Genomic DNA, 72,089 nt, shown 5'->3' on the forward strand with positions numbered 1-72,089 from the left:
CACTTTCGATGTTGTCGGCCCACCTAGTTCTAGGTCTACCTCGTGCTCTGCTGATATAGGGCACAGTGTTGAAGATTTTATATTGTGCCCTGTTTTCACTCATCCTTACCACGTGGCCAGCCCATCGAAGCCTCTGAGCCTTTGAAAAACGTACAATATCCTCCCCTCTTAAATAATCGTTTATCTCAGCATTAGATCTAATAGCATATTCACCATTTTCAAGCCTTTTAGCACCAAGAATTTTGCGCATAACTTTTCTTTCAAAGACTCTTAAAGAATTTTCTTCCGCTGCCGTTAAGGTCCAAGCTTCACAACCATATTGCACCAAAGTACTTTATATTCATACAATCAAATAACTTGACTCAGTAACCTTAAAAATTTTTTTCATATCAATAGGCGATAATCTGGCTCAGCTGGCTGGCTGAGTGAGCTGCAATTTTACGTACACAAGAGGCCCAAACAAATTCACATTACAAATTGCCTACACTTGCTTTCCTGGAAATAATTTTCGGCCTAATAAAATTGATTACGGTAGTTTGATATTTAATCTAGCATTTTATATTTCTGTAATGTGAATAATTTTAACCAAAAGCAAAAATATAAGCGTTTTATAAAATTCTTCCTTTTCGCACAATTTCCCACACTTATGGGTAATTGTGCGCGAAATTACCCATACCTATGGGTAATTATGCGCAAAATTAAAAATTTAGAATGTTTTTAATTACAATAGGAAATTTTTATTAATTCACGTTCAGAAGTATATAAGATAATATAATATAACACAAAATTGCATTCAATTTACTTGTTTCAAAAATATTCAATAAAATTTTAAAATAATCAATTTTTACTTCAAACATAGTGGGCGGGGCCGTATCGGGAAAGAAAATTTTCACGGGAAATTTTTCACTACTTTATTAATTCCTATTTTCACTACTATATTATGAAATATTGCGGTACAATTACTAATAATGTGAATTTGTTATAGATTTTGTCTTATGTTGGATGAAGGGTTTTCCCCATAATCCGTCATTATGTTGGGTAGACAGTGTTGTCACTGACTCTTCGATAAAAGAGTACCAAACTCAATATCCTATAAACGAGTGGATCTCCTTCATAAATTAGAGACCCAAACTCAGTATCCAATAAATGGGTATCCTCTATACATTTCTACACATTAAAATGTCCACTTAAAAAGAAATAAATTATTCCTTTTTAATTTTAAATTTTATCATTAATATATTATGAAAATTGATAATAATACTTAACTACTTATATATTAAATGCGGATATAAGAAAATTTTTTAAAACAAAAGAAACATCAAAAGAATTACAAAAAATCTTTTATAATATTAAGGATAAAAATGAAATCCTTGAATGTATGACTCATAAAAAAAATAATACATAAATTGATTTTTCTCTTTTGTTGTTCTCCCCACCACTACTCTTTATATAAATGCATTCATCTACATAATAATGAAGTGAGAATACAAAAAAAAATTAATAGAATAAGTGTGCAGCCGTGAATAAAAGCAAATATACTTTTTTTTTTCTTTGTGCTATTTGCATATAGTAGTGTTGGTAGAATTGAAAACTTTTAATAACACCTTTCTAATGAAAAAGAAATAATATTTTCACCTTAAAACAAAATCAATAAAAAGTATGGCGACATTCTTATTTTCTTTACTTTCCTATATTGGAATTTCTTGTTGTTTTTTTTTTGTCTTTTTTACCTATTAAATAAATTTCAAAGGAAAAACTTATTATTCATTTTTGATATAGAAAATTTTCTCTGTCATCTATATAATTTAAGAAATTATTACTATATGCGCAATATAATGAAATTCACGTTCTAAATCAATTTTGGAAAGAGCCCAAAATGTTATTTATTTTTTTGGCAGATTTTTGTTTTCATGATTAAAAAGTGGAAGAATGTTATGAAGAATATCAAAGTTATATTGAAAAATAAAATTGCAGATGAAAATTTCCTGCTACTAAATATATAAGTTTCGCCTTCTTTATGTTTATCTAGTCCATAATAATAAACAACAACCAGATTATCACCATAGCCTCGCACATTATACCCCCGTCACACAGCTTGTACAGAAAACCACCCAATACCATTTACCAAAGCAGAGGCGACAAAACTCCTCCCTACGGGCAAATACGCATGACTCGAATAGTGGTACTGACGCCTCCCACATTGGTCGTGATGATTCGGATTCCCAACATGCCCACAATCCATTCAAAAGTAGGCGTCTCAATTCCCTTGTTAGAAACTGCTCTTACTACTGACTTAAAAGAGGTATTGTCGAAGGCCCCTTTCACATCGAGGTAGTACTCGAGGGCTACTTCTTTGGTCTTCAACGTCCTCTCTATCTATTGAGTAAAGCTATGCTGAACAATCTCGGTAGAACTGCTTCTCACGCAGGATGTGGCTTTTATGCTCGTTCATTAATGTATCCATTGACTTCAAAAGAAATAATGTCTGGATTATTGGTCGGTACGACCCAGGGTGAATATTAGAAGGATTAGCCTTTAAAATGAATACAACCCGCATCTTCCTCCACCTATGTTAAATATTAACGTCGCATTAGCTAGGCGTAAATATTTGTGTAAGAATTGGCACCAGTTTCTCCAAGTACTCTTGCAATATTGCATGATTCCATCCCCATCCGGAGACTTACAAAGATTTTCCCAGACAATTTAGCTTGTATTTTCCTAACCTCCAAACACGTTCACCTTCGAAGTGAATTCACAGTTCCCACGAGATCATGTTCCTGTCAACTCACAGCGTTTTTCTGAAAATATATCGGATCAATTATAAGTTTTCGAAACGTTAATTCAATAGTACATATGAATGCTCAATTGTACTGAAGATCCAGTTCAGTTCTTAACAAGGAATATTCGAAATTTTCTGGTCTATAATATACGTTTCATTTTTATATTTGAATTAAAATATTATTCTTTTCAAGAAAAAGTTCCTTGAATATTAAATGTATCAAGAATGATTTTTAAATTCAATTCAGCTTAGGCAATTATTCCTGAATTCATTTCTAAATATTTAAATTTCTGCAATAGATTTAAAAACCATATTCCTGGCAATATGAAACTCGAAAGATTTATTTAAATATTTAAAATCTAAAATTTCTTATTCTTCCATATAAAATCTCAAAAAAGCAAGTCTAATTAAAGACGTACATACACACATTCATTAGCAAATTTTGTAAGTATAGTGTTGGTGTAGAAATTTATTTTTGTTTAGAAAAATTTTAAATACACACATATGTAAATATGTACATAAAAAAACAAATGTTTTAATAAAACCACATCATAAATTTTAATAGTTGGAGTAAATTATAGGATTATGTGGTTTATTCTATTTATTCATTTCTTATAAAAAAAAAAAAATTTCCTCTTTTTTTAAGGTTCTTTTATATTTCGGTTCCATATGAAAAATAAAGTTACGAGGTTTTTGTGGCAAATATAATTATGTTTTTTCTCATATTAATTTTGTATATTTGCAATATTTATATATATATGTAATATATAGTAAATAGATATTATTTCTATAATATTGTCAGTATTTTTTGTTTTTACACAACTCATATATTGTTTACTTGTGTTTCCTTTCTTAGGGAATAATAAAAGAATAACGACAAGTCACATACAAATATAATATAGAGACGTCTATTGGGAATAATTGAAATCGGATCTAAATAATTTTGTGAATGAAAACAAAGATAGAAAAAAATTCTAAATAAAGAGAAAAGAAAATTCTGCTTTGAATTTTTTTTATTTTAAATGCTTAAAAAATTGTAACTTAACGCTAATAAATATTAAAATCGTAAAAAACTGTTATACTAAGAGCATACTTAATTAATTGAATCTAAGTAAATTTAGGTTAGGCTAGGTTAGGTTAGATTGACGCTTCTATTAGATATACAATTAGGACAAGTAGGCGCGTTTTGATATCGTCAGACTTCCATGTTCCCATCCTCACATGAAGCGGCCGTATCCTAAATAAACCGGTTTTAAAGCCGCACATCTGTTTGTCCGCCATTATTTTCAATAAGTGTGAGATCGTAAATATGAGTATATGAAGTTACTGCCATATGAATAGCATTACATATTATGAATTACGAGGCAATACTAACCGTATGATAATTAAAATTCAGTAAGAAAAATCATTCATTCGTACGAGTATCACAACGCTGGCACGGTGAAGTCTACCCATTTTCGTTTTATATAAAAAAATCTCCCGATTTTAAAATTGGACTAAAAATTAATCATTTTAAATTTATACAACTTATACAATAGTTTGTGAGTATAAATATTCTTTTTTTGAATTTTCCTTATTTGCTTACAAGTACTCGTATATGTTTGTCATAAAACTAAAAAAAACTTGTAAAAACAATTTCTCTATAAGAAATTAAAAAATCATCTAGTTATACATGATTTTTAAAATTAATTTCTAGACTAATCAAATAAAATGTTCAAAAACCTATCCAATAAATTTTCCTTTGTTAAAACAATTAAAACATTTTTAAGGAATCCAGAGCTCATATTAAACAAAAAACAAAAATTAAATTAAACTTGCTTTTAAATATTTCTTGCTTTCAGGTCAAACTATTATAATGAAGTGGTTATATTGAGTGAGTTCAAATTCTACAAAATACTCGAAAATTTAAAAAATATCAAAAAACTTTTAAAATCATAAATGTTTCATTTCTTTTAACAAACAAAAAAATTTTAATTTTCATCCTTTGTACATACATACTCATATATATATATATACAGGGCTCATATATTCAAGTGTGCGTCTATATACTATAGTTTATTCAAAATTCACTTATTATAAAAATAAAATTATTAAAAAGAAACCTTTTAAAATTACAATTCTCTAATAAGTATAGAAATTTTTTTTAGAAAAAGAAGAACAATGAGATCTGTTTGATTTAAAAGCTTGTGTATATATATATGCATATATACCACCTAAAGTCTGGGTGTGGCTCTTAGGCATTCAAGGAAAATTAAGAGGAAGTGAATGAAAATTTATTCAAAACTTATAATATTTCCAAAGAAAATATTCACTAAATAAAATTAAAAATTTATGAAAAAAATTCTAATAATTGAAATGTTCATTAATGAATGCATATACATACATATTGTATGTATATATGTATATACATGCATAAAAAATTTGAAAAAAATGTCAAGCAAAAAAACATAATTCTATTTTTGGGCAGCTCTTTGTCGAAAACTAAAAGTTAAATGTAATTAATTGTAAAAACAAAAATAAAGACCTATTAATTATTTTTAAAATAAGTCTCAAATCATTACTCTATCTTGCACGATTCCGAAATTATTAGAATTCCTTTATATGAAGGACTCTTTAAGTGTCGGACTGATTTTTCTGAAATGGTTATAGCTCAAAAACGAGTATATCTGTATCTGCCGTCTCAAACTCTCCATATATTTTTTTTCCTTAAAATTGTTTAAAGACTCACCCCTGAAATCATTTGCTTATGCGAAATACCCCGTATATACATACATATTTTGAGTATTTTATAAATTATTATGAAAAATTAATTTCAACTGAAATAATTATTTATTTTTATTAAATTTTTAATTTTTAAAAATCTATAGAAATTTTGAAACAAATTCTATTTAAAAATTTTGTGTTTGACATTTTTTCATATTACGTGTTTAACACTATGCCCTTTGAACATAAAAACAGTACCTATTCACAATTATATATATATGTAAATATATTATAAAATACTAACAAAACAATAATTATACTGGAGAACGTAATTACATTCACATTCCAGACAAACAATATTATTTACGTATGTAAATATGGCAAATAGTTGTATAAAACACAGGACGCCAGTTTTATATAATAGAGCACGCAGTGATAGGGGACCGTCATATCAAAATCCTATTACAATTTTAATGTAATTAATTGTCCCTTATTATGAATAAACGATATTAAAAACTGTTGAACCCAAAGTACAAATGCATAAGACTATCGTCTAATTGAACCCAAAGTACAAATGCATAATTATTGAATGACTCTTAGAACACACTCTCATACTTCCCAACTGATTCAACTTTTAGCTCAAACTGTTAAATCCCCAACTATAACCATTTTTCCACACTCATAAAATCATTTTATTTTTTCATATATCTTTGACAATTATAAATACCAAAGCATGTTCCATAATCCAAAAAAAAAACTTGTTTTGCAAAGTTTTCCCCATGAGTATAATTACATAAAAACAAAACCATAAACTTCAAAATACATGTTAATACTCGTATTGAAATATCATTAAAATTTAAAAAACAAAAATAAAAGAAAAAATTGTTATTTTAACCATATGGTCTTTTAAATTAAAAGTTTTTTTTTTTTGCCATAATTTTCCCCTAATTTCGATTGCAGACAATATTTGTGCCTCTATATAAACACTATTATAATAAATGAAAGTACACATGTTTGTCTATTATGTGCATATATATATGTATGATGATTAAATTATATTGTATTATCATTTATTTATAATTTGAATTATTTCTCTATTATATTTGTTTTGTTTTTTATTTTATAAAGGGAAACATAATGTACATGCCCCTACTTGTTAATATTTAATAGTAAAAAGCAGTTCGTAAAAAAAAAAATTAATTTTTTTTTCATTTTGGGTCTAGGAATTGCTAAAATCTCTCTCTCTCTCTCTCTCTCTCTGTATCTTCATGTTTACACACAAATGGTTGTTACTATCAATTATATAAACAGAACTGGTTCTTACTTGTTCGGCGCCATACACGATTTCCAAAAAGTGTTCTTCTCCCTCATCCCCTGAAGCGAAATTTGTAATTAAATTAAAACCAGGAATTGAACTTTTAATGTTTTGTATATTAGTACAAGTTTTAAAGTTATACAGATTTTTTTGGAAAGCAAGCAATGACAAAAATTGAACAAAATTTTTATTTTTTAAAATTTAATTTTGTTTTTTTAATTTTGAATTTCGCCCCAGTTTTCCGACGCCCATTACAAATGCTTACTTAACATATATAGTAGATCCGGCACTGTATATAAATGTTTAAGTTCACCTTATTTTAATACTGTGCTGTTAATAGATTTCTTATTTGTATATAATATTTGAGAAAAAAAAAAATTTTTATTTGGGATTCAATAATATGGAAAAAATTAAAGTCATAGTATTTATGTTACCTAAATGAAATCAAAATACAAATAAATATTTATATGTCTAGATATACTAATAAATGAAAATATATAGCATACAACATGAATGTTACAAGGATTTTTAATATAATGTACATATACACGAAATGTATAACACATATAAACATATACTTAAAAGGGATATATGAAAATAAATTGAAAGCTGATCTAATAAATGAAAATATAATGAAAAAATATCATCATTTGGAAAAAAAAATATATGAAAAAAGAAATTCAAGCAAAAATTTATATATATGAGTATATATATATGTGTATAAAATTAAGAAAATTCAATTACTTATTAATAAAACGGAAATGGCTATTTGATGTCCAAAGGATAATAATATTTAATAAATAAAAACAAATTCTGATATACAGCTACATTTATATGAGGGATTAATGTGTACGGAAAGTAAATTTGATAAAAAAAATTTTTGTATTCAAATTAATTTTCAACAAATTTTAACTTTAATATTAAAGAAATTTAAACTGGGGCCAATATAATTGAGGCTTCATAAGAGCCATAAAATTCTTATTATAATTGAATCAGTAGCAAAAACTCAAGCACATATTCTAACAAAAACTCACAAATACAATCTTAATCTTAGATGTTTAGAAAATAATTTTTAATTTTTTAAAAACGATAATACTTATAAGAAGGCGATTTAAGGTATTCATAAAATATTACAATAATGAATGATTCGGATACACTAACAATTTTAAAACTTATTAAGAGTGTGATCCTGTATCTTGTTATTTTACTAGCCTAATATGAGGAAAGTGAATAACTATCATATATTTTTGTAATGTAACTCTAGACCGAGTAAAATTTGTCCGTATTCGTATGTCTCGTTTTTTCCTAAAATATATACAAAATTTAATTATTATTTGTTCACTTTGAAGGTACAGCCGATAATTTGAGAAAGAACGGAAAAATCCCATCGAAAAAAGTGGATAATTTTATTGGAAAAGTGACACATTCAATGACAAAATAGAGACTTCAGATTCAAACGTGAATAGAAAGTGAAATGAAAAATTTATTGGATACGCAGATTTTGTGCCTTGCAATTCGACCTGAAATCTACAATTTAAAATAATAAAAAAATCAAAGCATATGAATTTTTCATCAAAAATTTAGCACAACACACACAAATAGTTCATTTTTTCACCATATTTATACCATATGAACAGAAACAAAATTTACCTCACAAAACAAAAAAATATTCCTAAAATATTTTTTCTTTTTCAATTGAAAATATTAACTTTACAGGAAAGGACCTTTAATAAACATAAGAACCTACCCCCAACAAAAAAAAACAAATTTTTTTCATATTGAAAATTTCAATTTATTTTGTATAGCAATTTTCCTGTTTTTCCTCACATTTTCATCCTATATTTAAATTCGTATATTGCACATACTATAGGAATATTGCACATATTCTACATTTATAAAATTGTAGGTATGTAATTTTCTCATAGGATATACCAGCAAAGTGATTAAAAAATTTTTTTTTCGAAAGTAATTATACGTAAAATCAATTAAAGATGTAAAAACATTCGCATAAAAAATGCAATTCCAAAGTATTGAAATTGGAAGAAAAAAAATTCGTATACTATGAAAATGAAAATTGAAATTGGTTTATAATATTAAAAATAGAATTTCAATTTCCGAATAATTAAAAAATAAAAAAAAAAGTAGAAATGGAGAAAAGTAAGTTCCTAATTGTATCCCTCCCATATTGAAAATGAAAAAACAAAAAAAAAAAATTGAAAATTATTTTTACTATAAAAAATTTTTTTTTTAAAATGAAATTTTTTTTTTTAATAGAACAAAAAAAAATATTCTTGTATATACTTTAATATCCTGTAATAAGTGTTCATGTAGGTGTACGAGAAAAAAAAATTAATGAAATTTTTAATTTGATTATTTTTGTTGTATTAAACAGCAGTTGGCCTCCATTTTTATTATTATAATTATTTTACGTCTTGTAAAACCCCATGTTTTAATTGTAAAACTTTTTAATTTTTGTGATTATCTGATAAAACTTAATGGATTTTTAATCGAAGAGACTTGAAATTTTGAAAAAGAATTCGGAAACGTGCGAGCAAGGGCGTATCAAGCGATTTTTTTTTTTTTTTGAAGCAAGCAAAAAATATTTCGTCACATACAACTGCTAATGAATGAGGTGGTCAAAAAAAAACTCTTTTCTTCTCGAACTAGTCTCTAACCAGCGACATACCACTTTGTAAACGGACGTCCTATCAACTATCAATATGAAATGAAAAAAATTATTTTCAGTTTGCTTTCTGCCTACTACATTATTTTCTACCGTAATTATGCATGTGATATTCGAAAATTCGAAATGTTCGCTTCAATTTCAAATAATTGGAATAAATTCTATTATATCTCAAAAACAATCAGTTCTAATTCGAGAGAAATTTACTACTTTGCGACGCTGGCCAAAATGCTCATGTCCAGCGCTCTCTAACTCCAAGCAGAGATTTCTTGAGCCTTGTTTCCTCGGGTGTGCTACAGACTAAGCGAATGTAGGCGTTAGGAATTTGAACTGATTTTTGAGGAGTTGGGACTGGTTCGAATGAGGGGCGGTACCACAACCGGCTTAGTTAACCTATGTGTGTCGTTCGGGGGCCGCGAGAATCTAACATAACCTAATCTTCCCTATGCAATGACACTGTTTCATCACATATTTCATGTTAAATAACATATTTAGTTCTTCATCCGTTTCGAAAATTTGAAATCAAAGAAATTCTAATTAAATAAATGTAATTATTTGGTCAACAATATCTTCACATACCTATATACATATTATAATAATTTATAAAAAATAATATTGTTCACGAAAACTAAACATTTTAATGATATTTGCGGTAACACTTACATTCTAAAGAACTATCAATGTTCATACTCATTCTGAAATTTCCAAATTCAACTGTTTTCAAAATTACATTTTCAATATGCAAGCCCTATGTGTGCCTAATGTATATGTGTGACTTCATTTCAACCAATCAAATCTAAATATTTATAAATTTACCCAGTACATGACCTTTAGACTCGTATACAAATCTGAAAAAAAAAATCAAAAACTTTGTCAAAATAGAATGTTTTTATTAAAAAAAAAAAAAATTCTGTCTTCCTGGTATAGTAAAGATTATGAAAAACCAATTTGTTTATTCAATTTTTTTTTTTTCAATTTCTTCTAGTATTTGCTTTTTTTTTATAATCTTTTGTATTCAGCAGTGTTAATAATTTTTTTTTTTTTTTTACTCTCTTTATTAATTTTTAATCATTCAATTCAGGTTCAATTGGAATTTTTTCATCAGAATTTTTCTGATAACGAAAGAAAGAAAAAATTTCAACAGTAAATATACAAAAAATGTATACATAAATATTTCTAAATCTAACTACCTTTGTATAACAGTTTAATAATTACGAATGAATCAGTAAATCAAAAATGAATGTATGAAACTGATTGTATATAGAATTTATTTAATAACAATTGATCTGTTGAATTGAATTGTTTGAAAAAAAAATCAGAAACTAATCAACAAAAACACAAAAACAAAAAATAGAACAGGACAAAGGAAATATTCTGCTCGAGTCATTTTTTTCTGTAAACAATTGATTCAATCAAAATAGGAAAAAAAAAACTTCTATCTACATATTATATAAATATTTATATATATACACATACATACATATATAATGATATTAAGTGCATATACACTTAAAGTTCATAAAAATGTAAAATGAATTTTTTTTTTTCGGTTTTCATTTTATGCCAGAGGACATTTTAGTGTCGCCAGATATAATAATGAAAAATAAATAATCATATTATGAATGCATAAATATAATAATATAACATGTCTCCAATATGACTATATGCATATAAACTCGAATATATATAAGAATATAAATTCTTAACATGAACAATTTCATGTTAAACATCATAAAGGTCTACAAATATAATGGTAGACGAATCGTATATAAATTATTATAAATATGAATTTGTATAGTATGAAAATAAGTATGAAATAAGTATATGAGTTTAACTAACCAGAAATTATAGATTTAATCAAATTGTATGATATGTACATAAACAAACACTATAATTGAATATTCTAATAATGTAATTATATTGAATTAAAAAATCAGAATTTTGAAAATCTTCTTTGCTATAAAACGCTGTATTTCTTAATATAGCAATAGAAAATTAATCGATGTAGGTTGCTTTAAAAATCGGTGAGAAAAGTGTCACTATCAATTTCTGCTTTTGGAAATCCGGTACAAAACGTATATATGTTATACACATTCCAAAATATTATTTATGATAAATAAATAAATCAATGAGTTTATAAGTTACTTAGAAAATCTTTGATAAATTATAATTATTGTCAATTTATGAAGAAGAGAAAAATTAAGAACAAAAAGAAAAATTACATGTTAATGAGAAATTTTAAATATGCACATTTAAGAACAAAATTCTGCAAAACAGATTTTTGAAAAAAATTTCAATTTAAAAAAATATTGCATAATTTCAGGCGACAAAAAAATTTGTTTTTTTCATCACATGGTGTGAATTTTTCGAAAGGTACTGTACCTAAATTAGGTACTTAAACTGTACTTAAATATACTTAAACACTGTACTTAAACCAATGATAACACTTCCTCTCATGTATACTTGGAACAAAAACTTTTTTCCTAGAAGTAATTTTAAACTTTCCTTATTCCGCCGCTATATATGCAATAGTTTTTTCCATATACGCTCGTCCTCTTTAAGCTTCACATTCTCTGTAATATATTCAAGTATTTTTCTGTGTTTTTATCTAAAATTATTAAATAATTTTTAAATTAGGACTCGAAAATGAATTATCAAATTTTAAGTGTTAATTATAATTTATTCTGAAATTTTCAAAACTTTCACCAATCAGTTGTAATTGTGCTTAATGTACTATCATTTATATATTAAAAATATACACTTCAACACATTATATATAATTTATTCATAAATATATTAACACTTCTCAACTCAAAAATTGAATAATATTTTACAACTGAATATTAGAAATTTATCTTTATATGTCATACATATACATATATAAAATTGGAAAACTAATTATACAACTCTATTTAATATGAGTTAGAAACCAATCGTTTATAAAATGTGGAAATGTCATTTAATTATATTTCCCCCCTCTTTTTATTTATAGATATTATATAATATGTAGGTACTTAAAAGTGAAGAATATATTAGAGGATATATGCGATTGAATGATTTTAAATTCTGTTATCTATATGCTTAATTTCAAAATTGTAATCATTTAATTACATAGACACATTCAACAGAATTTATTCCACAATTTATTCATATTGAAAATATATATGTATACAACTAAAATAGTAGCTATGTGTAAATTGTACAATTTAAATTGATAGATTTTGGAATGAAAAATCAAAAGATGAAAAATCATAATTAAAAATTTTTATAATTTTTTTTTTTTTTTGAGGTTATTTCATACATTAAATCAAATGCATATAATGCTAATTAAGTTTAAAAATGAAATATTTCAAATTTTATGCATTCATGCGGCATTTATGCACATATATATAAGTGTATGACACGTTAATTTTATGAAATTTTATCTAAAATTTTATTTTCAAATCTCAAGTATTACCAATGTAATGGGCATTGAAGTGTGTACAATAATAATATATGACTTGTAGCGTTATTACAGTAAATATATATACATATGTATATGAATACAAAAAATATGCACGTACTTGTTAATAATTCTAAATGTAACGAACAAAAAAAAAAAACATTACATTAGAAATAAATTTTTTTACACGTAAACACACGCAACAAACGACCACAAAAAATTTACATTTGAAAATATTATTCTGGTAACGTATGGGCGAATATTATTTTGTGTCTTAATGATTACAAATCAGGAGGACCTCAATGAAAATTGGGATTCTAATATAAAAAAAAAAAATACTTTCCTATTTAAAAAAATCTTGGGACCTTAGAGTCTGAAACTCTCCTTCTTTGATTTACAGCTCGGCTGTTGTGAGCGGCTCGAGTGTATAGAGCCGCCACCATTTCTACTAAATCTTCCTCCATGGAGTTTAACCACTTTTTTCTCGGGTGTCCACGATTTCTTCTGCCAATTGGGTAATCTTTGAAGATCTTTTTCACGATTGTGTCATATGGCATCCTTATGACTTAACCTAGCCGTCAGGTACAGCCCTGGATTAGTTGATTAAGTTCGTGGTTAAATCTTAAGCAATATCTTCCATTATTTTCCTGAACTGGCCCGTATATTTTATTTAAAATTTTTTTTTCGAAGATTGCGAGTTGATTGACTTCACTTGTTTTTATAGCTCAAATCTTGCAACCAAAACTCTATACTAGTCTCAGTACTGGGAATCTGAAAATACAAAATTAAAATAATAAGTAATTGCAGTTGACACATGTGTATTTGAAAATTTTATCTGCCTTTTGCTTCTCATTACATGACTTACGAACATAACATCTGTCGAAAATATTACGGGTGCGGGGAGGGATGAATAGAAACATAAAATAAAGAACAATAGCTGAATTAATATTTCATTCATCCAATTTAAACAATTCTCATCCTTCGAACTCAATTATTGTCAAAAAAAAAAAATTTAATTTTCTTTCCAATCTTGTAATTTTCATTTATACAATATCAATTCGAATGGCAACACTGAAAATAATTATTTACTTCATCTTCATTATAATGTATTCGTTAATTATTACAATATTTTATTTGCCACAGCTATTAATTTTTCATTATATACAATAATTTTTTACAACTAAATATAACAATAAACAAATTGATAAATTGAATATCTGAATTTGACAAATTATTTTCAATACCCACTTAAAATATTTTTAATACCTTATACCAATACATACTAGATCAATTTTCTATATAAACAAAAAATGTTAAATAAATTTCGTTTGTTTTTTTGTTGTGCCTTGCTTTTATATTTCACTCATACAATAGAAGTTATGTATACCAACACGTACCAATTCAATTCAGAAAAAAAATGGTATTCAAACAAAATATATGTGGTTTTGATCTTTAAACAAAAAATATGGTTTGGTATCAAAAATATTTATGTTTGGTGTCTCCTTTTGTGTAATAAATATAAAAGTGTTGTCCAGCTGCAATGAACAAAAATTTCTTTAATGCATACGTCAGTATATATCTGTGCATATAGATATGTATGTGATGTCCTTGTCCTTTTGAAATTCTATATTTATACAATTATTTTACTTTTATATACTTGAATAAGATGTCTAACAGGGTATTGAAATCAATATAAAATGATAGCAAAAATTAGTTTGTATCCTGACTCATTCTATTCAAATTATATTTTTCTATTTTTTTGTTTGTTTTAATTCAATGATGAATACAAGAGTCTCTAACACTTTGGTTTCTTTTCATTTTTTTTTTGTTCAATAAAAATACTAGTGAAAAAAAATTTTTTAATCAAAATCCACTTTTATATTATTACAATTCTATTATAATTGTTTATTGCATTTTATACCGGAGACAACACAACACATAATACACAACATACACAACGCAGTCATACATGTATGAATAATATAAAATTGTATTGCATATTTGTACGAGTATATGTACGAGTATAAATAAAATTAAAAATACCCTTGAGGCAAATTTACATTTAACTTTTAACTTTTAATTTTTGTTATTGTTTTTTCATTTACGAGGGGCGAATTGTTTTTCCTGTGATACGGATAAAATAAAAAAGATGAGGGAAAAAGGGAAGTAAAAATAACATCAGAAAATAAATTTACCCTTTTTACCCTTATGACTGGTTTTTTTTTTGTTGTTGTTTTCTTTCAGAAAAAATTTTTTATTAAAAATAACAACGTTCATATGTTGGTTAATAAAACAATCTACATATTATACATACATACATAGGTATAGTATATAAAAGGACATAAAAAATAAATTGAGCGGGGGTAGGGAGGAGGGTAAACAGAAAATATTATATGAAAAAAATTACAGTTAACACAATAACATACAATAAATTATCGAATCATACCACAATTTTTATATTTTTTTTTGCTATTGCAATTATCGCTTGAAGGTGTCTAAGCGAACACACATATATATGTAAAAGAAAATATGGAATTGTAAAAATGGTATTGAAACGGAAATTTATTCGATTTTATAAATGTAATTGTGGACGTATAATACAATTATGAACCTATATATTTGTATATAACGGGTAGTCTGTTCAACATAAATTTCTATTATACAAAAAATTAAACAAATCTAAATGGTAGAAAAAAAAATGGAAAGAATTAATGTTTATTTTCCTCAAATTAGAAATTTACGTTCAAATAACAAACCCTAACGTTGCATTTTGTCTGAAAAACATATTTAAAATATTATACAAATTGAACCCATATGACATATTAATCAAAAGAGTTATAAACTAACACATACTTAAAAATGAATGAGGAATTTTAAAGTACTCAAGAGAATTATTATTCCATATTATCGTAATTTGGTTTTCAATATATTCTGTAATTCTCCTGTTAATGTTTTTTCTTAAGGCAATTTTTACACATCAAACATTGTTCAACAATCATCATCAAACAAAATCCATCAACATTTTGCTTTCTAGAAGACCGTGGTTTAAAGAATAGACTGAAATTTTAAAATTTATTGAAAAAATTGTTAGTACTCATAATTCAATATTTTTTACATAATAAAAAATTTTACGATATTTAATATATGCATGCATAATTTTATATCGTAAAATATCGTAAAATATCGTAAAATTTTATATATGCTTAAATATGTTTTGCATTAACAAAAAATAGTAAAAATTCCTAAATTTAATTATTAATTAATAATTATATAATATTTCCATTTTTAACCCGATATATCGTATATTCATACTAACTGGCAGTACATCATTTGCTTGCTATACCAACATGAAAAATTTATATAACCTAATTTATTTAGTCAAAACATTGATGAAAAAACCTTTACTTTTTAAATAAAAATTATTTCATCGCCTTATATAATATTTATCTTTATTTGAACATACTATTATACTATACAGATGAATATATAATTAATGTAGATTAAACACGTTGACCTTTATATATAAAAATTTTTACCATATGTCCCGTAATCAATTTCAATATTGTGTGGATTTTCATGAAAATGACCTCTGGTTTATTCTCTATAGACTTTACAAAATATTAATAATTCAAGATTATCTTCAATGCCAACTAAATCATATTAGGATAACGTATACAAAACAATTTAAGAATATAACTATAATGATATATATATATCGTAATTTAATCATAATTTTTTTGATAGTATTTTGGATTATGGTTATATGATTATGCCACTAGTTACTATTCATATTTACAATTGTTATATAATAATTTTTTTAAAACAAATTCTTTGTCAATACCATCCAGGAGTTTTGAAAATATTTAGAATTATACCGTGGTATTATGTAATATATGCAGAAATTATAGAAAAATTAAAACAGGATACAAATGCATAATAGAAAATATTAATCCTAAAGTAATCCTGTAATTTAATAATTACAATTATTATTAAAAAATATTGAAAATAAAGGATAATAGTAATCAAAATTTCACAGACGTATTTTTATGCCTAATTGATTTTTAAAATTATCATTTTTTATGATTTAACTGAAATTTTTGCTATTATTCGTGCTCTTATTAAATTTAATCTGGGGCTGTGGTTGTCCGGTTAAATTTGTAATTTTATATAGAAAAAATTCGAGCATAGTTAAAAGATTATTCAAACGTAAATATTCATTTTTTAAATTACTACTAAAAAATTATATATGATTATATTTCAGGATACTTCAAGTTTAACTTCAAGCATTCCTGAAATCATCCCAGAATAATTTTGTGATAAAATCATAAAAAATTTTAAAAATATTTAATGTAGAGAGAAAACAAACCCAAATTTAATGTGAAAATTTCATTCTGTTAAAGTAAAAATCTAATGATCCAGGTTTTTGTAAGTTTTTACGATATTTGTATAATATAATGGTGGACTATTTTAAAACATTTTAAAATTAAAAAAAAAAAAATGATGATTTACTTTAAAATTTCCCTAGATTTATTTATTTTTTTTTTTCTCTTTTTAATGGAAAGTCGGCAGCATACAACAAAATTTATTTTTCTTCCATTACATTTCTGTGTTATTAGATTTTAACATGAAAAAATAATTTTAACAATTTATTATAAACCTTAAAATAAAATTATTTTTTATATGTGTGATCTCAAACAAGCTCACTGTGTACAGACATACATCCATGTATATTTAATAACATGTTATAATTATTGTTATCGTACATAAATTATTGTATGTTCTTTTCATTGAAACGCAGTTAAGAAGAATAATTATTGGATAAAAATTTTATATTGCAGTTTAGAGTAAAAAAATACTAGAAATATGTACTACAATTAAAAAATAGTCTCTTCGGGCTATAAAACTTTGGCTCGACTTCCTCTTTTACAAAACAAAAGTCCGACTTTTGGAGTCGAAAATCTTTTCGGAAAATATTGAAATTAATAGAATCGCAATCACTGCATTTTATTGATTCCGGTAAATAACAGATGAATTTGAATTGTTAGCAATAGTGAATTCATTGTAAGACCTTTGTGGAATGCAAAGAAATTTTGTAGCTTCCAAAATGGCCTCGCAAAAAATCTTGAAATATTTTAAAAATTTTGCTTTAATATGATTTTGTAGTAATTTGTGCTCACTAAATCTAAAAATAATTTGTATAATCTTTAGATTTTCATGGAACAAGTTGAAATAAACCAACCTGGTTCAAGAAACCCTATGTTATATAATCACAAAAATAAAAAATTGTTATCGACCAGTTTAAATATTTAGAGTACAGCATATTTTTTAATTAAATTTTTAAAAATTAGTACAAAAACCTTCAATCTCTCGCAAATTAGTTAGAAAACGGAAAGGTTTTTAAATAATGATAAAAATCTTAAATTAAATTCATGATACACTTAAAGTTTTATTTGTTTATATATACCCTTTTTTCTAGGACATACACAAATGATTCTCTATGGGTAGGTACTTAACACGAGCCATTTTCTGTATTTTTTTATATTTTTCTTTTTATTTAATCTTATCGTACTACCATATCATAATTTATATTCTTAAATGTACTTGTGAAAAGTACAGAGTGATTTATATTTAAATATTTTAAATTTTTTTTGTTCTTCTTCAATTTTCGTTTTTTTTTGTTTTGTTCTGGTCCTAGTCTATTATGTATTATAATGAATTGTATACAAGTTCAAGTTATTTTAAGGACATTACACGAGAGTTATATAGAACAAAATAAATTATTCTAAATAAAATAAAAAACAAAAAAGAGAAGAAAAGAAGATGAAAGAAAAAAATTAAAAACAAAATTTCAGATCAGGCAAATAAAAAACAAAAAAAAAACGAAAAAAAAGGACTCATTGGGACCTTAATGTAAATGACATTTTTTTAAAGAAAACAAAAAAATAAAGTTAACTGTGTAAATTTTGTTATACTTTTGTTTTTTAATTTATTTTTTGTTTTTAGCAGTTTCCCAAAAAAACTGTTGAAAAAAAAATTCACTCTGTCCGTCCGTACCTGTACTTATCTACAAAACTTCTACATCCTTTCAGATAGAAAGCGAAAATTTTATATATAAATAGATCTTCACTAGAAACAAGCAATCTTCCTATAAAGTAATAGGCACTTATGAACAATTGAAAAAAATTTCCGCAAATTAAAAATAATAAATTTGCTTTCTATTATTCCTGCTGGCCTGGTATTTTATTAGAAAAATAACGAAATATAAACCGACTGTCAAGAAATTCTGATGAGACATATTAGTGTCAAGACATTTAAAACGTTATTAGTTTGGGTATTTCCTGTCGCGACATTTACTAGCATGACATTGAATTTTTTTTTTCGATCGAAATTTTAATTTATTGTCATGACAGTGAATGTCGTGACAGTAATTGTCATGACAGTAAATCAAAATATTGACAGTAAACATAAATTACTGCCATGACAGTAACTGTTACCACATTTACTGTTATGAAGACATTCTCTCGACCAGAGAGAAATAGGATTCACATAAGAGAATGGTAGAAAATTTGGTCCCAAAATTTTTATATTCTTATCCAAAAATTTAATTTTCATAAATATTTATGAAAATTTTTAACTCACACCCTTGAATTTGAGCATTATGTTGAGCTTTTTTTTTTTGCCTCATCCTAAGTATATGCAAATTTTTTAAATATATGAGTATATTGAAACAATGAGAGTAGTTTTAATAATGAATATGCAATACATAGATTGTTTTAAGAGCAGGACTTTTACTTCTTTAAGGAAAAATGTGTTACTTTACAAACCATTTGGTTTGACTCAACTTTATTTTGTTTTTATTTTTCATTTTTATGATCAGGATTTAAATGAGTTCTGTTTATAATTTTTCTTCTATTTGTTCTTTATTTTTACTTTTTTATTATCATTATTATTGTTATTTAAATTTTTTTTATAATTTTACTGTTTTATTTCAAAAAATTTTCTTTTTTTGTTTTTTTTTTTTATTATTATTTTCTTATAATTTTGTTTAGAAGTTGTTTTTTGTTTTTTTTATTCTCTTAATTTTTTTATGCTCATGCAGACTATATACATACAAATTTACATAATTATATTTTTTTATTCTCTGATCACTCCGAATCTCTTCTACTTTATTCATATTTTATCTACCTTTTTCCTCATACACACTTATCTCACTTAAAAGTTTACTTTTATTATGCCTATTTTAAAAAAAAAGAGAAAAATTTAAATTTTTTCTTGTTATTTTAATTACAATTTAGGTCTACCTATCCAGAAAATAAAATTTGTTTTTTATTTTTTTTTTCTACCTTTAGTTAATTTTGTTTTCTTTTTATTGTTGTTTGTCTATCTATATGATTTTATTTTGATTTTTTGCAAAGAATTTTATATTAAAGGACTTTTATTAAACTCATAAGTGTTGCCAGTATTGTGCTGGAAAAAATTATGATTTGTTGTTATAGAATCGTTATAGAGCTCTTAATCTGCAATCAATCGACATATCACTTTAAAATTGAGATCAACGTAACAGTGCAATTATTTCAACGTTATACTCATATACATATCGTTTCCTAAATAGTTATGCGTCCAAAAGACCACTTGGGCTTATAGACCTAATAAAATGTAGGAAAGCAGCCAGCATTCATGAAGAATCAATTTTTTATTGACATTAATCGAACTAAACCATTTAATAAGACATCATTTTTCTGTAATATGTCGTGATTGTAATATGTGATTGTGTTTGACGACATTTAAATGTCAGCTTAATCCAGAAAATTAAGCGAGTGACGTGATTGACATAATTGTCAAATTTTTGACACATACTGCATAATGGCCGCATGACATTTGATTGCAATATATAAATTAATAATAACAAATTTTCATTATAAAAATAATTTTTTAAGATTTAAAAAAAAAATTAATTAAAATATTTGATTGCAACTCTCTTCATTACCAAAAAAAAGAGAAAGAATGAGAGATATTATACATATAAAAATAAAGAGAAAATAATTTTGTATGTTATTAAGAGCTTGAGGCTATTGCTGTTACATTTTCTTTTTTTACTTTTATGTAGATCCTGTAGGTGTATCGTTTTTTTGTTATATACAATATACCTATAATTTTCATTCTCCTTTCTCTGTTTTCAAACACAATAATGAGAAAATTAAATTAAAAACTTTTCTTTAAAAATATTTTTTATATAAGTATAAAATCTGAAAATTTTATATAGAAATTAAAATTTTTAAATCAAAATAAAGAGAGAAAAAAACAAAGAATAGTTGAAAGCATTTAATTAACAAAATTTTAAAGAAAATCTGATAGAGTTCCTCCCACATTATCGAATTTATGTGAGGAAATTTCAGAAATTCAAACTTCATGTGGTTGAAATTTCTTCATCTGTTTAATTACAAAAATAATTCAAGATCAATACAAGTGAAATTAATATGTTGGAGATACGACTTAACACTTTCAATCATATAGCAAACCGAACATTATGTTCTTCCCATAGTTTTAATATAAGAGGTCCTTTTCAATACTTTACCGAAAATATATTGGAATTAAACACATTAAACACATGGAACATAATATTTACCTCAGAACTACGGCTAATTATATACAATTATAACAATTTTTTGATTGACCATAATAACCAGATCTATACGTAATTTACGGTTACAGTGTAAAAAAACAATAAACAAAAGAAAATTAATAACTATACACAAAAACCTTCCCTTATACATTTTGTAATTCTTAAATATAAGATTTAAGAACTTTGAATTCAAAAAAAAAATTGTAGAAGGTATAAAAAAGAAAAATAAAAAAAATATTAAACAACAAATAAAAAAAAGAAGAAAAACACAAAGCAGAAATAATTTTTTTTTTTTTATTAATGACCAAGGATAAAAGTATTTCGTGTCAAAGGCACATTCACTCCATATACATACACCTATCTACACATATACAACTAGTAAGGTTCCACTTTACATGAAGTGTTTCGTATTTTTCTCATATACAATTTGGAACTACGAATATTAGGTATTGAGTAGGTAGGTAGGAATAGGCAGGCATGCAGGAAGGTAGGCAAACAGGCATCCTTTTTATTATTCTCTTTAGGGATATTTTAATTTTTATTTTTCCAAACATTATTTTTTGTGTCCCTCTCTTTTTTTTTCATTATTATTTTTTATTATTATTTCTTACAGTTCTATAATTTTGCGTTATTGTAATAAAACTAAACAAAAATAACAATAATATAAGCATAGTAACTAACTATAAGGAATTTCAGTTAAGTAACGAAAAAAGCGAAAAAACAAAAAAAAAACGAAAGCAGGAGATTTGTGCGCAAGTAATAAAGTTTGTGTTTGTCATTTGCTACACAACACAAAAAAAAAAATAATAATAAAAGAAAACAAAGAAGCAAAAAAAAAGTAAACAGGTCTCTTGTTTTTGTGTTTCTTTTGTACGGCAGCAATAGCAGCACCAGCACAGAGAATGTCCTTAGGGATAGGTTGTTTATGGGTTAAGTTTTCTGTTTTGTTTGTGTGTTTTTTTGTTGTGTGTGTTGTTCGGAGCATGTTTTACCCACTGTTCTCGTTTTCTTTTTTTTTTGTTTTTTATTTCATTTTTGATTTTTAAATATTTTTTAATTATGACTTTTAACCTTTTTTTTTTTGCTTTTCATTATTATTTTGTTGTTGTTCTTCATTTTGTATAATTGTAGTTATTTTCATATTTTTTTTTCTCTCTGTTTTATATGAGACTCTTGAGGCATCACAATTGAAAATTTTTCTAGACTATACGAGTATATAAAAATTTTTGTAGGTACTGTTCTGCTAATAAAGAGTGAAAGAAGGAAAAATAAGTGATGAGAGAATTGTTAAGAGAGAATAATGAAGAGAGAACGAACACAGAAGAGAAGATAGAAGGGAAAATATTTAAATAAGAATGTTTATATGATTGGTGTATACACGATGGGGTCTCAATAATAATAACAAAAAAAAAAAAGAGAAACAAGTACGAGTATAATGGATCGCTTTGATGATGATAATGGTGAATTCAATAAATGAAAAATGCGGTTTGTTTGCATGATTTTTTTCGTTACAATTTTTTTACAAATTTTATTTAATTTTTTTTGTTTTGGGGTCTTTGCTTGTTTTGTTCTTCATTATAAAAAAAAACCTTAAAGGACTTACATTTTGCGTCCATTAATTTGTATTTTTAAATATCTACTTAAACACACATATTTATATATATACATTCGCATGTACATACGCACTTATTCCATTTTGTTTTTCATGCTTTTGGGGGTTTTTAATGCACCTACACACTCTTTAATAAAAAATTGAAAAATTAAAAGTTGAACAAAAAAAAATTTTTTTTTTTTTGTTTCATTAGAATTGAGGTTGAGTTGGGTAGTGATTTTTTTGTTGTGTTGAAATATTTTTATAATTTTTATAATGATGGTTAATGATGGTTGATTGTTTTCCCGGTTATATATAACAGTTTTCTAAAAATAATTTGTCATATTCAGTATCAAGAGAATTTATTATAGAATCTTTCCAGTTTCTCTTTGTTTTTTTTTGGTAGATTGACAATAATTTTTGGTTTTAGCTTTTGCTTCTTTTTATGTGTGTTTTGTTTTGTAGGCTATGGTGAATCTCTGTCGCTAATTGTTATAATTAATCATATTTTTAAGGTTATCAATTTTTGATGGGGATGTTTTTGTTTTCTTATTTTTTTTTATTTTAATATTTTAAATTTTGCTTTTAAGTATAGGAATAGGGTAATAATAATTATGATTGTAAACTCATTAAGAATTAAATTTAGTTTATGTGAAAGTGAGTGAGTGAGTTGCGGTGAGGATCAAGAAGTATATTTGTTTCCAAAAATTTTATTAATTTATTTTTACACGACATTTCCTTTTTATTAATGGAAAAATTTCAAATGTGTTAAAAAAAATAACAAAAAAAAAAAATATAATAATAATTTAGAGAAAAAAGTTGAAAGCGTTAAAAATAAAAAAAAAAATAATTGAAATTGATTATAAAGTTTTTTTTTTCGAAGGCAAGGAAAATGTGAAGGAGGAAATAAGTAAACAAGGCTAAAGATAAAATTTTTTTTAATTAGAATTTTTTTTTAAAAATTGTCTGTCGGTTGCCCAACACACAGATCGCTAAAAATAGCTTATACATGCTTCCCTACCATGTAGAAGTGTGTTTCCACCAAAAACTCCGATATATGAAAAACTTAGTGCCATCACGTATAATCTCCCTTATTGAATGCAATGCGGTCAGTGAAAACAGAAAACAAATACACTTACGCTTTATCGAAATCAAAAATTCCAATACATTGCTTAGGCGCGTAGCTCATTTTTGGTCACTTGATTTACAATTAATAAACAGGTATAAGAACATTTCAGACACAATCACTACGTGTCTATTTAAATATATCACTATTATAATGTTTATAATAATGCAAATTTAATATTTTAACATTTTTAAACATTCCATGATTTTAAAAAAGTTTGTTTAATATTTTTAACTTGATTGTCTATACAAAACATTAGGTTTTGATTAAAAGAAAATGTACGGAATGATTCTTAAGTTAATCAAGCTTTAGTTTATCTCCTCTTTTTATATATTTTGAATATTTTGTTTAATTTCTTATGTATGTTATGTATTTGGTTCACATATACATATATATAAAATTAACAAAATTAAATAGTGTAAATCTCATTATTTTAGCTCATCCTTACTCATCATTCACTTATGTACTTATTCATCATCATCACTATAGTAAATTCATACATATATGTATATATAATGTACATTCATGTAAAAAGAAAATCATTCATTTCTGAATGTAACAAAAAAAAAACTGAAAAACATACAAGATTTTTTTTTTTAATTTTTGTTTATTTTTTTCTTTTTACATATATTATTAAAGGAAATAAATCGTTTTTTCTTCAAAATTTTTACGAATATACTATATTTGCACTTAAACTTTTATATATTATATAATTATACGTCTAGATATAAATAATATGCCATACAAGCCCGATTCTCACTCGTTGAATGCCCTACGCGGTTTACAAAAATTTCAACACCCTTCTCGACCCTGCCCCCTTCAAGGCAGAGAACAATATGTAAAAATATTGCATATTACACACAATAAATCCATTTTTTCTAACTCTATCATGCTGAATATAAGATTAGTCATAGAATTAAAGCCAGGAATTAAAATTTTAGACAACGTTTGTATATGGGTTATGTTTGCAGACATTATCAAGTCAATTTCACAATAAGTACAAAAACAAAATATTTTAAAACGACGTAATGGAAAAAAATTTAAAAAAAAATTTTATATTTTAAAATGTAATTTTTTTTTAAATTTTCAATTGCGCCTCTGATTTCCAGTGCCCATTGAATATTATTCCTTTTCATATATGGCAGATCCGTCCCTGGTTTAATGTACATAACAGAAAAAAAAACGAAGCAAAAAGCGGAAGAAAACAAAAATCATACATCACATCGCATCATTTAGAATTATCCTAGGAATCAGGCATTAAATTCATATACCTACATATGTCTACAATTTTCTTAATATAAATATCTACATATATAAAATGAGTATACTCGTATAGCTAAATATAATCACACCTACATGATATAAGTATTAAATGTAATGTATTTTTATTATTTTTTTTTCTCTGTGTATCTATATAGTTGTTATGTTTTTTTGTTGTTCTTGTTTTTTTTTTAAGCCAGATTAAGCTGAATCATTTCATCCTTATTAAGAGGGTGTGTCAACAGAAAATCCTTTAATTTATCAAGGACTTGTTTCAATTTTTCTTATTTTTTTTTCTGTCTGTGTTTTTTTTTCTTTTGTCATCTTCATACTCGCCTTTTTTTTCATCTTCTTACTGTTGTATAATGTAAGCTTCTCTATAAATACACTCATATATAGTTTAAGTTTGAGTTTTTTTTTGTGTGCCTTGTGCGTTTTTCTATTTTAAGGATATATGAATATACACATATATATTGCATATCAGAATATCTGTTTCTATTCTGAAATATTTCCCTGTATGTCTTGTATAAAAGATATGACATAAAGTGTGTTTATTCATTCGTTTCAGTCATAAGTGAATATATATGTATACATATATGTGTATGACATAATACTCCCTATATATAGTATGAAGACATCGTATAATCTTTGTACATATTTTTTTTTTTTGAAAAACGTTCTGTATAACACTCTGGAGGAATAGAGTAAATATTAGGAATTGTGAGTAAAATCTAATAATACCATTTTTTTACTATGTTTTCTTAATATTTACTGATTTCCTATATAAAATAAGAATTTTTCAATTAAAATTCGAAAAAAAAAAATAAATTTTGCAAAATAACAAAAAAATTTTCTGAAAAACTAAAATAAAATTTTTTCCGTATGCTTTCTATTAATTTTTGTTTTTCTTTTTTTATAAACTATTGTCAATGGGATTCTATGTTTGGTTTTGATAAGATGAATAGAATTTAGTTCCAAAAATTTGAAAGAAACAAAAAATAAAAACAAGCTTAATTGAAGAGATTAATTTTTGGATAAACGATTTTAAGGAGTCGAAAAAAAAAATTTTAATTGAAATTTTTTTTATAAAATCTTAAACACTCTTCTATTTTTGTTTGTCAATTCTGTAGGTTTCAAACAATTGAACGTAATTAATTGATTTTAAAATTCACCATTTTACACTCTACTAGAACTACATATCTAATAATATTTAAAGACTCAAGCAGGTTCCTTGCAGACGTCTATTAAAACTCTTCTAAATGAACAAATTACAATTGCTTGCTAATGTCCATCTCATTCTCATTATAGAAGTGTATTCACTTAGTACAGCGCCTCTACCTAGCCAATATCACAAAGTATCTCCAAATAGTACCGGCCGTAATCCTAAATCCTTTCTTGTTGAGTAGAGTCCTCGTCTTCAGACCATTTCTGTTCTGCTACCGTGACTTGACTGTTCTGCTATATTTCGTCGTAATAATTTCTATGCTTATATTTCACACTCTACTAATAATTTTTATGCTTTTACTTTTCACAACAACGGGAGGATCATATATTAGGATCACAAAGGAAGTTTTATTTGTTATCCACAATGCTCTTAACATTATGTTTTATTCGAGTCTACGATTACACTAATTTGACAATGCAGTAATCGATTACTCTTATATAGCAATAGCAACATAGATTACGATAATTTTGGCAAAACTCCTAACCTCACTAACTGTTACATGTTTTGCTATTCATATAAATGGTAATTTCTTCTGAAACACCATACTTCAAAGTAACTATATGTATACGCCTTGTACGATTCAAATGATAAAAAATTAAAATAAGACACAATGATATTTCTGCACTAGACGTCTCAAAATACTCCAATTACAGAATTTCCAAAAATAAATTTCAATATTTTTAAAATTATTTCAATTATTTTAATAAAATTACAAACTCAAATTAATTATATACAATCAAAAGGTCCTTATATCAAAAGTAAAATGGAAAAACAAGTCTATATTTAAATAAAATTTTAACAATTAAGCAAAAATATTTTAATACAAACAAAAAAAAAATATTGTTCCCAAAATAAAAAAAAAATTTATTTTGGGAACAATTTTCAATAGAAAAATTTACCCTTATAATGTTATTGTATTTGTGTTATACAAAAAATTATGGAATAGGAAATTTTTTTTCAAAAATAAACTCACAATTTTATAATTACAAGAATAAAAGGAAATTTATAAAATACTAAAATCTAAAAATAATATTTCCACACTTTTAATTTAAGCTATACAATTTAAAATTTTCAGGAATTTAAAATTAAAGTCTACTAAAAGGTAATAACAAAAATAACAAAGGAAATATTTTTAAATTAAAAAAGATTTTTAAATTTTCCGATATGGAAATTTTTTACATAACTTTAGTGAGAAAATACAGAGAGTGATAACCTAGCATAAAGTTTGAGAATAATAAAAATGAGCATTTATTTTATTGTATAACAGTTATTTAACAATGCACCACGAACTAACACATCTATTTTACCTTCTATTCTGAGTTCATTTTCTAAAACATTCTCGTCATACCTACGCCAAATGAGAACATACTTTCTTGACCAATATCCAAGAAATGCTTATGAACACATGATTGTCTAACAATGCACATATTCTCCTCTCTTGTAAATTATTAATGTTTCACAGTTTTAAAGAAGATTTACTTGTATCCCGCCATACAGAGCCCATTAATTTAGAAAAATTTAAATAACTTCAAAACAAATTGCTTAAGGCAAAAGACGACGTCTGCCGTCTCTGCCTAGAAGAGGACGAAACGTAGTAACACTTATTGTGTGAATGCGATATTGCAGCTCGCCTATGACTGAAATGCTGATGGACCCCGACTGAAATCTCGTGGCTTGAGGTGGCTGCTTAGTAACATATAGTGCTAATATAGGTGGAGATGAGAATCATAAAAGATCCTATACCGGCTTTTGAATATAACAAGTATATACTCTTTCCTGTTACTTTACAAAATACGCCGATTCCAACACTTACTCGTACATAACTTTATACACATATTTTATATTTGAAAACCTCAGGAGACTTCTTATTATACAAATATTTAATATTTCAACTGATAGGATGAACTGGTACTTACTTTATTCCTTGTTAAAAAATTTGAACATGCGTATCTTTTACAAAATTTTTAGATCTACAATTATAAATAAATTTATTAGCAAAATATAAAAAATTTTTAGAGCAAAAAAAAAAACATAGAACAAAATATACAGGAATTATTTTGAATTATGGAAGAAGAATGAATTGGGTCGATACTTTTCTATATAGATAAAGTAAAACAAAGCAAAAAAAAAAATTAAAAACCTAATGACGTTAAAATCCTCAAATAAATTTTCTATTTTTGAATAATTAATTTCTTTTGTCCATGATATGATTTTTAAATAAGGATAACAAAAAAAAAATTTTTATGTTGAATATATTCTTATAAAAAAATCTCATTAAAAATTCTGAACATCCATGACTAAAAAATTTTAAAGGAATATTTTTTTTTATATAAAAAACATATTAAACTTCCTGTATACCAATGACAATATATTAAATATTTTACATAAACTTAATATAAGTTTTTTTTTTATGAGAAAAACAAAAATTTTTTTTAACAATTCCTTAATTACTAAGAATTTATGTATGAGTGTATGATATACAGAATTATGTAGTCATGTGCACATAAACAGAAAACAAATATGCTATAGAGCTGAATATGGGGCAGACTATGATTTTAAGTGTTGCCGTATTACCCTTTAAATTTATGCAAAATTTCAATAGTTACTATAATTTCAATATTTTCTAAGATACCGCAAAGAATCAAGAAATTATCGCACATAACCGCCTCAATAGTATAGGACAGCTAAACGAATCACTGTCCCGATTAAATGCAATTTAAATACTGTTCCGACACTTACTATTATAAATTATTTGCGAAAATTTCAAAGCTGAGCTAGAATAGCCCAATTAGTGTTTGACTAATCGTCAAATTAGTCAAATCAAATCAGACGGATAAATATTATTAAATTGACTCAGAATTCGACGCTAATGAAAAACATACACTTTAGTCTATATCTCAGACCATTATTTCTTACTGTTCCAAACGGTAAAATATAATTATAACACTCTTCGTACATACATTCGTACGGGTATAACAAGTAAGGTAAGATAAAGTAAAAAAGCAAGCAAGATTTTTAATTAATTAAGCTATTCCCAGTTAAAACTATAAATAATATTTAAACGAAAAATTTCTAATTCACTTTTGTCTTAAGAAAGAGCTGTTATTAATAGACTGACAATAAAGTGTTTAATTGAGGAAGAAATCAAAAAGTGGCAAAGAGTAAAGGAGAACTTATTAGGACAGTATTAAAGGGAGTATAAGATGGAAAAGTTTTCTGCGGAGTAATAATTTTTTACAACTTAAAATATTTAAAAAATTTTGAATTATTCCCGAAGTTTTACTGTCATGATTTCCGAAAAAAATGAAGGCATTGAGTGAAAAAAAAAATTGAACAAAAAAAAGCAACCTTCTTCTTTAAAAAATACAATAAAAAATTACTTGATAAATTTCAGATTAAAAAAAATAATAATACAACAAAACTAACATAATTTTTTAAGGACAAAATATAAAAAAAAAACTGTGCCTACATACTTCCTTTTATTATTTAAATTATGTAAACGGAATATTAGTGTATATAAAAAGGAAAATTAAACTTACAATTTTATTATGAATGGTAAAAAATCAAAGTGAACTACATAAATGTGAAACTAGAATTAAAACTATAAATTATACACACAAATACATATATGTAAAAGCATATATATATACTTGAAATTCATTATATACCCACATTGCAATCATCATTATAAAATATCTGTTTCTCTTAATTACATAAAGATAAAAAAAAATTCATAATTTTTCTACAATAAATTGTATAAAAAGAAGGCTATGTGTAATTGCAATGGTATATACATTATTTTAAATTCATATATAATTAAATATTTAAAAACTATCTTGTCATTGTTATAATATTATCTTATCAAAAAAAAAAGAAAAATATTAAATATTTTGTGCCTTGTATGCAAGTAATTATCCTTGACATATTAACCTTTAAAAATTACAAATTATTATGCATAATAATACGAGTATGGGGGGCTTGATAAAAACTTTATTAAAATTTTTTTGTTTTAATAACAATTATCATTGAAAATTATTGTTTTAGTATATAACAAGTATTTTCTGAATTATGTATAGTAAGTAGATAAGATTCACAAATTTTCAAAATTACAATTATTATTATAAAGAACTAATAATAAATTTATAAAAAATTTTATAATTAATTTAAAATTTAAAGTGAAAGTAAAAATGGGAACAATTATACCCTTATAATTAACTAGTAAGCAGCAGCATTTTTGAGATTTTTGCCTTTATTTAAATTTGATTTTATCAACTGATAAATGAAAACATTTATGCGCCGCTGCTCTGAACATCCTACATCAGAACTTAATTTTCTTAACTGCACCGTTAAACAGTATCTATGTGAAAATTGCAACTAAGTTTTTTATTTTTACGCAATCTGCAAATTCGGAAACTTCTTAATGTAATCAGTCGGTCGAAAATGACATATGTACATAGATGACAGTCTACAGAAAAGATTTCCGAACGCACCTTCAGTCTATAATTTTAGTTGTGTATGTAGGGTACAATTTTTGAACGTGTGCTAGGGTAATTATGCACTGCTCATAATTACTCTTATTACTGCCAAATTTATTAAATGCAATTTTGTAATCTATTATACTATCTTAAGTTCTGAACGTGAATTATTAAAGATTTCCTATTAAAATTAAAAACATTTTTAACTTTTAATTTTGCGCACAATTATCCATAGGTGTGGGTAATTTTACGCACAATTACCCACAGGTGTGCGTAATTATGCGAAAAAGTAAGGTTTTGTAAAGCGCTTAAATTTTCGTTTTGGTTAAAATTATTCACATTTAATAATTAAAAAATGCTAGATTAAATGTTAAACTACCATAATCAGTCTTAATAGGTCGAAAATGTTTCCCATGAAAGCAAGTATTGACAGTTCCCCTTAAGTACGCACAATTACACCATCTTCCCCTGCAGCATCCAAAAAATGAATTTTTTAATATTAATTTAAGAAATACAAATATTAAAATAAAATTATTTTATTAATTAATTATTAAAATTAATTATTAAAAGTAAAATTAAACTAATTTTGAATATTGAATATTCAAAATTTTTTCTTTGTTTTTTTTTATAATTTCAATATTATTTCGTTATAAAACTCAATTTAAATTTTAATTTCAATTTAATTTTCAATGGAATTTTTTTCACTTTTGCTCCCCAAAAAAATTTCTTAAATTTTATAGAATATTATAAGAGATATAAGTTTATTTTATTAGCAGGTCATTGACCAAAAACTTCACGTCTCGACGATTTCTAATAAAATATTCAGATAAGTAGATATAATATGTAGATGTGTGTGTAAAGAAATATTTTTCGTTCTTTAATATCATAAATATAATTAAAATTTTATGAAATTATTTTAGATATAGAATCAAGAAGAAACGCAAAAATAAATATCTAGCTCATCCTAATTAAACATTAAAAAAAAAAAATTTTTAAAACCAAAATTAAAAAAGAAAAGTTTTTTTTTGTTTTATTTTGAATTTTTCTTGTTTTTTTTTTTTATGATAAAACATAAAAATTATATTATCGTGCAGGAATGTGTATAGTTAATATTTTCAGGGTACTAGCAGGGTGCTTTATTTTAAAATTATTTTTGTCCAAAAAAAAATTCAATAAAAAATATGAAATCTTTAATGAATTCTTATAGCATTAAATAATTCAAAAAAATTCCATTGTCCATAACAACAGAACAAATCAATTGACATAGTGAAAAAAACAGCCTATAACTAATCAAATTTACCCGAACAATTGCAACCGAACTCTCTAAACCTCATCGTGTATCTTCACCTTTTCATCTCACTTTTTATTCTTCTTCAAATCAAAAATTCTCTTTTTTTCTAATGACTATACTTCATTTTTCTGATTTCTATTGAATTTTTTTCGTTTTTATCTCAAATTATCAAGTGAACCTTCTCACCTTCAATAGCAAATGGAATAAATAATGATTTAATTTTGTATACATTTTAAAGAAAACGAGATATACAGAATACAGGAAAATTCTTAAGTTATATAGTAGTAGTCATTCATCTCATTTTCACTTGGTGAAATATAAAATAGCGAGATAAACGATCACGCCCTAAATATTTTCGATACTAACTTCTTATTTTCAATCAACCATAACCAAATATAATTAACAAATTCACTCTGTACTCTATTTCTCTTATGTTACAGGAAAATTCCATTTTCCCAAACATTGTATTGAGCAAACACATACATACACATATATATATGTGTTAAATTCCCAATACCTTCAAATTTTTACTGGCGCCCTTCTTTAAATTTTGTTTTATTTTTACACTGTTCAAATTTAACAGGCATTCGGCCTTTTACCCAAAAAAAAAAATTAAAAAAAATTTTTACGTATAACAAAGTTTTAAAGAATTATTCTAACCTTACTTCTATTTTTTATTTAAAATAAAATTATATAAGAAGAAAAAAATAGCAAAAGAGAAGAAAATAATCAAAAAATACCGCTATATACTATGTTAACTGAATAGCTAATGCATAAGAAAAAAAACAAGAAAAAAATAGTGTAAAAAAAAAATAAAAAATTTATTTGAAAAATATGCAAAAAGTGGTAGTAAAAGGCGAAACTATGAATGCAAGAATGCAACAAAAATACCAAAAAAAAAATAAATTAGTAAAACGAATAAACGCGAAAGAGTGAAAAAAAAGGTAAAAATTTATAATAACTTTTTATAAAAGTTAAAGTAGCTATAAACCAAAATAAAAAAAAAAAAACAAAAAAAAAATGCAAAAAATTGCAGCAACTTGCATTCCAAATGAGTTTCATAAATTACAAAATTATTACCATAAATTACACGAATCTAATGTGAACACAAGAATTAAAATAACAACCACAACACTAACAACAATAATTTTTATATAGTTTAACATTAAAACAACCAAAAACCGAAAAGAATAAAAAAAGAAAAAAAAAACATAAAAATTCTAACTATAATTTTATTTAAGTAACCACAAGTTATTTTCAAAACTATATTTTTTTTTCCTATAAATCTTTTTATATACTTAATATGAAAAGGGTTAGTTAAGGTTTTTGGTTTTTGTTTTTTAATTTTTGTATTCATAAATTGTATTTCGTGTACATTGAGAAATAGTGCATAGAGAAAATTTATATAGAGTAGAAAAGAATATCAATACTTAGTTCATACCTATTACCCTCTCTCTCTCTCTCTCTCTCTCTCTCCCCCTTAATGCATTTTTCATTCATTTATTCCTCCTTATGTACATGCTCAAATTTTTTTGTTTGTATAGCATTGCATATATATTATCAGGGCCGATTCGTATTTGTTCAGCGCCCTACGCGATTTCCAATAAGTGTTCTCTGCTCCACCGGGCGCTTTCAAAGCGCTGATCAACATATGTAAAAATAATTGCACATTTCACATAATAAATCACATTCTTGTATTACTTTATCATGCTGATACAAGATTATCTTGCTGAATACAAGAATAGTCATGGAAAATTAAAGCCCAGCATTAAAATTTCTGCAATGTGTTTTGTAATGTTTGTATATGAATAGATACAGGATCACACGTTAACAAGTTAATTTCACTGTAAATAGAAAGGAAAAAAAAAATTTTGAAAAGCACTTTATAAAAAAAAAAATTTGGTTTATTTTTTAAAATTTATTTATTTTTAAGTTTTTAAATGGCGCCCCTGTTTTCTAGTGCTCATTACAAACGCTTACTATATACGGTATAAATCCAGTGCTGTATAAAATACAATAAGATATCGGTTCACAAACATTATGCATCACAATATAATCATATATGAATGCATCTTATATATATATATATATATATATACCATTAAAAAAATTAAGAAGAAAAAATAATATTGAAAAAAAAAAAGTAGTAATTCCCTTGAGTTCTTTTTTCTTCCTTTCCTCCTCTCTGCTCTGATATAAGAAATGAAAAATATCTACAATAATATTTTCTTTTTATTTTTTATTAGTAACGTTGCATATTCACATTTATAGTTTGTTTTTGTATATTGTATAGTTTTCTCCTTATATAGAAAGGAAATGAAAGAAAAAAAAAAACAAAAAAAAAATCAATTTTCATTCAAGAAACAAAAAAAAAAAATCAAAATCTTATAGAAAATTATAAAAATAAATATCCGAAATTCAAGATTCAATTACTTTTACACTCTTTACAAAATAAAAAAACTAAAACTATAAAAAGACTAAAAAAAATTTTTTTATGTATACATATATGTATATATATATATATATTTTATGTTATATAATAAATAATACTTTAGAAAAGGATAATAAGAATTTTACTCTCATATGAATTATTTTGATTTGAAAAGTATTTTTTTTTATATAATATTTGGATTGTAATCCCAAATGGATTTCGGAGTAAAAAAAAAAACCATTTTGATGATATCTAGGAGCATCAAATATATATATATATACATATAATATATATATATATAATGGAATGTAATATACCATTTTAAAGCCTATGAATTCATTTGAAAGTTTTAACAAAAAAAAATTTATGATTGTTCTATAATCTATATAACAAATAAGAATAGAGAAATAATAATAGAGAAATTTATTAGAATTTTATTTTAAATGAAGAGACTTGCAATATAAATTTTCATTATTTTTATTAAAAAATTATGGACAATACACTATAAAATATGAATTTTCGTCTAAAATGTAAACCTGATAATTGAAATTTTTGATTTAACATTGTTCTTTTAAGAATTTCTTAATAATCATCAAAATCTCATAAAAAATTTATAATAATTTCTAAAGTTGTTAGGGATTTCCGATAACTCAGCTCTAATTTAAATTTTAGCATAAAGCATGTTCAATATATACAAAATCTATACAAAATCTTCAAATATGCTACAATTCGATTTAATTTTAATATGAAAGAACCTTGTTCGGAAATCATAGCATTCTTCTAATTCTTCAATATTCTTTTAATTATTAAAAATTTCATAATTAAATGAAATTTTAAATTATTAATGTACATGTATATTTGTATGTACAATTCTTTCTTCTTATAAATTTCATATTTTACAAAGTAACATTACATTTAATATTCAAATTATTTCTATGTTATTATTACGTAAAAAAATATAAAATTATTGTTCTATTACATAAGAATATAAAAAAAAAATTCATTTCCTATTTCTGTTTTTTTCTTCTAAGTTCTTGAGGGGGTTTTTCGTTATAGTAGATTTTAATCTTCTTAAAAAAAAAAACGAAAATTAACAAGCACAGAAAACAGAGAAAAAATTCAAGAAAACAGATGAAACACAAGCTTCTTAATGTATATAAAAAAAAAAAAAAACAATATGAAATTGTGTACAAGAGGGGCTAAAAGGACCTTGACGCTGTTCGTTGTTTTATTTTTTTTTTATTATATTATATTTTTAATATATGTATATGTAAATGTCATTATTTTTTTTTTGCTCTCATTAAGATATTTTAAGATGAGTAACACACAAGAAAAGAAAAACTACTACAATTTTTTTTTTCCTACTTATTTTTTTACGCTTGAGAATTTTCTCATATTGTTCTTAATATCCTCGAGTATTTTTCTGCATATATATAAGTAAATATATATATATATATATATATATATATTAAATTACATTTCTATTTTATCATAGTTAATATAGAAAAATAGGAAATTATTTTAAAATTTGTAATATTATTGCATGTACATCAATAAATACGATTCGCCGTAATGTATGCAATTTTTTTCCTTTTTATTATTTAAAATCATTTTCGGTATTTTATTATTTTATAAGGACGTAATTATGGGAATATGATTTTTTTTTATTCAATTTCAAGTCAAATTTATATCTATATACACTTATATATTATATACTCGTATATTTTAATGAAAATATATTATTATATTGAGAACAAGCAGAAACAAAATATCGGACAAGCATTTTATTATAATTCCGGAATTGAAAACGGGAAAAAAAAATATAGCATCCACATGTAAATATAGACAATATATAATTATTTATATATTGTCGCAATTTATTATATATTTATATATTATAGTTATATGTAATAGTCACTACGCATGAATGAATGAAATATGAGCAAAATGTTTGTTTGTTTTTTTAAAAATGATATTTTTTTCCTCGTTGAATTCAGAGAAGAGATTTATGAGAGTAAGTAGATCATAGAAAACATCATAATAATTAAGAAGAAAATGTAGAAGAAGAAGAAGAAAGGAAATTGCTTAAGAAAAAATAAATATTTTTTTTATAATGAAAATTAAAATATATATTAATATGAAGAAGGAAAAATGTAAGGAATAGCAACAAAATAATTAATAATATAATCATATCCTTTAAATTTTTATTTCTTAAATGAGATACATGTATAACACATATATATATATACAATTATAATGTGAGTATGTAATACAAGTACGTATTAAAAAATTTTTAAATTCTTGAAAAAAAAAACGGAAAATTTCATTAAATGAGATGTCCTTGAAATGTACATGATAATTTTAAAATAATTATTCTTCAATTTCATTAAAAATGAACTATGAAAATTAATTTTATTATTATAAAAATTAAAAAAAAAAAATTATTATAAAATTATACCTTATCCTGCATATTTTTAAGCGGCATTCTGACTTCTTTTAGTTATTTTATGCGTTAAATAAAACATATTAACGGTAGTTAGGAAAAAAGTTGGTGTTTGGCATTCTCTGGTTTATGTAATTTTTTACAAAAATGTTGTGGTGTTAACGGAATCAACAGAGTATTGTGTTTACACTTAAATATCGTTGAGATTTTTCACGCTCTCTTCCTCGCTTCTAAGCATTTAAAACTGTTTTAAAAGAGTTGAATAGCGATTGAATAGCGATTTTGTCAAAATTTCTGTATAAATAATATGGAAAAATTATTTGAGACCGCTAGCTATATAATTGTGTGTAATAAATTGGTGAATTTGATTTCAAATATTTCACCATTTTGAATTACAACTTGTAAATTTGACAAAGATACCAGAACTAAAATCGAGAAATTTAAAAATTTTTTTTATATTACAGTCACAGTAATCATAATTTGAACATATGCATTCAAAATTAAATTGAAACACATATAATATAATATTAAATAGGAATTTAACTAAATAGAAATGCGTATAACATAAACACATTCACAATGTATGGAATATAATTTGCGAATCACACATATTATTAAATAAATTCTTAAGGTTAAACTTCAAAATATTTTTAAAGGTTACAAATCCTTAAATATTACAAAAGAAAAATTTTCTAATAAAAATCATTCCAAATATAAAGAATAAATATTATAAAGGCAGAGCTTAAAAGATCTAAAGGCTCTAAAAAGATTACAGATTGTTAAATTATACATAAATTATTTATAAAAAAAAAAAATTATTAAAGAATTGATTAGAAAATTAAATTTTGAAGGTTACAATATTATAAATACACAAAACAAGGTTGATATACAACTGTTATACTGTTATACATGCAATTATAAAATTATGCACATAATACTTATGTTATACATTAACATATTTATTATATGACTGTGACTTATTACTTAAAATTAATTTCACATTGATTCAAAAATGGCAAAGATAGCAAAGGAAAACTTCATTTTTTTTTAATTGCAGCAATCATTGCATAAATATCTTTTAATAACAAATGCGAAAAAGGATTTTCTGTCAAAAGGAAATAAGCATAGAGAATAAATTTTTATTTTAATCAATTCTCTATATAAATCTACTTCAACATAAAATACAAGATATCTTCGCCAGGTGGAAAAGGTTAAAATAAAATGAGCAAAAAAAAAAAAAAATTTTTTTTTTATCTTTTCCTTAATTAAAGCTATTATTTTCATTGCTAAAATTCACAAGGCAAATAAAAAAAAAGAAGAAATATACAAAAAAAAAAAAAAGGAATTTTTCAAATAAAAAGTGGAACTATTATACGCAATCTGTATAACATTTTCATATAACTTACATAACGGTATATGGGATAAAAATATTTATTATGTATTCTAATATTTTTTGATAAAAAGTATATTATTCTAAATCGATTATGTATGTATGTATGTGGATGCAATAAATATTTTCCATTTTTATTATATTCAGTATAAAACATTGAATTTTTCGAATACGTGAATAAATTTTTTTTAAATTTAACATTAAATAATATTGTTAATTATTCAAATTATTCGAAATGTATTATATTTCTGACAAACTACCAAGACAATGATGTATTTTCTGGTTTCCGATACGCAGGGATTTTAAGAAAATTTCAGAAAACTTGTAATTGCCTAATACTCATACTTATAACTTAAGAATAGGAACACTACAACAACAAATTTTCTAAGCACTTACCTTATATTAGATGGATTGTGGCAGCTAGACTCACCTAATTCGGATCGTAGTTCAGTTTTATATGTTGAAAAGATCCAACTATAGCTCGCATCCCATTGTTGTTTAAGTTGAAAAGATTTATGTAGTTCGGATCCTGTTGTCGCATATGTCTTCAGTGTAATTTTCATTTTATCAAAGTTTTATTTAGGTAGAAGTGTTGCTGATTCAAAAACAATACCTTAATTTTGAAAGCTTTCTTATCATACCTAATATCTCAGAAACCTTTTATATCTGGTACTCACTCCGGAATTAAAATTAATGTTAATTTTTCATCGTCTAATCAATGGTATGTATATTATTACCCACCTTCTTCAAATTCTTTTGATTCTTAGAAAAGAATGACTAACAACACATTAATGCAATTGAAATTTATTATGAATTTTTGACCAGAATATTAAAATTTCAATAGCAGTAAGATGTGTTATTGCAATGAAAAGAAAATTTTATAAATTTTAATTTAATATGTAACAATGGTCCCTATCTTAACATATAAGTATTCAGAAAAAATATGGTCATAAAATAGAATTAGCAGAGATTTTTGTGAAATCTGACTTTTTACTTTTATTTTATTTCAAATCCGTTTGTGGTTGTGTAAAGAAGAACAAAAAACAAAAAATGCCGAGCAAAAAAATATGAAAAAACCTGTAGGGCAAAAAGTAGTTAATAACGTCGTAATTTCTAACCGTTAATGAATCTTTTCTATTTTTTTCTCTTTCTCATTGTCTTTTCCACTTGTTTTTTTTTGCACATCCTGGAATATTATCTTTTTGTTTTTATAATTTATTTTTCTAATAATTATTATTTTATGTTTTCTAACTTTTTATTATTCTTTAAGTTGAATTTCTCTGTTTTTTATACCCGCACTATAGCCTATGTTCTAAAGGGTATTATAAATTTGCCTTACCCGTTTGCAGTGCTAAGAAATTATGGTCTCAGATATAGACGCAAGCGTATTTGTGTCGATTTAAGCATGTCTGTTTTTTTATCCCCGTATACTTCTGTGCGGCCGTCTAAGCGATAATCCAAAAATTAACTGAACTAAGCTCATCAAATTTCCACAACTGATTTATAATAGTAAATGCCGCAACCGTATTTAAATTGAATGTGATCGTCGCAGTGGTTCAAGTAAATGTCCTAAAACTTCATAACGTATTTGGCTATTTATTCGAAATTATTAAAGCTATAATATCGGAATTTCGTGCTAGTAAATATTTATTATTAAGGCTGTTATAGATAATTTCCATATGTTCAATAAATTTACCATTCCATGACTTTTCTTCTTCATTTTCCGAGCCCCGAACCGGAATTTCTTGTAAAACAAAAACACAGTAATTAAAATCATGTTTTATCCAAGCTATGACATATTGGTCCACCCATAGGATAAATAGTTCGTACGGATATCACAGAGTCGATATGATCAACTCTATTTTTTCCCGTTTATTTTCCTATATTTGAAATTCTTCTTATGGAAAAAAGTAAATTAAAAGAAAAACAAAAATAAAATACTCTAAATTTTTTTTTATATCGCAAAAAAAAAAAAATATAATTTTATTCATTTATACAATATGCTTTTGAATAATATTTAATACTTATATATTAAAATAATATGCATACAATTATCATAGTTTATATGTACTTACGTATAATAGATTATCTTATACGCAACCAAGAGTGTTATACACATATTATATATAAATGAGTTATAATATTATGGGAAGGAATATATGTGTTTTAAAAGTCAGGGCCTCAATATCAAATCTGTCTTATATAAATGTACCTATATATATGTATATATAATGTACAGATAATTAATACCTATATCTGTACAAGCTCAAAGAGATTTTGCAACAATTATATTGTAAGTAGTATACATTATAATTTAATATAATGCTCTAACTATAAGGTTATACTCTTTAATATAACTATTTTTAATGTTATATATTTCTGTATTTTGCCTTTAAATTATATATTATGTATGTATATGTTAAGGTACTTATTTTCTTTATAATAATTTTGAAATTGAAATGAGAAAATTGTAAAGATTTTAAGGACAGAAATAATAATTTATTTCTGTTATTGAATTATGAGTAAAATTATAAAGTATTCTATTTTAAAATTTAAAGTAAGACATTTTAAGCAAGCTTTATATATATATATAGTTGACAGATCCTTAAGGAATTTAAAATAATTTATATGATAACGCATTTGATATACAAACAACGTATTTAAATGAACGTATAATTAGAAAGACATCTTAAATGATTTGTTATATTACAGGTTAAAAATTTATTTTAAAATCTTAATGTACATACATAAGTACATATATATATATATATGATATTTTATGTGATTGGCATATCTCATTATAAAATTAATAATTATAAAATATTCTCGAATATCTGAGAACATGAAAAAAAATAATATTTAAAATAATTAATATGCATAGTAAAAAATCGAATGTGGTTAGCAAATAATCAATCGAATTCTTTATTATCTAGTTCAATAAAAATATTACAATATGATTATGGAAATGCTCTTTAAACACTTTTTTCCAATTTTAAGGATATTAGTAAGCTTTTCTAGTTAACGTATTTTTAGAAAAATAAAAATTTATACTCTCTAGTTCCATGAAAAATTTGCCCGTTAATTTCGGTAGCAAACAGAATCCTAATATTAAATTTTAGTATTAAATTAGTTTCGTAGATATAATTCAGTTTCCGAGCCCTGATATTACCAAAAAAATTTACAAAATTATTGCTTTAACGGCCCTTAGTTTAAATATTAAATTCCAAGAAATTCTGTTGATTATTTTTATATATATGCGCAAAAGTGTAAAATCGGCCAGAAAACAGGTCTGACATATCCGAAAAATTGATCAAGCTAGATAGCCTAAAATTATGTTATATATAAAATTTCATCAACATCGATTCAATCGAACTTAAAATAACCGCATGCCCACACAGACAAATCGAAACGAAAAATCGTCATCTCTCTAAAAATAGCATATTTTTCAGCTTCTCTATACTATGAAGAAGTTCGCTTGTGGCGAAAACTCGATGTATAAAATTATTGTATGCAATGCGACCGTTAATAACTGGGCTTGATACGTGTATGTATGTAAATATAATTCTACTTTCAAAAAATTTAGTTAAAAATAAGCAGCTACATAAATTAATACTAACCATAATGCTTAAATTTGAACTCTTATTGAAAATCTCTATGATGTTTCCTCAACAATACAAACACATGAATAATTTATTCAACGTCAACTCAAAATATTCTATACATAATCGAAAATTAAATTAAAAAAATTAATTAAATACGTAAGTCAAATATAACAAGTAAATTAGACATTATTGTTATAATTTGTATAATATTATCATTTAAAATTAAGAAAATTATCATTTTTAAAAATTAAACAACTTAGTGTTCGTTTTTCTTATTAATGAAATGGTGTCCTTCCAAAAGTTCATTATACCGACATTATAACACTTATATTCAAAATAGAAAAAAGAGAAAGTCAGACGTTCACTTAAACTCAAAAAAAATATGCAAATTTTATTCATTCAAAAAAAAAAATAAATTTTTGTGCTTCTATATACCTTGATAATTTACATAATGTAAAACTTAAAATTATACTTAAAATCGCTTATCTTAATTTGTTTTTTTTTTTTTTGCGAAAGGTAAAAAAAGGTGAAAATACTGAAAAATAATAATCAAGCCTTGTAAAATACATTCAAAATTTCGAATAGAATGAATGTTAATATAACAGAATGTAGTATATAACAAAACATGGTATAGATTGCTTTAGTTTATATAACAAGAACTCACACGTAAAAATTCCAACGATGGGAACATAGAAATTGTGTAAGTGATAAGTCTAAGCTACTGATAGTTGATATAAAAAAAACTGTTATACGAGTACAAATTATGTTCATATATACACAAGTTTTTTGCTAATTTATTTTTAAAACTTGGTGTTCACCTTATATAGAATTATCCAAGCAATTTCTCATATTTTATAATATACACGAAAAATTTACCAAATTCTGGAAACTACAACAAAAACAAATTAATATATTTCTGGCTTCTGTACTCCTATATTTTTACTAAACTAAAACTCAAATTTTGTGCATATTTAATGCAAATTTATTTGTATATAATAGAGCCAAACATAACAACCAAAGAAAAAATATCAAACGAAAATAAATTAACTAAACACCCACATCCAGAAAAAAAAAAATCTAAAGTAAAAATTTATCTACTTATTGCCATTATTTTCACTCTTTTAATTCTTTTGATATCGTGTATTTCATCCATATGAAAAGAAAAAATTAAATTCTACCCGAAAATAAACCAAATATAAACAAAATTAATAGAGAAAAGAGGAAAATAGGAAAAGCATAGAAAAAAGGACTATATATGAATATCCTTGCGGCGAATATTTCATATAGACTATTTGTCTGTTTTAGTATATATGATATGATCTACATAAAAATACTTATATTCCCGCATATATAATTAGTGCCTACTTTACATTATATTTCCCCCTACCACACATTTTTTTTCCTATTTCCTATTCCTTGTTTTTTTCCTCCAACCACATGGAAAAAATAAAAAAATTTTGACTTTTTTCTTTCCTTATTTACTCAATTTTTGAATCCTTTTCTTAATTTTTTTTTTTTTATTTATTTCATGATATACACAACTATTTTTAGTATTTTACAAAAATTTAAAGATATAGATATGTAGGCATCATATATGTACATATATATTTTAATATGGGGAGACCAAAGAAAATAAATTTAATTCATATAATGTACTTGTAACGCAATACACATTCAGACATATAGAAAATTTTTTTAAGAGAAAAATATTCCAACACACAATAAAAATAAAATATAAAATTGTAAATTAAGGGACAAATAGAATAATATGTTACAAGTATGTTCATATAACAATAAATTTGATCTTTTGCTTGTGGTTTTCTTTAAAAAAAAAAAAAGCAAAAATTTAAATATTTAGAATATACCCAAAACTAGAAAAAATATTCAAATAAAAAATTTAACATTCATTCTTTCAAAAATTATATTTAACAATAGGGTTATACTCTTTGTTATACCTATGTATGTAGGCATGTATATACAACTTACCATACTAATATAAATGCTATGCTGTACAAGAGAATTGATATGAAAATGAGCCTAAAAGATTTCTCTGAAAAAAAATGAGAAAGAATATTTCTCTGAAATTGTACAAAACTGAATCGGTGAACGGCAATTGCGAACCGGTTTTTATTATAAATCTAGAACAACAGGGGAACAGCAAAAACGATAACTGTTCAGTCACATACACATGCAAAAAGATTATACCGAAAAGCACCGCAACATTCTCATCTTAATTTTCTCGTTCTCACACCGAGAGAGAAAGAGAGAGAGAAAAAACCTTCACTAATAATTGAGAGAATGACAGTTTTATACAAAATTCATACAAGCTTCAGCAGGTCACGATAACCAACGGTCCAGTCAATCTAGAGTTTTAGTGAAATTTAATTTTCCTTGAAATTAAAAAAATCTATGACAGTGTTTCTTCACTTATCCTGTTTACACCAACAGCAAAACGTGCTCTATCTAATCATAAAAACAAAACAATAAAAAAAATTAAAACTATTTAAATGTTACCTGCTACCTTAATTTATTTTAGCATTTAAATAAAATTTTGTAAACATGGCATATGTACATATGTATGTATATGTGTTATATATAAGTATAAATCGTTTTAAGGGTTGTTTAAACGCCCTAAGTTTGCATTTAAATTTTCTTATTTTCTATGATTTTTTTTTTTGTCTTTTGTCTTGTTTTTTCGAATTTCTTTCTTTCACCCTATATTATTTTTTTTTAGCATGCTTTAGAATAACTCTTAATATTTAGAAAAACTCAAATGCATAAACACATGCACTTAAATGTATCTATTGGAGCTGATTGTAGAGAAATAAAGTGTAATTTGTCACTAATTTCAAATATTTAAAAATGTAGAAGATAGTTTAAGAAAAAAATTATCACATGGATGATATCTTACCGATAATAATGTCAAAAGGAAAAGATTAGACGATAGTGCTCATAGGGTTTTCACAAGAGTGACCCCATTCTCGGAATAGCCATCTCGAACATCTATCTCTCACGGTATAACTTCGACTGAGAATATTGGTAAATCTAACTTTAAGTGCTATATTGAGATCATGATTGGTAAGAACTTTTTTATATTTAAAGTACATCGCTCTGGCAATTTCAATTCTACACCTTATCTCACCTAAAGTGTTTCAATTTTCATTAAGCCAACATCCGAGGTATTTAAACTTAGTTACTCTTTCTAATGTTTTATTGTCTATAGAAAGGCTCGTATTGTTCAAGATGTTTTTTCTGTTTACAACCATATATTTAGTATTATCAATGTTAATATGAAAACCAAACTGTTTGCTGTGGTGGTTACATTTGTTTAAAAAAGTTTGTTAAACAAAATCTTCGATTCTGCCTGCTATTAATGTGGAACCATCTACGTATCTGATGTTAATAATGTTGATACCGTTAACTTTGATATCCTCTTCCACGTCACTTGTTTCTTCGTTGAATATATTCTCTGAGTAGACATTGAAAGGTAGAGGTGAAAGAATACAGCCTTATATTAATTACTAATTTTAAATTATGTTGTAGTGGCCGTGAACATAATTTAAATTGCATCGAATTTCCCATTGGTTGCATTATCCATTTTACTTTAGAAATAATCTCAGAATGTTCAACTGGACTACTAATTTTGATTATTGATGTTTTGAATAATTCAATAATTTCAAGTCTTTCAATACGAGTATAACATCCAAAAAATTTACTTCCATTTTCTTTCTGCTCCTAAACTATCTGCCTCCTTAACACTATCATTATTCATTTTTATTTGTCTAATTTTTAGCACTTTTCAAAAAATTTTTTGAAAAAAAGTGCTTATTAGTTTCACTCTGTCCGTCCGTCCGTCCGTCCGTCCGTCCGTCCGTCCGTCCGTCCGTCTGTCCGTCCGTCCGTCCGTCCGTCCGTCCGTCCGTCCGTCCGTCCGTCCGTGTGTCTGTTTACAAAACTTCTACACCCTTGAAGATAGAAAGCTGAAATTTTGTACGTACATAGATCTTTACTAGAACCTTATTTCTGTAGAACAAAATTTTTACCTATCTCCCCCCCTCTAGAAGTTATACCCCCCCAAAACCCTAAAAATGACGTTTTTCAACTACTTGTTGCAATGAAACCATAAGGATTTTTGAAATTTTGCAAACGCAGAAAGGCAGCGGCTTGCTTTCCCTACCGCAGTATACTATAGTTAAACTTTAGAAAAACAAAATGGCCGTTCAAATTTACCGTTATCTAAAGTCCTTTTTTTCCAAATTTTTGATGTCGTTTTTCTTCCAAACCCCAGCCTGTAGAAGCTTGAAATTTTAGGAGCTTTTAGACATTAACAAATAGTTCATTTCGTTAGAAGAAAATTTTTTTCCATCTCCACCCCCTCTCAAGTTATCGCCTCTTGAAATTCGTAAAATTTGAATTTTTGACACCTTATATTTCCGAAACCGCAAGTTTTTTAAAATTTTTATAAACGCAAAAAGCTAACGGTAAATTCCATGAAATTAAAAAATATATTTATTTTTCTTAACTCACACAATTAAACCTTAAAATCGAGCATTATGTTAACCCCTTTTTATATTAATTTTCGCTTTATTTCAAAGACTGCACATATGCGTCATCCTAAATATATGCAATCCTAGAAATAGTTTTGTATATGAATGAAAATAATTTTAATAGTGTGGTAGGTACACATAGATTGTATTCAAAAGCAGAATTTTCACTTGTTGAAGGGAAAAGTGCTACAATACAAACCATTGGTTTGACCCAACTTTATAATATCAATTTTTGAAATTATACAATGAAAAAATATTTCATCAAGAAGGATATTAACCTCTAATACCGTTGTAATAAAATTGAAAAGACTATTATTAAAACCAAAGAGAAAAATAATTATAAAATTTTCCAACATAAATTTTTTTTTATCTGAAAAATTTTCTATTGTCTACATTACTGGTTAAATAAGAATCAAAATAATAAATTTATTATGTAGATAGGTACCTACCTACCTACACCTATACATAAATGTAAAAAGGACACGATTGTAACACTAACGCTTTTAAAAATATTCACCTTTATCATTTTGATTTTTATTTTATTTTTATATGCTCGCAAATATTTTATCATCTCTTGTATAATTTTCATTTTAAATTAATTAAATTCCATTCTTTTATTATCTTTATAGGTTTATCCAAATCGTGACATCACAAATATTGTTGAATCATCCCATTATCAAAAAATTGGTGGATGGTGTAGACAAGGTGCTGTAAATGCAGCCAAATGTAAAGGTGCACATCGTTGGATTAAACCATTTAGATGTCTGGGTAAGATTTCTATTTAATTAGTTTAATTCAAAAAAAGAAAGCAAATAACAATGAAATGGACAATATTGGACTAAATGTTATGTTCATTTAGATTTTTTTTTTGTGAATCACGCAAATACAAGGGTTATGTGTGTATTATGAGTATCGATTTTGCATTTATCGTAAGTACAAGTATAAAATCGATAGTAGCTATATCAAGCCGAATACCAGAAAAATTCATATTTCAAATTTTGCTATTTATAATTTTCCTGAATTCTCATTTAATATTTCTTATGTATGTATATAATATATACATAGGTGTACATCTATGTGAGCTTCATACGAACATAAATTTAAGATTCATGCGTACATAAATAGGTGCATGAACTTGAATCATTTTCAAAACATTGAATTTGTTTTTGCATTTTCTTTAGACAAGCCTATGTTAAATAATTAATTGAAATTTTTCATAGACCTGCTCTTGTATATATGATTGTGTAAAATGCTATACTTTTGAACAAATTTTGTTAATGTTAATGGAAATATTTGAGAATAAATTGAAAATTATAGTGTGACTTTCAAGTTCAAAACTTATCAATTCATTAGTTATATGCTTTATAATTACTTGATGCTTTATTAGTTTTTATATTTATATTATATATTTTTTCTGTATTGTGATTCTTATAATTCGGTAAATCTAATCTTATAATAAAGGGTTGTGGAAAAATATGATATCAATTCGTCAATTTACAAAATAGACTCTGATATTCGGTACAGCCGCCTCTCAGATATCTGAGTAACGCGATTGTTTTACGCTTCTCCAACACACAAGAGTGCATTCTCTTTCTCTTTTTAATTTAGTTGGTGAGTGCTAACAACACCCTTTTTACTATAATTCATAATTCAGGCACTATATATCAGGCGTCAACTATGTTTGGTTATAGACAAAAACTTCATATTTCCATATATGTATAAGAAATTTATTAATTAAAATTATCCTATTTAATTTAATTTGCAGAAGGACCTTTCCAATCGGACGCACTTTTAGTACCAGAAGGATGTCTTTTCGATCATATTCATAATGCGTCACGATGCTGGCCATTCGTAAGATGGAATCAAACTGGAGCTGCTGCATGTCAAGAACGTGGAATGCAAATGAGAAGTTTTGCAATGCTTTTACCATGTGGTATTTCTTTGTTCTCTGGTGTTGAATTTGTTTGCTGTCCAAAACATTTTAAAGGTATTTTAATAACTATATATTTATGATAAGTCGCATTTTAATCTATTCTTTATAATATTATAGAAACCGTCCGTGTTAAGAAAACTGATTTACCAGTCATTGTTCCTGAAGAAGTGATTCCATCAGTTGATGAAGATGCATCTGATGATTCACAAGATGATGACGATGAAGATGCTATGGATAATGAAGATAGTATGTTAGCTGATGAAGCATCCAATAATGATGATGAAGAAGCCGAAGAGGAAGAAGATGGTGATTATGATTCAAGTGAAGATTTTGAAAGTGAAAATACTGGTGATGAACAAAATGATAGTTGGGATACAATAAGTACACAAAAGGGTGCGGGACCATTAAGTGGAACAACAAGTACAACGACATCTAGTTCAATTATTGTTACTAATTCTCAAACAAAAACAAATGATAATAATGGTTCCGGTAATACACAAAATTCAAATAATTCAGGCAATAATAATAATATTGCTCCAGTGGCCCAAGCACAAGCACAGTCAACTTCAACAAGTCAACCAACTGTTGACCCATATTTTACACACTTCGATCCAAGATTGGAACATCAGAGCTACAAAGTAAGTCGCAAAGTAAGTTAGATTAGTTTGGAATGTTTAAAATTAAAAAGAAAAAGTTTTTAATTAAGGAGGCACAACAGCGCATTGAAGAAACACACCGTGAAAAAGTCACCAAGGTTATGAAGGATTGGTCCGATTTGGAAGAAAAATATCAGGATATGAGATTGGCTGATCCCAAAGCTGCTGCAACATTTAAACAAAGAATGACTGCTCGATTCCAGGTAATTACATAAGTAAAAAATATCCGTCTCGGGTAAGTTAAAAGGAATTATTTTACATATTTAAATTTTTTCTCAAATTTTTTATTCTCTTTTATGAATTTTTAATAGCACACATTTGCAATTATAATACTTAATTTACAGGCTTTGATTTATATTTTTGCTATCTAGTAACTGTAGACAATTCAATTTAATATTGAATTTTTGGTTGTAGCGTTTCCTTAACCTCAACTATTTTTCCAATTGCTTAAGTTACAAAATTTTAATTTTAGACTTCTGTTCAGGCACTCGAAGAAGAAGGCAATGCAGAAAAACACCAATTAGCTGCTATGCATCAACAGCGTGTTTTGGCACATATTAATCAAAGAAAACGTGAAGCAATGACTTGTTATACACAAGCTTTAACAGAACAACCACCAAATGTAAAATAAATACTGAATTTCAATAAATTTTTTAACTAAATAATTATTTCTATTAAAAATGTTTTAGGCACATCGAGTTGAAAAATGTTTACAAAAATTATTAAGAGCTTTACATAAGGATCGAGCTCATGCTTTAGCTCATTATCGTCATCTTTTGAATTCTGGCGGTTCAGGTGGTTTAGATGCAGCAGCATCAGAACGTCCAAGAACACTAGAACGTTTAATTGATATTGATCGTGCCGTTAACCAATCAATGACTATGTTAAAACGTTATCCTGATCTTTCAGCTAAAATTTCACAATTAATGAATGATTATATTCAAGCTTTACGTAGTAAAGATGATATTCCCGGATCTATGTTAGGAATGAGTGAAGAAGCTGAGGCACAAATTTTAGATAAATATCGTATTGAAATTGAACGTAAAGTTAGCGAAAAAGAAAGACAACGTTTAGCTGAAAAACAACGTAAAGAACAAAGAGCAGCTGAAAGAGAAAAATTACGTGAAGAAAAATTGCGAATGGAAGCAAAAAAATTAGATGCTTTAGTTAAAGAAGAACAAGAAAAAGAAAAGGAAAAAGAACAAAGAGAGAAAGATGTTGAAGCTGCTGTTATTGGTAAAAATGCTGAAACTGAAGCTAATGTTAAAGAAGCACAAACAAGTGAAATTACAACAAGGTAAGTTTTCATTATCATAATTAATATATAATAATTTGTTTAATAACACAATCAAAAAATACTAAATTAAAATTTTTAGTGCTAAACCAACTGAATCTGTCCAACCAACAGTAATTAATGAAGATATTCAAGGTAATTTTGAAGATTCTGTTGCAGCAATTGCCCATAAAGTAGCTGAACCAAAAGTTCAACATGCACAAGCACATGATTTTGGTCATGGAGAACCGGTAATTAATATTTTATATTTAAATATATTTTGAATAATCAAAGCAATTCTAATTTTTCTTTTTAGAACTTTGCGATGCGTCATGAAATCTTTAATACATCAAATCGAGAAGGTAGAAATGTCTACTTTACTTTAGCATTTGCAGGTGTAGCGCTTATGGCAGCAGTATTTGTTGGTATTGCCGTTGCAAAATGGAGAACAGCTCGCTCCCCTCATTCACAAGGTTTTATTGAAGTTGACCAGGTACTCGCCAATTTTTAACTAATTTAAATATTTTCATAATATTTTTAATGCTTAAAATTTTTTATTATCTAATAAATTTATTAAAATTTATGAATTTATTTCAATTATACTAAAAATTTTTATTATTTTAGACCGCATGCAATATGCCAGTTACACCAGAGGAACGACACGTAGCGAATATGCAAATAAATGGTTATGAAAATCCAACTTATAAATATTTCGAAGTGAAAGAATAAGCTATATATGAATATATTAAATACAATAAATTAAAAACATTATAATAAAAAATAAAAATATTAATAATAAAATTAATAAATTAAAAAAAAAAAAACGTAACACTCAATAATTATTTAATTTTTTTAAAATGAAGAAGATTTGTGTATAAAAAAAAATGAAATGAAAAAATTTAATATTAATAATAAATAAAGTAATATAATATTTAAAATTAAAAAAACAAATAACATAAAAGAAAAACAAAAATTCAAAAATCAGAATTTTCAATTCCTGTTATCCTGAAAACTTTAGGAATAATTAAAAAAAAAAAAGCAAAATAAAAATAATAACAAGTATTAAAATCTACCTGTGAAACTGACATTAAAAACATATATATATATATATATAAATATATAAAAATAATTATATAATTGCTTAAAAATTAATATTAGTTCCATTTTATTACCATTTATTTTTAATTAAAGTTTTCGTTTTAAAAACCTTTTTCTTCTATATTAATTTTTATTAATTTATTTATTTTCATTTTGTTCTTTATTCAATATAATTTTTTGCTATACGCACTAAAATACAATATATTAATTATGATAATTAAGTATATTAAAACAATAATAAAAAAAAAAACAAAAAACAATTTATTTAATATAACAAATTCAAAAAAAAAAAAATAATAAAATTTATATTAATACGCTTCAACTAATATATAGGTACACACAATACATATACACCTAATTCGTTGATATTTATGTATTTATATATATAAAAAAAAATATAAATTATTTTCGTATAACAGAATTTTTTTATGGAAAACAAAAAATATACCATTTCATTCTTTTAAATAATAATTGAAAAATATATAAAAAAAAAATAAAAATAAATGTAGCTTAACTATTATACCACTATATAATGTATTCTTATACAAACTGTTATACATATACATATGTAGAAATACGTACTTTGGTATATATAGAATTAGAGAGATCAAATATAAAACTTTTTTAAAGCTTTTTAAAACTTTATATAAATAATATTCTTTTGTCATTTCTAAATAACTGTTATAACTGTTCTTTTCATAGTTATATTTCCTTTTATGTTTTCTTTATATCATAAGCGATTAACGCAAAATATGACAATATAAAAACAAAATGCAACAACATCATTAAAAACATTCCATAAAAAATTGTTTTCTGTTATACGAAATTATAATATAACAATTATAATTGTTATTGTAATAATTTATAATTATAAAAATATATAGAATAATAAAATATAAAAAAATATTTTGAATTATATAATTTTTAAATACAGAAAATAATAATATAAGAAGTGTACTGAATTCGATAATAAATATAAAATGTAATTAATATATAATTTATATAATTATTAATTAATTTTATTTAATTTATAATAAATAAAAAAAACATTATTCTAATATTTTATGTATTATTCTTTTTCATTTTATATTGCAAAATTTCAAAATTGTTTTACTACTACTGTTGTATAACAGTTTTTGAAATTTTTGAAATGTATTGTTATACTACTATATTCTTGATAAATAATTAAATACAATTATTATAAATTTATATTATTTTTAATATTATACTTATATAATCACAAATAATAATAATATAGTATAGAAAATAAAATTACACCAATTTTTTTTGTTTTTCCTCTCAATTATGTAGTATAATATATATAATTATAAAATATAAGTTATGAATTTGCTTTATATGTAATTCAATTATTTATGTACATTCGATATAATATGATAATAATGAAAATAGAAAACATTGTATAAAACATCCTTTTGAACACAATAATATTATATAAGATATTATAGCAAATATGTATATATATATATATATATATATATTTTATATAAGGCTTGCTGTGAATGAAAATATTAAAATATTATTTAATTACATATAAAAGTAATTAATTTATATATATTCATAATGATATTATGAATATAAATAAAAAAAATATTTAAATTTGAATGGAAATTAAAAAATAATAACAATATAAGATTCTGTTTCTGTATATTACTGATGATGATGATCTCATGTACATAATTTAAATAAGTAATTTTAAATATAATTTAAAAAATATTTTCCTCCATTTCTTGTATTTTCGATTTGAATTGTAAAACAAGCACATTTCGTGCATATTCTATATTCTTTGAAACTGAAACAGTTTTGTGGAATAAATTCAGTAATAAGGAATAAATTCTTTCGTGTATAAATATATACATAAATTTCCATATACATAATTATATTAATAATTATCATTACTAATTAAAATTATTCAAATTGTAAAAGTAAATTTAAATAACAGAATCAAAAATATAAAGTAAATTTGGCCCACAAATTCACAAAAATTATGTACAAAAATTTTTTCTCAAAATTAATTCTGATAAAATTAATGGTTTCATAAGCTTTTTTTGATTTTATAATGTATCACAGTTTTAAATTTATATAAAATATTAATGAACATTTAACCTTAATAATAACAAAATTAATCATTTCATTGATCAATTTATACAAATTGAACTAAAATTTTCATTTACTTCGGGATTCGGATTCCAAAATTTAACTCAAATTATAGTTGAAATTCCATAGTAAAGAATATCTTTGTTAATGGATGAAAGAGTTTTAATTATATCTAATATACCAAAAAGAATTGAAACAGAATTTATAAATTGTTTATTTATTATATTAAAATATTATAATATATAATAAATAAACAAATAAATGAAAAAAACGCAGTATGTTTTTTTTTTTAATTTTTATAAAATATTAAAATATATTAATAATTTTTTAATTTTGTTAACTTTATAGCAATTACCTTTCAAATATTAAAACAGAGATTCTCTATATATATAAAAATACCAAAAACAATTTATAGAAAATTTTCATTAAATTCACAAACACATCATTATTATAGCTACTGAAAAAAGCAAAAAATAAAAAAAAAATTTTAATATTATATACTTTTTATAATAGTTGAATAATATATTATATAAATACATAAATACGTATACTGCATATATATATATATATATATATATCCATATATACATGAATTAAAAGTTAGGAACACTATATTATTATGTAATTAATGTATTTAGATTTATATATAAATATATATTATATATATTTATATATAAATTTACATATATAACAACTCATTACACAATTTAATATATGTAATTACCAATATTGATTAAAAAATTATAAATATATGTGTGATATATATGATATATATATATGATATATATGATATATATGATATATATCATATATATATCATATATATGGTATATATATCATATATATGGTATATATGTAATATATATGTGATATATATGTATATCATACATATCATATGATATATATGATATACATATATATGATCATATATATATATGATATATATATATATATATATATCATATATATCATATATATATATATATATATGTATATATTTTTTTTTATTAATTTAATTTTTTCCAACACCATTTTTACATAACACTACTATTTATATACATATACATATATATATATATATATATATATATATACATAATATTAATAATAAAATAAAAAAAATATTTAAATACACAGAAAAATATTTTATACCAATAAAAAAATCTTATATATAACCCTATATATTTAAAAAAAATATATAAATGTAAGCTTATATATATAAATATATATATAAATCTACATATAATAAAATAAAAAAAATAATTAAGTGTAATATATAAACAGTCCAGAAAATTAATATTAAAATAATTAATATTAAAAGAAATGCTTAGAATTCAAAAATATAAAAAAAAAGAAAAAAATTTATAAAGTAATTAATAGCAAAATTTAATATGAATTTAATATAGAAAAAAAAACAAAAACAAAAAAAAAACCTAAATTAATAAAAAGACAAACATTTATTATGTAAAATTGTAATAAAAAATAAATAAAAAGAAAAACGTAGTAAACTATTAAGAGTAAAAATAACAAGAACTTTATAATAAACAAAAAATAATAAAAAAAAATGAATTACAACTACAACAACTCATTACACAACTTATTAAATATAATTACCAATATTGATTAAAAAATTCAAAATAAACAAAAAAAAAAAAATATATCGAAAATATTTTTTTGTATTTAATCCTTTAACAAGAACAAAAAAAAACCAAAAAATAAATGAAATTGCGTGAAAAGCTTCTATATTTATTCCTTATATATATTCTCATTAATTCATATTACACAAATATATATATTACAGTTATTAATATATATGTATATATATTTATATTATATACATATATATACAACATAATAATGTATATTATATAAAATTTTATTTTTTCAAAAACAAAAAAAAATGAAACAATTTTTGCAAAAAATTTATTACCAAATTAGTAACAAAACAAGAAAAAAAACCCAAAAACCAAAATATTCGTTTCAGATAATTATAATAAATTAATAAATAAATTAATAAATATGTAGATAGGTAACCCTCTTATAATTCGGTACATCTATATCGCGGTTTCAACATAACGCGGTTCTCAAAACGCGCAAAATTTGCGGTATATGACGCGGTATTCCCGCATGTTTTATAAAATATTCGAAAAAAACTAAAAGAAAACTTTATTTTGTATAAAATGTTTGTATAACAAATTGTGAAACTTTTATTGTGAAGTACACACAATTTTGTATGTACTTTAATATTACAAGGAAAATTGGCTATCTTCAGGCGTATTATCTCTTTTATAGCATATAACTACAGAATTTAATTGAGGACATAACTATCAGGTTATTTTTTTTCAAATATTTACACAAACATTTTCATATAAAACGAAAAGAATTTTTTCCGCAAAATTAAATTTTCAAAGAGTTTTTCGGAAATCCAATATATTCTGCCGACATATAAATTGTAAAAAAGTCTCGTCAGACTTTTTATAAATATAAATTTTATTTAAAGATTTTCCGTAAAATGAATTATAATGAAATTAATAATTAGCAAAATATACTCTGATTTTTGTATACGGAGTTAAAGTTAGTTTTCTAGTTAACTCTGAATTTTTCAGGAATCTATATTGACCGCATTATGCAAGAGTTTGTTACCTATATAATTAATTAACTTATTAATTTAATAAATATTATTATTACTATTATGTATCCATTATAATTAATTATTTGATTTTAATTTTGTTATATTAATTATAAAAATAAAAAATTTTTAATAAAACATAATTAAGTAAAAAAAAATCAAATATTTATTACACATACACACACATTAACACACATAAAAAACAAACATATGTTACTGCTGAATTTAATAAAATATATATATATATATACATATATACAAAAAATCAAAAAATACAAAAAATAATAAAAAATTAATTAATTAATAAATGAATACAACCACTATAATGAATGTAAATGTATAAAATATTTATTAATTATACATAAAAATTTAAAAAAAAAATCAAAGAAAAAAAAATATAATTTTATTTAATCTTCATATAATTATACCCTTTGAAAATATATATATGTGTGTATATATGTATATATTCATATTATAATTAATTTATATATAAATATATAAATTTATGTATTTTAATTTTGATTTACTCGTACAAATACAACGTTTTTCTCATTTTTATTTGGTTAATCAAATTAATTTTATAATTCATAATATTTACAATAATTTTTGTTCTTTACTTCGAAAAGAATATTAACCCAATAATATTCTAATAATATATAATATTATAATTAGATTTAGTGGAAAATATGTATTATTTTAGTAGCAAAAGGACCCTTCTACCAATTATAAATTTATGAATGTATTCATAAAATTCTAATACCGAATTGGAAACGAAATTAATTATTGAAAATTCGGAAAAATATCAACATTTTCAATTCATTTTATATTTAGTTTTTCCCTAATTACAATAATGTAATATGTATACATGTATATACATATATACATATTATGTACTTATAAATTATGTAAAATTATTTTCTTTCTGTTGAAAATTTTGCGCTTTATTAGCACCTTTATACTATACTTAAATTCTATACTAGATTTCTTTCTTATATTAAAAACCTTTTATAATTAAAAAATAAAATAAATATACATATATACATATAATATATATATAAATATATATATACTATATACTATGGTACATACATATATATCCCATATTAAAATAAAAAAAAAAAATTCACATTAAAAAATATTAATAACAAAAAAAAACAATTTCACATATTCTTCAAAAGCAAAAACAAAGAAACAAAAACAGTAAAATAAAAAAAAATTATTGAAAAGAATAATAAAAACAACAAAATCACAAACAAAAACAAACAAAAAAAAAAGATGTAACTTTAATTTCTAATTTTTGAAGCAACTTTTACTAACAAAGTTATAGTAGAAAAAAATAAAATAAAAATCAAATTTTCTTCAAAATACAAAAAAAAAATTTAAAAAAAAAAATTGTGTATTGTTCATTATTTTTATAAAAGTAGAAACGAGAAAAAATCATGTTTGAAAATTAAAAACAAAAAAAAAAACAAAAAAAATTTAAAAAAATCAAAGAGTAGTTAAAAAATTTAAAAATTAAAAAATGAAGAAAATAAGTAAAAAAATATAAAAAAAAAAAGACATTTACAATGCTGCCCTCCAATTTTTCGACCCTTTATTATTAAATGTGTTATGTAACGTAAAAACAAAATAACAAAAAATAAAAAACCAAAAAAAAAAAAAATAACAAAAAATTTGTAAAATCTGCTACAAAAAAATAAAATAAAAAAAAACATAAACATAAAAAATGTGTAATCGAGCTGAAATAAAAATTATATAGAATTTAATATATATATATATATAGATATATATATATTTATTTTTTGTAGTTTGTAAAGCAACAAAACAAAATAAATAATAATAACAATAAAAAACAAAAACATTGAAAATCAACAAAAATTTTTAAATAATTAAGAAAATATTACCAAAAAAAATATTTTTTATCATATGATATTTTTGCGAAAATTCACAATTTAATTACATAATATTCGAACTCATGCATGAATAATAAATATTCATTTGTTTGTGTGTATGATAAATATTATTTTGTACAATTTTATTTTCAATAATTAGAAAAATATATTATTTTTTCTTTGGTACAAAAATACTCACTGTATATAATACTAATATTACTCATTTTATTGTACTCAAAAGTACTCATTCTATTCATACTATTCTGCTTAAAAGTACTCATTCTATTCAGACTATGTTACTCAAAAGTACTAATATTATTCATAACATTTTACTAAAATGTACACATTCTACTCATACTATTAAATGTACACATTCTACTCAGTACTTAAAAGTACTCATATTATTCATATTATTGTACTCAAAAGTACTAATATTATACATTCAATTTTACAAAAATGTACTCATGCTATTTAGTACTATAGTATGCAAAAATACTTATCATTCTGTAAAATACTAATATTATTAATGCTATTTTACTTCAATGTACTCTAAATATTTGTATTCAAAAGCACTCATACTATAGTACTACGAAATACTCATGCTATTCATACTACTCGTTTCTGTAAAGTGCTAATTAACGTTTTTCATACTATGTATTTTACTCAAGAGTATTCATACCATTTCACTCAAGTATTTCATAATATTGTACTCAATAAAATTCGGCATAAGCATTTAAAAAATGGTAACATTTACAAATTAATTGTAATATTTTATTGTAATATATAATTTGCAGTATTTTTTTCTCCTGAAATTAAATGAGTCAAATTTTTTATTTAACTTATAAGTAATACTAATAATGTGGAATACTATATTTAATTTTTGCGATTTATTAAACTAAATTTCAAGCATATTTAATCTAATTTTATATATTATCTAAAATTTCTAAAAAATTAAGCTTTAATTTTTTATATTTTGTTATAATTCCTATTTAATTATAACATAGAGTATTTATGTAAATGAAAAAATTGTGTTTAAAAGTACATTAACAAATAAAATATCATATGATAATAAAATATAAATAATACAAGAATAATATTAATAATAATATAATAATTAATAATTTATAATAAATAACAAAATTAATATTATTATTTTAATTATATAATTAGAATAATTTTTTATTTTATGCATGCGCTTTTCCTTATTATTACTATTATTATGATAGAATTTATTTTTTAAATTAATTTCCAATAATATACAAATTAAAAATTTTCAAATATCCAATATTAATTAATTTAATAATTAATTTCATGATTTTATATAAAATTTCGGAATTATTTAAATTATTTGCAAATTAATTAAGAGTATTCAAATATAAAAATTTTTCTAAGATTTCAAAAATGTTGTTTACTAATTAATAATTTCAAAATCTTAATTAATTATGATTTTATAAATAATTAGATAAAATTATTCCGATTTTATTTATATTTTGATTCTTACTACCAAGTAATATTGATCCTTTCATAAATTTTTGAAAATATATATATATATTTAAAATAACGAGTAACAGAGTGTAATAATTTTAAATATTATTCGAAAAATTATTGTGTATTTTATTATTTGCTATTGCTTTGTTATTTCTATTATTTCTTTTCTCTATAATTTAATTCTAATTTTTCAAATTTTTCATCTTTTCTATTTTCTTAAAAAATTTAATATTCCTATACCATAATATACTAATTTTATTAAATAAATTCTATATGTATAAGTATATAAGAACAAAAAAAAAAAACTTAAATTTTTTGGAAAATTTGATTTTATTATATAAAAAAAACCAATTAAAATAGAAAAAAAATATTGGATATCCCGCATCAAAAAAAAAAAAAAAAGAAAATTAAAATGCATAAAATCGAAAAAAAAATAAATAAATTGTATGGATAAAATTCAATTAATTGAAAAAAACCAACTACATTATTATAATATAACTATTTAGTAAAAAAACAAAAAGAAAATTAAACAAATCTTAATGATTTAAGATTAAAAAACAAAAATATTGAAAAAAAAAACACAAACACGAAAATCTTAAATTACTAAATAAAAATATTTATAAGAAATATTTTTTTTGTTTTTCTTTGGGGCAAAATAAATTATGCAAAACTATAAAACTATATAATATAATATTGAAATTACAGAGAAGAAAATAATTAAAATCAAATTATTAAAATTATAAAATTTATTTGTTTATGAAAATTAAATAAAATTTGTGTGCGAAAATATGAAAAAAAAAAACAAAAAACCTCGAAACAAACAATTATAAAATCAAGTTTGTAATTTAAATTAAAAAAAAAAAAAACTAAGTATGTAGTAATTTAAATAATAATAAAAAAATTATGTATTTGTAAAAAAAAATAACAAAATTAATTAGTTTAATAAAATTTAAGTAAAAAATCTTTGACAAAAAAAAAAAACAATTCGTCCGCTAATAAAAAATTTAAATAAAGAATTTTTTTTTTTTTTTGGAATTAATATTGAAATTATTTAATTTTTTTTTACAATTATGTACTCATTATATTTTATATATTTTAAGATATTTTATGTTTTATAGATTTGAATATTCAAATAGCAATAAAATAATTTCTGTTATATAATTTTTATTAAAATTATTTATTAAAATGATTTAATAAAATTATTTATTGGACTGAAAAGTGTTGAAAATTATTAAAGCCTTTAACTTTTTATTTACATTATTATGATGAAATTCATTTCAAATATTTAAATATTCTTTAAAGAAAATTCAAAAAAAAAATGATAATAATAATTAATTTACTGTAAATGTTTTGCAAATACGGTAGACTAGTCACCTACCTAGCTAACTCTCTATGACTATAGAAACTAGAGCATCATAGATATCATGCACTAGCCCTATACTCCTCCTAGGAGTGAAGAAGGAAAAAATAAAAATGTTTTGCAATAACAACTAATATTGTTGAATTTGAATTTTTATTTTTTTAATTCATAAAAATTTTAATATAAATTTTCCACAATTTTTCTAAAATTCTGACAGAATAATTTCAACAATTTCAATAAAAAGCATAGTTCAATAACATTTGAAAATAAGAAATGAATTAAAAATTTATTATTTTTAATTATAAAAATAATATGATAATTTAAATATGATAATATTTCCAATAATATAATAAATAATTTTATTATGCAATAATAATTTAATAAACTTATATAATTTATTAAACATTAATTATTTTACTTATCACTTTCATATAATTTTCAAATATTTTCCCAATTTTAAACACAAAAATTTTCGAATAATATAATGATATTAATTAAATTATATATTTTATATTAATTAATAATTTTATTTTATTTAATTTTTGAATATATAAACCTATTATGTATATGTATATGGAAGGAAACAAATAAAATTAAAACTTATTTAATAAATAAAAAAAAATCATTTAATTATTATAATCCTTAAACTATATTAATAATATGTGAAACCAAAATATATATATATATATATATATAAATTATAATATAAAAATCCTACTATACATAATTAATATGCTTTTCAATTCAATACATATTATATATTTAATTATAATTACAAATTTAAAAAATTTATTAATAACAATTATATTGTTTAAAAAAATATATTTATTAATTCTATATAAATTTATTTATATAAATGTATAATAAGTATATATATATATATATATATATATATATATATATATATATATATATATATATATATATATATATAATAATATATATAATTAAATATTGTATATTTAATGAATTATAAAGAAAAACAAAAATTTTTTCTACTTCTAATAATTATTATAATTATATATACCTATATTTCACGCTATATAAGAATAAAAAATCAGCAAATTAAAAAGCAAAATCATTATAAATTTTAGTAAATTTTTTTTCATAATTTATTTTATTAATTAACTAAAAAATTAAAAAAAAAATTTATATAAATTGCAATAAATAAAATATAAATTAGAATTAAATAAAAAAATATCAACATATTTTATATAATTTTATATTTTTTTAGTTTGTCAATAAATATCTTTTAATATTTTAATACCTTCATTCATTACAACATACACTAACAAAACATACAGCAATCATGCATACATTTATATTAAAAAATTTCACTTAAAGAAATACGCATTTCGCCACCAATGGCACCATTAATGAATTAATATGCTTAAAATTTAATCATACATAAATCAATACATAAATTAAAAATAAATTCACGAAAAAAATTAGTAAAAATTGAGTGTTTACCAAAATATAAATCTATAACGTCATAGTGACTTATTGACAGTATAATAGTTTTAAATACTATAAATAAGTCAATTTGACATTAGATTTGCATTTTTGGTAGAAAGACGACTAATTGTGAATAAGACTATAGATAATATTTATTGAAGCATTGAAATGTCATATATTTAAATGTCAGATACAAATGAATATGTCAAATGAAATGTCAAATATTTCGAAATTTTTTGAAATTTAAAGCAAAAATTCTTTAAGCGATTATTTTTTTATATTTCCTTATTCTCAAGTAAAATATTATAATTGACAACATACTAATACATAAGGTAATTTATGTACATTATGTAAATTCCAGTAAATTTACTATACAATTATATAAAAAAAAGAAAGAAAATAAGAAAAATGTGTTGATATTTTAGAATACAGTTTTGATAATAATTATCTAATTTGTTTCAAGGATAAAATTATTAAATTGCAATTTATATAAATAATTTTATTAAATATTCTTAAATATAAACGTGTATACGTGTATAATTATATACATATATTTATATAATTTCTTATTATTCTTAATTAATGCAAAAATATCAAAAAAAAAAAATTCTTATTATTTAATTCAATTTAATTTGTTCTTTCTGATAAACGATTTGAATTAATTTTCAAATTTTTTTTTTTTTGATATAATTAATAAATTTTTATACTCATTTTATCAGATTTTTTGTTAAATTTTTTCTCAATAATATTGAAAATCAAAAGCGCATTGCTTAAATTTATATTTACAAAAAAATAAAATAAAATAAAATAAATAAATTGAAAATTAAGAAATTTAGAAAATAATATTAAGAAAATAAAAAAAAAAATAATAATAAAAATAAGGAAAATAAAATCAAATAAAATGTATTTAAAAAAAAAAAAACAAAAAACAAAATTAAAAAAAAAAGTATATATTATGAAATTTGTATAAAAACCAAAGGATTAAGATTGATGCTAGAGTTTAAAATATGCTAAAAGAAGAGCGAATCAGAAAATTTAATAAATAAAAAAAAAATGAAGAAGATTTAATAAATTCAATGATGGACAACTTATTATTATTAATTAAAATATAAGATATAAACTAAAACAAAACAAAAAAAGTAATAATAATAAATAAGAATTGCAAAATAAAAAGGGATGCAAAGGATAAAAGGCAAAAATATTATGTGTTAAATAATATTTAAAAAATTCTAATAAAATAATCTAATTATAATTTTCTTAAATTTTCATTTTATTTTCAAAAATTATTTTACGCTAAAATTTAATAAAATTTTCATTTATTCACCAGCGTTTATTTTAATTTTTTCAAAATTTTCGAAATTTTATTTTTGAACAATCAATAAAAATTCAATTAATTTTTTCAATTTAATTGCATATTTTTTTTTATATATTTTATTCATACATAAATTATATACATAACATGCATAACATACAATATTTATTTTGTTAATTATATAATGTTTATTAAATAAATTAATGCGAGTATATTAAAAAAATATAGTTAAAAAAAATTAAAAAAAAAACAAACAAAAAAAAAACCAAATAATCTGCTAAATAATAAAACCAAAAAAAAAAAAATGGAAAAAAAAGTGAAGCAAAAAATGATAAATTTTCTGATATAAAAAAAAAAAAAAAATTTAATTATGATAAGAATAATATAAAAACAAAAAACAAAAAAAAAACTGGTGTAATGTTATTTAAACATTGGAATAATAAAGACGAAGGAAAAATCTTTAATAAAATACTTTTATTTTTTGTATAAAAAATTTAATTTTCAGATCTAAAAGCAATGAATTCCCCTTTAAAATTCATTTGCCTTACATTTGTTGTAACTTTAACAATAATAATATGAAAGAATCATGATAGACTGAAATCTCTTTATAATATAGATAGATTGAAACCTGTAAAAGATCTCACATAAGACTCTCCCTGAGTCGGAGGGTAGTATCCTAATAGCGTAATAGCGTAATATCCTAACAGTACACATTATTACCATTCTTTTGATTTTGCTTATCAATCTGAAGTTCACAGCTGTACAAGATTGTAGCCACTTTAGCAGAACACCATACATACAGAACGAGCCTGATCACCGCGATGTATATATAGTAAACTATGTTTATTGGCAGAGGCCCAACACCTTTCCGATGAACTTTTTACATGAGTAAGGCACAATAGTTACTTAGTATTTCCATAATATTGCTTATCAAGCTCACCTCCGAATCAAGAACTAAATCCATTTATCACCTTTTTGAAGCATAAACGAATTTCGTTGAGTTCCGGCAGTACCTTGATGCTTAGTATCTTGTATCTCCATCTAAAAATAACTAGTTTCGTCTTTTTTTTTGGGTTAATAGTGAGCCCACAGCCAACAACCCGGATAGAATATTCCTCTTTCCAACTTGGAGTTAAGGTTATTCTTTATATATACGCCTACTTTTCCAATATCTTTAATAAAAATTATGTTAGGCTGATGGATTTAAGATCCTTTGGGCAATTGTAAGAGTCTCGCAGTCTTAGAAATGAAAGACACCCTAGCAACATTCCATATTTTTGAAATGTAGGTTAAGTCTATACAGCACTTATAAATTATCTTAAGTCAAGGAAGGATAACCCCCTCAAAGTATTTTATTTCAGCCGACGCCTATGTTGTCAGTGGCCGCCAACTTGAAGAGCTCAAATTTGGGAGCAACCCATGGTATTCCTTTCTCACAAATCACCGCATCCACACAGGACCCGCAAACGTGATAGATTCGAACACACTCCTTATTAACTTCAGATTAGAACTGAATTTTCAATTATCCATATACTCATATTGTTTTTTTTCTGAGATATTTAAATTCTAAATTAAAATTTCAAAACTGCAATTAGAATTATTACTTACCATAAATTTTTGCACGATATATGTGATTTTAAAATGCACGATATATGTGATATAGAAAATTATCATAATACATACTTATATATTAACACGATAATCCAAGTTAATTGTGCAATTAAAGTTTGAAATTTTTTTTTTTAATTGTTTTATTTTTACAATCATATATAACAAAATCTTTTAACATGGTTGTGTGACATATATGTATATATAAACTTTGAAATTTCTTATCAAATGACTAATAAGCAATTGATTAAGTGTAAACAAAAGAAAAACAAGATTATTTTTGATTAATTTTACCTAAAATTCTAAATTAACTACATTCTTAATTTTGATTTTAAACGGCAGCGTACGTATTAAACGGGAAATTGTTTTAAAATATAAATAGATCGTTGCCCCCTATATCGAAGCACACGTTTAGAATTAAAAAGTCTTAAAGCAAAAAAAAGTCAAGGTTATCAAAAAAATTTTTATTTTGTTTATATTTTTAATCTTTATTAAATGTATATTTTTTTATTACAAGGAATGTTTACTTTATTGTTTACAATTTTAATTATAGTAATAATAATAAAATAAAGAAGATTAAATATTTTACAAAAAATTAAATTTTATTTATTTTAAATATCCGTGACTCTCGATTTTTTCACTACACTGTTTGCTTTCTTATTGCATAAACCCATTTTTAGCAATTTGGATCCCGCTACATTGTATACACTTTTAATTATATTACAATATGGATCACAGATACAATGAAGTACTACATTAATACTGCCCGTTGAATGTCAGGTCAATTTAAACCTTTTATAATTTAATTTTTTTTTTAAATATTAGTTACATTACATGTAGTGATGGAATATTATGGAATACAATATATTTTATGTATAGAATTCAAAATTTCAAAATTGATTTTATTTAAAAAAAGTATAAGATTTTTGAATAATAACCCATCGAGTGATTCGACTAATAGGGTAAACATTTTTTGTGAATCAAAATTCTAATAAAATTTATAACGTATAACAGAGTTTATAGAAATTATAGAGTACAGTTTATCGAAAAAAGAGATGGATTGAAGATATTGAAGCAAATCTAAGAATAATGAACATCTTTAATTGGTACAATTTTGCAAAACAGAGAGATCCAATGGCAGGCAGTAAGTAGTAGCAGAAGCAATGTTTCACGTAACACTGTTTAACAGAGATGATGATGATCAAAGAAATATCATTAGAATTTTATCACAATTTAATTCTAACATAACTATCTTTAAAACCAAATCTATGATATGCTAAAAATGGTATATATGTAATTAAGAATAGTGATAAATATATTTGAAAATCAAAATACCATTTAAATAATTTTAATGGATAAATAAATTGTAATGTAACTAATGTAAACCATAATACAAATCTATTCCATATTGTCATTTCCTTATATAATTCTTTTTTAATAATATTCTCTTCATTATTATTATTATTATTGCTATTATTTTCACCATCAACTGCTAATGGTAACATTTTTCTATTATTAAAATCTGAATTAAAATATTCATAACCATTACAATTAACTAATCTTTTTGTCATAAATAAGAATGCATCAACACTTAAAAATGGATTAAATGACCATAAACCTTCAATTAATGGTTTTACCATATTCATAAAATCATCATTTATATTTGTTAATGATGGTTTATAAATTTCATCAATAATATTTTCTAAACGTATTTTTGTTGTATCCCATTCATTTGTACATATATTAAATTCATCTTTAATACCTAATAAATAACCAATAACACGCCAAAAATGTATTGTACCAGCTAATGTTTCATCATTATGTTTTAAACCTAAATATTTTCCTTTTAATGTTATAAAACCCATAAAACCGAATTGTGTTAATGCCATATCCTTTTGTGATATAAAACCATTACCAATTGTTGAACAATATTTTGATGATATTAAATGTGTTTTACGTACAAATATTAAACTTTTAAATATTTTTGTATTTCTTATTTTAATAATATCATCTTTATCGCTACCATTACCAAATATATACCAATGCCAATATACTGTATGATATATTGTTCTCATATATCTTTGATAAGCTGTTTTATTATTTGATGATTTTTTTGTACTTATTAAAATTTTTAATATTGTTGGTATTGATAATACTGCTATTAGACCAAGTAACATACCAATAAAAATAGCAAATATATTATGTGTATAATATTTTTGTCCCCTACAAAAAAAAAATAATTATTAAAAATGTACGTATGTATTTAAAAAAACATACTTTCTGAAAAGTTTTTCATCATACCAAGGTGGTAATTCTATTTGATCTGTATTAATTTCTGTATCCACTGGAATATCTTTTCCTTTTGTAAGTAAATTTTGTACATAATGTTTTGAATCTGTAAATAAGAAAATTTTATGTTTCTATAACAAAAATATAAAAGACTTAATTTTTAATTATATGCAAAATTCTATTTATAAAATCTCTATAATAGAAATTGTTTATAAATAACCAAGATTTACAAATGAATATTGCTCAGTTTTAATTTACTATTTTCATTTTTATTAAATTTCTTTTGAAATATTTAGCACAATTATGTAATTTTTCATGAAATAGTTATAATTATAAATAATTCAATATAATTAATTTACAGTAATTATTCGAATTCTTCGATCACTATTCCAAATATTTGTACGGTAATTATTTAAATTCTAAGAATTTTAGAGATGCAATTAAAAATAGCAATTAATTCATAATCAATTCTTTTAAATATTTTAAATAATTCAAATTTTTCAATGAAATTTTCTTTTTTTTTTTTATAAATACCATTTTCCATATTTTATTAGCAATAATTTATGCATAATATTTTAAAAGAGCATATTTTAAAATAAAAAATATATAGAGTTTCAAATTATTTTTTTCAAATTCAACAAATTTACAATAATCCGAACTTGCTAAATCTAATTTCTAATCTAAACTGAAATAATATAATGGTAATAATTCTTATTTTTACGATAATTAATTTATAAAGTACATAAAAGTTATGTATACATATAAGAAATCTGAAAATAAAAATTATTGTTAATTGAAAGCTTTTTCCAACATATTTTTACCATTAACAATAATAAAAGTATTTACATATAAACAAACCTTTTATCATTGCTTTTTGATTAAATCATTAAACTAAAACGGGCTATATGCAAAATTATGAATTTTCAGAAAATTTAAAAAAAAATTTTTGAACAAAATTTTGCCACTAAAATATAAGTGATATGATTAAACAGAATGCTAATATCCAATAAAATTTGTTATAATTTACAAGATATAGCAAATATGAACAATTTTAATAAAACCTGGAGACCTTTTTATAATTTGGTACTATATTCATATTCATGCACATATAAACGTAACCATTAAATGTTCCAATGGCATCCATACAAATTATAAATTCAAACAAATATTACAATCTTACAATATGAAAATTAATTCTATTGAATAAAAAAAAATCAATTAAAAAATCAGAATTTTAACAAGTTCATTTTCTCTAAGATCAATCAAATTCAATATTCGACAGATATTCACTTTATTTTCTATAATGATGACATTAAACGTATGTTTATATACATACATATATTATTTCTAGATTTACATACTATAATATTGTGTAATTATTTTCACTATTTGCTTAAAAAATTTAAAAAAAAAAAATTGTTAAATAAATTAGCACATACCTTTATTTTTATTACAATTTACAATATAATAGTATTGGTTTATGTGTATATGTAAAAGGTATGTTAAAATTCATTATACATCTTCTTAATATGCCAAGCATAACTTATAATATGTACATAATCTGATCAAATCATTTTAAATACCTAATTGAGTTTAGTTTTTGTAATGTGTAATTATTTATTCAATATACGTACGTAATTTCCATTATAAATTCAACATAACTTTATAAGTAATATAAAAGAAAAATCATATTGGAATATGATGAGATAATGTTAAAGAAGAAATTTTTTAATACAGTATGTTATAAAAACGTATAAATGAAATTTGGTTTTATGAAAAAAAAAAATTATGGCACAGTATTCAATTGAATTTTCGTATTATTTCGCAAAATATCAACTCCAAAAAAGAAAATGAATTAATAAATGACTAAATTTTGTACACATTTTAGAAAAAAATGAGATAAACATTCCGAAAAAATTCTTTTCACTCCGAAAACTACATTAATCCAATATATTGCAAAAATTAAGAAAAAATACATTAATTCTACACTTTCTTATCACATGGTGAGTAAAATACTGAGATACACGATTCACATCCGTAAAATTTCAATATTTCAATCCATTACAAAAATTTTAGTATTTCGATTATTTGCAATCTACTAAAAAAACTCATTTATTTTTGCGTTTACCGTAAGCTTTTAACACAGTTACTCTAATTATTCTAATATATTTATTGTAACCTAGGTATACATTTTGAGATCTCTGAATTATATTAAAATAAATACTGTTAATTATTATACTGTTAATGTAAACTTAAACTATCCTTTATTTGAGTTAATTTTAAAATATTTGAAAAATTTTTTACGATAATTACTTTTACCTTCAAAAGTATAGCAAGCAAATTTAGACTAAAATCAATAACAATATTTTAATAATAATCTATTATAAATTTTATTTAACGAATTTATAGTAACATTTTATAAATTCATTCGAATATTTAGCTGGGCTAACATAGTTACGAGGAGCTGTACTCATAAAACAATAAAAAATACATTTTTATGCATTACATTACCAATTTCAATAGGCATGATATAAGATCCCCACTTTTATATAACTTTTGTATAAAATAAATTTTGTTTTTTGTTTCTTTTATAACTCTATATGTTATACGTTTTTTATTTTCTTCTTCAATCTTCAAAAAAAAAAAAAAACAAATTTACTTGATAGTGAAAGTTTTTAATTTTCTTTTTCTCCACTTTTCTTATCCATATATATATGTATATAATTTATATAAGCATTTATATTGTATTACACGTTAGTCATACCGTCGTGGTACTACGCAATTTTACATCATTCTTATAAACTATAATATATACAAACGACCTGTTAAATGTCTTAAGCTCAACTAACTGAAACTAAAAATATTACATATTTTTAAAAAGAGTGTTGGAGCTAAAAATATAAAATAATAATCATGTACAAGAGTAAACAAATAAGTTTTACATGATATAAAAGTTTGGATGGGGTAAATTTTGCAATTATCAACTAAACCAATACTATAATATCATATATTGTAGCATAAATACAAAAATATCCATTGTTTATTTTGCACAATTTTATGTTAGCATGATTTAAAAGTTGTCAGGTAACACCACAAAAAAAAACTACCTGTTAATAGATCATCATATGATACATAAACTTGATTTTTGATAAATTGAAAAGTATTTGGAAAAAAATAGCAGAGATAAATTGTGCATTGTTATATAATATTTAAAGCTTTAAATGCATTATTAGCACTATAAACAAAATTTTCATATACATACAATATGTACACATTATTATATATGTCTGTAGGTACTTACTAAAAATGTAGTACTTTGTATTTGTTGCAACGTTGATAATTTGTTTTATCATTAAATATAGTAGATTTCTTGTTACATTTGTAATGTTGATAAAAAAAATTTCAAAATTTTTCCTATTAACGCATATAACATAATCGCAAACAATTTACAATGCACTTTAATTGCAATTATGCCAAAGGGCAAAATTTTTATCTGTACTTTTTTCTGTTATGTTATCTGTACTTTTTTTTTGATTAATATTTCCGCTAAAGTAGATTTAGTTTAAAAAATAGCTATTAAATATGTGAATTTATTTTACTTATTTTATTTTACATACTGAAATATTAAAGAAATACGAATATTAAATAAGAAATTAATATATTTAATTATCAATTCAGTAAAGTAATACAAATTGCACATAGTAAAAATTTAAAATATACACCTGTTTTCTTTTGGAAATCTTCCAGAAAAAAACATTTTCTAATACTTAGACATTTTAAAAATTTTACTATTCAAATCTGATATTAAAAAATTATTACAAAAAATTTTTATTATATTATTTTATTACCACTTTTAATAATATATGTATTTTTAAATTAAATAATAATAAAAAAAAAATTAGAACTGACCAAAATATTGATAAATTATTAATTTGAAATTTTATCTTGACATGAAAAATGCACGATTTCACCATCCGGATATTTAACAAATGCACTTTGATTTGTAAATCGTTTTTTACAAATATTACAAATACTATAAGCAGTTAAAACTATAC

At 23.3% G+C, this 72,089-nt stretch overlaps 3 protein-coding genes across 5 annotated transcripts in view; 1 reads left to right on the forward strand and 2 right to left on the reverse strand.

The window, feature by feature from the left end:
• The first annotated feature begins 2,391 nt into the window (after positions 1-2,391).
• LOC129607782 (amyloid-beta-like protein) lies at positions 2,392-51,717 on the forward strand. Its single transcript, XM_055518957.1, has 10 exons — positions 2,392-2,496; positions 47,556-47,694; positions 48,692-48,913; positions 48,977-49,509; positions 49,566-49,718; positions 49,988-50,137; positions 50,205-50,812; positions 50,892-51,039; positions 51,105-51,281; positions 51,413-51,717. The coding sequence occupies exons 1-10, from the start codon at positions 2,392-2,394 to the stop codon at positions 51,515-51,517; spliced, it is 2,340 nt and encodes a 779-aa protein (XP_055374932.1). The 3' UTR covers positions 51,518-51,717.
• A 14,174-nt stretch (positions 51,718-65,891) lies between these two features.
• LOC129607699 (rubber oxygenase-like) lies at positions 65,892-71,607 on the reverse strand. Of its 3 annotated transcripts, none has more exons than XM_055518858.1 (3): positions 71,336-71,607; positions 68,023-68,140; positions 65,892-67,968 (listed from the first exon to the last, which is right to left on the reverse strand). In XM_055518858.1, the coding sequence occupies exons 1-3, from the start codon at positions 71,385-71,387 to the stop codon at positions 66,972-66,974; spliced, it is 1,167 nt and encodes a 388-aa protein (XP_055374833.1). In that variant the 5' UTR covers positions 71,388-71,607; the 3' UTR covers positions 65,892-66,971. The 3 variants fall into 3 exon arrangements, with proteins under 3 accessions (XP_055374833.1, XP_055374834.1, XP_055374835.1); XM_055518859.1 differs by lacking the exon at positions 71,336-71,607 and adding an exon at positions 70,546-70,849; XM_055518860.1 differs by lacking the exon at positions 71,336-71,607 and adding an exon at positions 68,569-68,707.
• Positions 71,608-71,853: 246 nt separating this feature from the next.
• LOC129607700 (vam6/Vps39-like protein) overlaps positions 71,854-72,089 on the reverse strand; it is a 3,397-nt gene continuing 3,161 nt past the window's right edge. The window contains exon 8 of the mRNA XM_055518861.1: positions 71,854-72,089. This exon is cut by the window's right edge and continues 160 nt beyond it. Within this exon, the coding sequence (XP_055374836.1) occupies positions 71,962-72,089 (128 nt within the window). The 3' untranslated portion in view covers positions 71,854-71,961.

Source organism: Condylostylus longicornis, unplaced genomic scaffold (genome assembly GCF_029603195.1).
Source record: "Condylostylus longicornis isolate FDR11 unplaced genomic scaffold, ASM2960319v2 ptg000028l, whole genome shotgun sequence".
Lineage (NCBI taxonomy): Eukaryota > Metazoa > Arthropoda > Insecta > Diptera > Dolichopodidae > Condylostylus > Condylostylus longicornis.

Coding starts and splice junctions, on each gene's coding strand:
- LOC129607699 (XM_055518858.1), bottom strand. CDS start 71,387: ATGATAAAACAAATTATCAACGTTGCAACAAATACAAAGTACTACATT. Junction 68,141..71,335: donor TACAAAGTACTACATTTTTA/GTAAGTACCTAC, acceptor TCTTATTTACAG/ATTCAAAACATTATGTACAA. Junction 67,969..68,022: donor GATGAAAAACTTTTCAGAAA/GTATGTTTTTTT, acceptor TTTTTTTTGTAG/GGGACAAAAATATTATACAC.
- LOC129607782 (XM_055518957.1), top strand. CDS start 2,392: ATGCTGAACAATCTCGGTAGAACTGCTTCTCACGCAGGATGTGGCTTT. Junction 47,695..48,691: donor TAAACCATTTAGATGTCTGG/GTAAGATTTCTA, acceptor TTTAATTTGCAG/AAGGACCTTTCCAATCGGAC. Junction 48,914..48,976: donor CTGTCCAAAACATTTTAAAG/GTATTTTAATAA, acceptor ATAATATTATAG/AAACCGTCCGTGTTAAGAAA.